The 62,444-nt window shown below is 41.6% G+C and overlaps 2 protein-coding genes across 3 annotated transcripts in view; both read left to right on the top strand.

Moving 5' to 3' along the window:
* Positions 1-9,668, top strand: part of LDHB (lactate dehydrogenase B) — a 10,588-nt gene extending 920 nt beyond the window's left edge. For both annotated transcript variants that reach the window (XM_059472800.1, XM_059472802.1), the window contains exons 2-8: positions 724-855; positions 3,668-3,785; positions 4,239-4,412; positions 6,133-6,306; positions 7,558-7,675; positions 8,519-8,642; positions 9,318-9,668. In XM_059472800.1, the coding sequence (XP_059328783.1) occupies positions 730-855; positions 3,668-3,785; positions 4,239-4,412; positions 6,133-6,306; positions 7,558-7,675; positions 8,519-8,642; positions 9,318-9,485 (1,002 nt within the window). In that variant the 5' untranslated portion in view covers positions 724-729 and the 3' untranslated portion in view covers positions 9,486-9,668. The remainder of the gene's footprint in view (positions 1-723; positions 856-3,667; positions 3,786-4,238; positions 4,413-6,132; positions 6,307-7,557; positions 7,676-8,518; positions 8,643-9,317) is intronic.
* A 10,172-nt stretch (positions 9,669-19,840) lies between these two features.
* GYS2 (glycogen synthase 2) lies at positions 19,841-60,596 on the top strand. Its single transcript, XM_059472312.1, has 16 exons — positions 19,841-20,322; positions 28,652-28,833; positions 31,363-31,554; positions 32,013-32,198; positions 40,111-40,255; positions 44,305-44,422; positions 44,827-44,947; positions 47,523-47,629; positions 49,653-49,712; positions 50,346-50,424; positions 50,951-51,064; positions 53,409-53,535; positions 54,805-54,900; positions 56,680-56,843; positions 57,973-58,053; positions 59,702-60,596. Exons 1-16 carry the CDS (start codon positions 20,202-20,204, stop codon positions 59,921-59,923), a joined length of 2,115 nt encoding a protein of 704 aa, XP_059328295.1. The 5' UTR covers positions 19,841-20,201; the 3' UTR covers positions 59,924-60,596.
* The last annotated feature ends 1,848 nt before the right edge of the window (positions 60,597-62,444 follow it).

The following is a 62,444-nucleotide window of genomic DNA, read 5'->3' on the forward strand; positions in this document are numbered from 1 at the left end:
TGACCCCGCCGGGGTTCTGCCATCCCTGCGTGGCCAGCGGGTGATGCCTGGGGTGGCCGGAGCTGGGTCGGGCTCCCGAGGGTTCAGGTTGGGGTCTGGAATGACCGGAGCCGAACTGCGGTTCCCGGAGGTTTGGGGTTGGGGAGGTTGGGGAGCCAGGCTGCGGTTCCCCCGAGTGTTGGGGTCTGGGGTGGCCCGAGCTGGGTTGTGGCTCCCGAGGGTTTGGGGTGGCCGGGGTCGGGCGGTGGTTCCGGGCTGGTCCCCGGCGGTTCAGGGCGCCCCGGTGCCGCCGCGGCCCCTGTGTGCCCTGGCGCGGCCCTGGGCCTCGGGCGGTCTCGGAGGGAAGCCGGGGAAATCCCAGCCCGCTCCCTGCGGCCCGGCTGGCTCATGGAGTCCCGTCCCGGAGCCCCGGTGTGCCGAGAGGTGAATGCCCAGGGCCCGGCAGCGCTGATGGAATTTCACCTCCGGCGGGTGGCTCTGGGAACGGCGGTGGCGGGGTGTGCTGCCAGCCGCTGGCCGGCACAGGGAGGGCAGGCACCTGGAGACCTAGAGCTGTGTAGGTGGTGAGGGCTGACTCGTGGCTGGGAAGGAGCCCTGCGAGCAAAGGCAGCGTGCCCGGAGCTGCTTTACGTAGGCTGTGGCAGGTGACACTTCTCCCTTCAGAACATGCCTTCGGTTCCCTCTGGCCTGCTCTGATCCGCATCTCTCCGTCTCTCCTCGCAGAACACCATGGCCACTGTCAAGGACCAGCTGATCAGCCCCATTGCGGAGGAAGCCAAGGTCCCCAACAACAAGGTCACGGTTGTGGGGGTTGGCATGGTTGGCATGGCCGCTGCTGTCAGCGTCCTTGGAAAGGTACGGCTCAAGGACAGCGTGCTCCCCAAGCGCCCGTGCTGTCGTGCTCTGCACTGCCTGTCTTAGTAAAAGGTGGGACATTTGGGAGGTTGGCACAGGAATGAATCATTAGCAGCTCGGGTAAGCAAGCAGTGACCTACAAGCCTGACCTCCACATTCAGCCTCTCCTTGTTCTCTCACTTTTCTGTCTGTGCTTAGCAGTAAATGTCTCATTAGGCAGAATGATTTTCCAGGCTGCTGGGAAAATGTAGGTAGGAATGATTTCACAGCCCCTACCAAACTTCTCATTCTCTTCTTAGTTTTTTATTCTTCCCCAACAAAGCTGGAGTTTGCTTGGTGAGGGTGCTCTGCTGGGCAAAGAATGGGGACAAAGCAAAAATCTGGGTGAAATATAGGATAGCAATCAAGACTGTTTGCTTTCATTCTTTTAAAGAATATGTGCTCTAGTAGCTGAAAATACTGCTATCCCCTTCAGCAGCTTCCCTATTTCTCTTAAGCCCTTTTCGCTTGTTTATATGACTTTATTTTTTTCCAAAGAGGTGTTAGCTAGTTTTTAAATAACTAAAAACAGAGGGCTGAACTTGGAGATTATTATGACTTTTCCTGCTGCTGGTTTGTGGGATATGTTTGTCAAATCTCATGGCGCAGTCTTTGAGCAAAGTAAAGCCTTATTAATCAGTGAGGATGTCTTGTACTTTGCACTTTGTTTTTAGAGAATATTGTGAATTCATCAAATTTGAAAAGACAGATAGAAACCGCAGACTTTTTTTGTTTTTAAAAGAAGGCACCAACAGATATGCCCTGTACCCTTGCAGGGGCAGATCTTAAATCAGTTAGCTTAAATCAGTCAGATGAAAAATCTTGCTTGTCAAATAAACCAGCTGTAATTTGTTTGTAGATGACCCTCCAATGTATTACCCTGAGGATGCATGTTTTAATGCATGTTTAATTATATTAAAAAAAGTAAGGCCTTTCACTTGCTGATATTCATGAACCCTGTGAGCAAAGAAAATTTAAAGAAGGAACAGGCCACATTGAAACTAAGTGCAAAACTGATGTGAAAGTGGCAAATAGTTTTTAAAACAAATAAGAAGAAATTTAATGGGAAAACACTGATGAATGATAAATGATAGTTCTGTGTGGGTTTTTATATATAACGATTTTTAAGCACATGGTTGCCTGTCATGGCCTGAAATCAGTTGTTTTTGATGTAACCTGTGGGGGAGCCCAGGTGATGTTACCACAAATTGAACCACAATTCAGCATTCATTTAATGCACTTCTCTAAGCAGGGTCAAACTGCTTTGTCAGATATCTAAGCACAAAGTTTTACTGTTAGTGAACAGTATGCACCAAACCCAGAATAAGAAATGATTTTAAATTCTTCAAGCATGGATGATGACATGGAGTTTATTTGAGTCAGGCTTCTGCTTTTACTCTCTCACAACTATAAGCTGCAGTATAAAATGTTTTCATAATAAAACCATCTGGTTCTTGTAACTGAATTATAATAATGTAATAGAATCATTTGGGCTGGAAAAGATCTCTTAAGATCATTGAGAGCAACTATTAACCCAGAACTGCCAAGTCCAGCATGTCTCCAAGTGCTGCATCTAAAAGTTTTATAAACACATCCAGGGATTGTGACCCAACAGCTTCTCTGGGCAGCCTGACCACCCTTCTGGTGATGAATTTTTTCCTCCTATCCAATCTAAACATCTCCTGGCACAGGATCTGTTCAGTCCCTTGTTCCCTTGGAGCAGAGCCCAACCCCATCTGGCTGTCCCCTCCTGTCAGGGAGCTGTGGAGAGCAGTAGGGCTCCCCTGAGCCTCTTCTCCAGGCTGAGCTCCCTCAGCCTCTCCTGATGCTCCAGCTCCATTCTCCAGCTCTGTTCCCTTCTCTGGACGCACGCCAGCCCCTCAATATGTTTGTAGTGAGGGAATACAGGATTTGAGCCCAGAGGGACAGTCACTGCTCTGGTTCTGCTGGCCACTCTGTTCCTGATAACGCCAGAATGCCTTTGGCCTTTTTGGCCAGCTGGGCTGGCTCATGTTCAGCCACTGCCGACCAATATGATGTGGGTTTGACTTGTGCAAAATGCTTGGCTCCAATACTGATTTCAGTTTGGTGGTGTGGTATTAACTATATGAATTTGCATGACTCTAAAACTTCCATGTTGCTTATTTAGTTCCTGCTCAGTTAGAGACAAATCATTGATATTACCATACTGATTAGAAATGGGAGCTAAATCTGTTCTGCAACATAAATATCACACAGTAGCTCCTGTAGAGAAAAATAGCTAAAGAATCCTTTTTCTCTCAATTTCAGTGTTGAGGAAGTCTGTTCCCATTGTATATTTTTGTGAAATGAATTGACTGATGGCATGTTGAAAGAGAATACTTATTTGATAATTAGACAGTGTGTTCTTTCAGATATTTAAATATTTAAAACAGGCCTGTTTGCTGGATAGATTTAGAGGGTTTGCCACAACTCTGAAAGATGAAACTTTTTTCCAAAGATAGTAACTAAATTAAGAAATGCTTTCCTAGCAAAGGGTTGGCTGTGCACTCAAGGTCTCCACAAATGATACCTTTTTTGGAAAGTCTGAGTGGGTTTTGTGAATCTGTGCTATAGTAGCCTCTGACTTCATGAGATGCATCAGAACACCAAGATATGGAGCTGGTTTATTTGGAGAAGAGATGCTTTCAGATGGGTGAAACGTGTTACTTTAAAATGTAATTTAGCTCTGCTCTGGGTTAACTTTAAAATGCATGTGAACTGCTTCATTGACTCCACATTTTGTTGTTTTTAGGGTCTTTGTGATGAGCTTGCTCTAGTTGATGTTATGGAAGACAGACTAAAAGGAGAAATGATGGACCTGCAGCATGGGAGTGTGTTCCTTCACACTCACAAGATCGTGGCAGACAAAGGTGCACTTCAGTTTCTTTGATTTAACACTGGTATTTTGTGACTTTGCTTCATAGTGGAGAATTAGTTGTGCAGTCCTAAAGAACTCTTAGGATTTGGCATTGAAAAAGGTGAAGTGTGTGAGTTGGGGTGAGTTCAGATGAACACCATAATGGGAGTGGCTCTTAAGCTGGGCTCTTTTACATCTCTTAACTATTTAGGGCTTGTTTAGTAAAATTGATTTTAGTGAAACTGTATGTAGAAGAAATAGTATTATTTTCATAGTGGAAATGAGAGTCAGAATGGCTAAATGGACTCTCAACACCCAGGTATTGTTGCTGGCTTTTAAACTGATGTCTTGGGTTTTGGGTTTGAATGCAGAAGCTCTCTCTAACTCCTCTATTAACACAGTGCTACTGGAATTACTGGAGTTATTTTAAACACACTCTGTATCTTCTCTCCTGTGCTCTGGTTAGACTACGCTGTCACTGCCAACTCCAGGATCGTGGTGCTGACTGCAGGAGTCCGTCAGCAGGAGGGAGAGAGTCGCCTCAACCTGTTGCAGAGGAATGTGAGTGTCTTCAAAAACATCGTCCCTCACGTCGTCAAGTACAGCCCCAACTGCATCATCCTGGTGGTTTCCAACCCAGGTAATGCAGTCTTTGGTTTGACAAGATACAACATTAGTTAGTTCTCAGAAAATCTCTTCAATTACAAATTGTTGAAACTTAATAGCTTTTTGTGGACATCTGAGAGTACAGACAAATAGTCTGTACTTTCTGATGCTCTCTTTATTCAGAACTTGCCATTATGTCCATTTTAAAAGAGTACTTTGTGATAAATACTTAAGGTCTTTGCATACTTTAGCTTAAGCAGTAGGAAGTTTAAATTTTTTCTCTCTAATGGAAGCTTTTGTGTCTGGATAGCATAGGGCTGTTTTTCAGCATGAAGAACTTGCCCTGTAGTTGTGGCTATATTTTCAGAAAAAAGCATTTGCATGCTGAAGCCTATCGTGAAACAAGGGCTGTCTGTACTCCACAGTTCAATTAAAACAGTAAAGATTATGCATATTTGTTCACTTGCAAGTATCTCATTGCACTGAGACAGTTTGGACATTTGGATGTCTAAAGGTGACTGTAAATATTCTGATGTGCTTTGTTGGGTGTCCCTGTAGGGTTGTCCTTGCTTAATCAAGATCTGAAACCTCTACTGAAGAACTGTGGTGATGAAGTTGACACTGCTTTTAAAGAAAACCTGGCAGAGTGGAACCATTGCGTGCTCTGTTGGGGGTTGAGTGATTACCTGGTGTACAGTCAGCCAGTGTTCTGAGCTAATAGAGTGACTTGCAGCTGTTCTTGTTCTAGCAAAGCTGAATTCAGCCTGTTGACTTCTTTCCAGCAGAGCAGCTGCAGGAGGAGAACTGCATGTTGCTTTTTCAGAAGTATTTTTACAATTTATATTTTTGTTTTCTCAGTGTGTGGAGTTTTGTCCACTAGTCTTACATAGTGAAGGTCATTGTGAGCCCATGAGAAGGAGCTTTGGATGTGTAACCTTTGATGCCCTTCCGTGCCCCAGCTGAGGCTGTAGAGCACATGCCACTGGTGAGGTGTGAGCTGTGCTTTGGTGCCTGAGCAGAGCTAATGATGCATTTCAGATCTGGGCACACAAATGTGTTCCCTCCTGAGAACTGCCTGGCTCCTCAGAGTTGGAGTCAATTCCTGCAGCCTGGTTATTGCTGTTGCTTTGAGCTGTGAATTAGAGCTCTCTGCTCACATCCTTCTGTCTGCCCTACCTAGCTCTGGGTTTTTTCCTAAAACTGTATTTTTAGAAACACATGCAGCTAAAGCACATTCCTCATCTGGCTTTTCATGCTGCAGAGGTGGTAGATGTAGAAAGTGCTTAGTGCACAAATCAAGAAATGAAACCGAAGGAATTACCAGCTACACAGAGTATGTAAATCTCAGACTTTTGGTTGTAAATTGTTTAACCTGTTGTTGTGATGGTGAACTGGAAGGGAGCATTATTCAGGAAATTGCTGGAATGTTTTAGCCACATGAGATCAGTCCCAGTTCTGAATGCCCTAGGGCCTTAACTGTGACCAAAAAAAAAGTGTGTCCAACTTTAGCTGGTAGGAATCTAATCTCTAAAGACCTTCCTTGAATTTTCTTAGGACCCATCAAGCTACTGTTGAAAATTTCAAGCACTGCATCCATTTTAATCCCCCAAACAGCCAGATCTAAACTTCCTTGATCAGTGAGCACAACTGTGTTTTGAGTCCTCCTGATTGCCCTGCTATGCTCAGTAAGGAAATTATCGGAGCATTCTTGGTGTGAGTAGAGTTTCATTTGCCCTGCATGCTTTTCCTTTCAGTGGATATAATGACCTATATCACATGGAAGCTGAGTGGGCTGCCAAAACACCGTGTGATTGGAAGTGGCTGCAATCTGGACACGGCCAGATTCCGTTATCTGATGTCCGAGAGATTTGGGATCCATCCAAGCAGCTGCCATGGCTGGATCTTGGGAGAGCACGGTGATTCCAGTGGTAAGGAGCAGTTCTGATCTCCCTGGGAATGAGCCAAACCATAGCAGAGGTTGAGGTTTCTTACAGGATTCTGAAGGAACAGCTGCAGTTGAGCTCAAGTAACTGGTACTTTGCTGTAATTTTATGAAGATTAGAGTTGAGAGAAGTGCAGGAAATCCACCTACACATATTTAATAAGTGTAATTGTGGCTGTACGATTAGAGCCTGAGCTGAGAAGGCCAGTTTTGTGAGGCTGTGTTGTGAAGGCTGCAGCTTGCTTCTCTTTATCCTCAGTTTTTGGCGTACCATTCCATAGCCTTTGGCACAGTTCTCCTCTGAAAGCAGTATCAGCGCTTGCTAGGTCAATAGCAGAGCTTGTTATTCTGGCAGTCCATGTCCAGGATAACAAAATTATCCCTTACCTTGTTTTGTGACTTTTCTCCTTGCGGTTTAAAGCAAAGATAGTTTTAAATATGAAAGAAAAGAAGTTTATCTGTCCTGGTTGAATTCATGTATTCCAAGTCTGAAATGCTGCAGCAGAACATTTATGTACATTGTCAATACTTTATATTTTCATGTTGTGTATTTCTAAAGGAGCCAGCTCTTCATTGTCCCATTGCATTTGATCAAAGTACAGCGTCTGATCAACAGCAGCAATTTTTGTAGCCAGCTCTATACTAATGAAAGCAGAGTTTGGCTGAGCACATGCAGAGCTTATCCTGTGTCATTGTCACAGCTGCTTTTGCTTTGAAGTAACTCCACATTCCTGCTTACTTCCCAAAAACAGAGACTCAACCTGCCTCTGATCTTCCAGGATGCAGGGGAGAGGTGCATATTCCTGTCTTGATAGTTTAAGTTTGCATATTGCTGCCCTCTTATTTGTGTAAATAAGAACAAATTTCTTGAAGGCTGATCCTAATACTGATTAGTGAAACTGCAAATGCTGCCATTTTGAGTAAAATCAGTTCTAAAAGGCCAGGTAGCTAAAATATGCCTTTTTACTAGAATTTGGTATTTCTGACTTCAGAAACTTCCAGTCTCTGACTGCTGTCACATGTTACAAGTGACTTGTTTAAGTGCCAGTGCTAACACAGTCTCATGTTTGACTCCCAGAGTTCTCAGATTTAACTGTAGCTAAATAAAAACGTAAAACCTGCCTCAACCATTCTGTGGTTCTGGTTGCTCCACCTTTGTTTTCAATTATTTTGGCTAGGAAAGATGGAGGGGGATTTGCCAGGTGCTGCTGGCACTGATGTCCTGCCTCTGTTGCAGTGGCTGTTTGGAGTGGAATGAACGTGGCAGGAGTTTCCCTCCAGCAGCTGAACCCTGCCATGGGAACTGACAAGGATCCTGAGAACTGGAAGGAGGTCCACAAGCAAGTGGTTGCAAGGTATGATGATCTGAGGGATCATGTGGATGGATACCATGCTGACAACAGTTTGTCTGCACTCTGTCTCTTCTGGTGCAGCTTTCATGCCCTCTTAGGTAGAGGGTTGCTTGAGTGAGTGGGACTGCTTTTTTAAACACAGAAATGAAGGATTTCAGCTGGTAAGGTTTGTCTCCGGCACGGGACAGGTTGTTGCATAAAAAATCCACTCAAGTGCTGAAGCACTTGAGCTGTGAGTGCTTGTTCTCCCATATGGAATTTCTTCAGTGGGTAACTTTGTTCAAAGGGCACAAGCCCAAGAAAAGGGAACATGTTTGTGTGAGCAGAGTGTTGGAATTGGGGAAAATGCTGCTCATGGATGCAGGAGAGTTTGTGTACAGCTGGCTACATGTTGCTAAGTCTTTTGTGAAATGAGTATACACTCACTGGGATAAAGTGTGTGCAGATGTTGGCTAAAAACCTCAGCATGTAGTGGTGCTTTGACTCTAAATATTTGCCTATTCCATTGTGCCCCTGGCTGAAACAGAGCTTGTCAGGTATAGGTGCCATTTCCTACTTAACACTAGGATCTCTTCCTAGATGGAGCTGATTTTGTTTTCAGCTAATCCTATGAGAACAACAAGATTCTTTATTATGCATAGTGGATAATGTGGGGATAATGTAGATTTTATGCTTTATCCTCTAATGTTGAAACACATAACTTGGACATTTTAATTCCGAAAAGTACAGTGTGTTTCAGGAGTTTGAAAATTTTTAAATGGCTTACATTGACTGGTTTTAAGACTTGTAATCTGCAGTGACTTGCTTGAAGACATGTTAATGAAGTTGTATTTCAATGTTTCCTAGTGCCTACGAGGTGATCAAACTAAAGGGATATACAAACTGGGCTATTGGCTTCAGTGTGGCTGACCTCTGTGAGACCATCCTGAAGAACCTGCACCGAGTTCATTCAGTTGCTACTCTGGTGAAGGTAAGAATTGGGGGCTGATTGGACACTCTGGCTCTTTTTTGTTCTGGACAGGCTAAATAGCCTCTATTAGCAAGGTGCTGAATGAAGGAAGCTTTGTAAAATACTACTTTGAATGTCAAATGGCACCTTACTATTGCTCTTTCTTCTAGGCTGACCTCTTGTCACAAGTATGGAGCTGAAAAGGAAGTTCTCTGTGCAGAACTACCTTTGTGTGAAGCTTTGCTATGTGTAGCATATGCAGATTCCTTGAAAGGAAGTTTTCAGTAAAAGTGGAAGAGTTCTTGGAGGCCCAGCTGTGACTCCAGGAGCCACTGTCCTTTTATAGCTGGTGTAACCGGCTGCATGTGGTCTGTACCAGCTCCACAGCCTCTGCTGCAGCAAGGGCTCTGAGCTCCCTCTGTTGGCCTGTCCTAATCCTGTGTCTGAATCTTTTCAGCTCCTTGCTGTATAGAACTAAAGTGAGAGAGAGGTTTGAAGGTGGGGTTTCTGCCATCAGCTGTTTGGTATTGCCAGGCATTTGGTCTGAAACAGCTCTATACTATTTATTTTCTTGAATTCATTGTGGCTGAAATTTTTCTGCAGGTTGTAAAACAATGGTTTTTGAGCTCTGAAACATAAACCAACCACTGATCTGTGGTGACAGGCCTGTGTCTGATCTCTTCTCTTTGGTGACAGGGCATGTATGGCATTCAGCATGAGGTCTTCTTGAGCCTTCCTTCTGTCCTAAGTGCCTCTGGCCTGACGTGTGTCATCAACCAAAAGCTGAAGGACGATGAGGTGACCCAGCTGAGGAAGAGTGCGGACACACTGTGGGACGTCCAGAAGGATATCAAGGATCTGTAACTCCTGAACGTTAGGTTCCAGCAGTGTTGTAGAAAAACAGCGTGTTGTTTGCCGATGGGGGTTCTACTCACTGTGTATCTCAATGGTCTATGTGAAATGTTCTTCCAGACTTTTGTCCATGGTAGCTAAGCTTATGCTTGCTGTAACGCACAACTTTGCAAACAAATAAAGCGATTTTCAGGCGTCTCTGGTTGTCTTAGCGACTCTTCCAGTATGTAAATTATCTGCCTTACTCTGGCATTTTCCTTTAGTGTTTGCCACGGACTGCATGCAAGTGTAGACTTGATGTGTCCTTCTAAAAGGTTGGAAACAAAGTAGTAAGAGTGAATTGGTGGGATTTCGCTAGCACCACCTTGCTGTGAGGCTTTTCTCAGTCCAGGTGCTGCGTAAGTGGAGTTCATTCCCAGACCTGTTTCTGATAGAGGACTTTATAGTTTTACTGATGAGTAGGGGAAATGGAACAAGCATTTGGCTCTGTCCCACCAGCCAAAAATATGCCAGCAATAAGGTTCTGTATGCCTCTGGCATAGAAAGAGTCCCATAGATCCTTCCCTCTTCTGCACTAAATTCTTTGCTCGTTAATGGTGCCTAGTTCTTATAATTCAAAAACCAATATTGCTTTATATATGATTATCCAAATTTCAAGGGCTTTTTTCTGGACCTAGACTGGAATGTTGTGGTTTTGGTCTTTTTTATTAGACAAGCCAAGTTGGGTCTTAAATCTCTAAATTTCAGCATGATTGTTAAAGGCTTTATATACTTGGAGGGGGGGAGCAGATTAAAAAAAATCGTAGTTTATTTCTTAATCACTGTTATGGAGTAAATATTAACCATAAAATAGAACTGCTCAGCCTAAATGTCCAGGGGACAGACAGCATCAATTCCATGTGTCTTGTGGGGCCTGTTAGTTTTGTTTCAGTACAAATGGTCTGAGACTATGCTGCAGCAATTTAAAGCTCTTTTCTATCTGCATTAAAATGCTTTGGATATTGGACTAAAACACTTTCATAAGAAGGTAGCTTAATTTTTGTAGTTCCTTTTAAAAGGAAGGTCATGCAAGTGTTGTTACATTGCAGGTTAACTTCTGTGATTCAGTAAGGATCATGTAGTTTCTGAAATATTTGTGGCATGCTGCTGGCAGCATTATTTACAAAGGGTATCCCAGAGACCTCGGGAGATGTTTTATTCTTAGTTACAGGCTGAATTCCAGCCTCCTTTGCCAACAGGGGGGAGGAAATTATATTCTCTGCTTTCCTAGCTTGGTGTGGAGATCTTACTGGAAGGCTTTCCACACCTGGATGGATTAAAGTTCTTGCTATGAACTGTTCATGATCAGCTGGATTTAGGAGGTAAATGGCATAAGATGCTGCTCTTTTCAGGACATGCTCATTAGGAAAATTCACCTGAGCACTTTTAGTACAGGAACCTTGCACAGTTCCTTCCTGGCTTTGTTCTTAGACTCTTCTCAGCAATGAAGTAATTCAAAGTTGTGTTGTGGGACCTTGCAGGATTCTTGAGTGTTGTTCATGAAGAGGCATCAGCTGTCTCAGGGAACAGGGAGTGCTCCCTTTCCCCTTCTGGTGGTATTACATACTGATTTTTGAAGGTCACCTGGCTACAGTTATCAGGATTTTTCACTGACTGCATCCTCACCCATTACAATGTAGGGTCAGACCTTGTTCTGTGGTTGGCAAACTGAGACCCAAAGGGACATTTTGAGCATCCATGCTCCTGGTGCTTGAGCTGAGGGATTCTGTCACCTGCTGTCAGCTGCTTCAATCCCCTCCAGGTGCACAGGGGAGGCTTTTTTTGTGAGTGATCACAGACTTAACAAGATCTTTAGTGCCTAGACATCAAGCAAAGAGAGAACTCATGAAAAAATCTGTTCTGTTTAAAGACAAAGTGGACACAGGTGAAGGAGGAAACTGAAGGAATGAAGAAAAAATTGGTTTGTGTGGTGAGAACTTTTCTTGCACATCGGCAATTTCACTGTACTACCCTTTTTTCTTTCTACTTTCCTTTTTTTCATCTTCTGCTTTTGGGGCAATGACATCATGAAGAAACATTCTAAAAAATGTAGGCAGCAGTGAACAGCCATTCTGGGTGTTATGCAGGATTAGTTCCAAATTGTTAAATAGGAATGAGTATCCTGGGCTAGTGGGTTTTAAGCTTTTACAAATAGGCTCTTCAGCTGTTACTTTCATCCACTGATGCTTGTAAGACCTATGCAAGTGCCACAATGATATTGTGATTATTTTCTCTTAGGAATCTTAGCACACACAATCTTTTATTTTCATTGCAGCTGGATGGCTGTAGAATAGCTTCCCTGTGTGTGTTAATACAATACCAGCCTATCACCTCCTGTTACTTGGAGTCTATCCATAATTTAGTATTGTATCAAACATATAAATTCCTAAATAACAATATTGCTATAGGACATCTGTGGGTTTTAATCCAAATATAATAGGTTTGTTTTCTTCTGTATGCTTTGTTTGTTCAGGCCATTGATTCACAAACTCTGCTTGTTTTATGTGGTTTTTAGCCACACTCCTGTGTCTCAAGAGGTACCTTGGTCACTCCTTGGCCCAGCAGAGAACATTGTGGTGCTGCTGGGCAGAGCAGTGCAGCTAGCAAGAAGAAATGCTTCAAAACACTTCAGAAAAGTGAGGACAGCCTCCTCTGTTCACTCACACAGGGCAAGATCAGTAATGTTATTTTAATTGCCATAAGGCTCTGGACCCTCTTCCATTTGCAGGTGCACAATTACTGGAGAGCAGAAAGTCACCTTGATTACCCTGCAAATGTACATATTGACAGACAACAAGGGACTTTTAGTGTTAAATTATGTTCTTTGTTATTAATCAAATGGTGGAATTGGGACAGGAAATTGAAGGCACATTCAAACAGTGAGTGTTAAAATGAACACATAGCTGCAGAGGGATGAAAATGTTTCATAAATGTATTTTGAAAACTTGTAGTGCTGATGTGACTTTCATATCAGCTAACTTAGAATGGTAGTTTATGGTAGTTAGGTGACTTCAGTTGCTCACTGAGTTCCTCTTACCTTGTGTTTACAAACTTCATGTTAGTTAGCCTTGTGCTGCAAAGAAACGCTATTTCCCCTGATTTACAGGTGTCAGTCAGACCAACTAAGCCACAAACTCTCAGTGGATTGTGGATGCTGAACTCCTTGCTGTCAGTGGGACAAGTAGCCCAGAAACATTTAGGAGTCAGATCCTTACATTGTGCTCCTGTGGCCTCCCAGGGCAATGTCTAATTTTGGGCATTTCTTCTATAAACACTTCTCCCCTAATGCATGTGTGTGAATCCAGCCTTATGCAAGGCAAAACTTCCAAAGCCTTTTTGACTACAGTAGCCAGGGCCTTCCTAAAATCCACACCAGTCCCTGTGGTGTTCTACATTTTTATAAACTGCTCCTGAGATACCATTGCTGTGTGAGCTGTTATTCTTTGGCAGCAAGGGAGCTGTGCAAATCATTAACTCAGAATGCTCTGTTGGAGAGGTCAGGCTCAGGAGGGCTGGATTTGCTCAATATCTGAAATGAATCATTTACCTGCAAACATAAGCAACAAGGACCAGGCAGCGGCTATGCAAAGTAAGACTTCTGAGTAAATACCCTTTTCTTTATGGTCTTCTCTTTAATAGCTCTCTCTTCAACTTTGTTAGGTATGTTTACACATTCAATACCTGAGGTAAAAAATCCAGAAAATCTGTCAAAATAGCATGAAGGTGGATTCCTACCAACACTGATTTTTGGAAGGAAATATTGATGATTCTTGTTCTGTGAGATACATTGAATGAATATACAAAGGGAAACAAACAAACAAACAAAACCCAACAGTTTTGCCTGAGATACAGCTTTATCTGTGATGCTAATTCTGTATCTTGGGCAATAAGACAGAAATGCAATGATTTCCAAAGCCTCTGTTCACTCAGAAGTCTCCACCAGTACCAGATAGTGGAATACTCTCCCAGTATCACTGGGAATCTGTCTAAGAACCACACCAAACTTGATTTTCCTACCCACAGCAGTGAAGTCCCTGATACTCTGACCGAAGATCAGTCTAGAAGAGTATTTGTTGAACTTCTGTTCATTTTTCTGAGTTTGTTTTTCCCATATCAAATTGCTGTGCAGAATGAAATAACTTTAATGTTACTTCTGTACTGGTTTGATTCTGTGTGTTGCAGGGTTGTTTGGTTGGGTTTTTTAAAGATAAAAGACAGAAGAATAAGGAGAAATATCTTATTTTTAAATATTTCAAGTGCATTCAAGTCAGTAGAGTGGCTCTCAAGGAGGCAGAAAAGATGTTAAGACCATCCTGACCTTAGCTCAGGAGCCTCTATTGCACAGAGTAGGATTTATGCTTGTTTTGTTGAATGGGGTTAAATTTCAGTATGTTAAATTTTAATTTTAAGGGTTATCATGGCATAATCTGTTTTTTATAAAGTCCTCACTATACTTCCACAGCTTAATGAATGGAAATGCCTCTTTCAGCACTGCACCTCTGTTTGCAGCAGTCTTTCAAAGCATAGAAGCCTTGGTTTGCAGCCAGAGAGGTAAAATGATGCAGTGGCCACTTGCTGCCAGCCCTGATAACAATTCCTCCAAGGTCACTCAAGATAATAGATGTAATAAGAATTCATACCTAGTCTGAGCATTTTAACATGAGAAAAAATGCCAACCCAACAAAAACAATAACCCCAAAAATCACAACAAAAAACAAACCTGGGAAGAGTTGACTTTGATGTAACAGAAAGGAAAAAGAACTATTGGAAGCAAAGGAGTCAGGACAAAACCAGAAACTTCCAGAGCATATGTTTACAAGAGCAAATAGTGACAGGACAAGGGGCAATGGCTTCACACTGACAGAGAGGAGATTTAGATTGGATATTGAGAAGAAATTGTTCCCTGTGAGGTTGCTGAGGCCCTGGCACAGGGTGCCCAGAGCAGCTGTGGCTGCCCCTGGATCTCTGGCAGTGTCCAAGGCCAGGCTGGATGGGGCTTGGAGCACCCTGGGATAGTGGAAGGTGTCCCTGCCATGGCAGGGGGGGTGGAACTGGGTGATTGTTAAGGTCCCTTCTAAACCAAATCATTCTGTGATTTTATGATATATTTAGTGAGGCTTCTGTCTCTCTGTGATTACAACTTTTAGTCAAGGAGATGATACCACAAGTTACACCAACATACTGACAAATTCCTATGATAAATATGATAGAAACACTGTGTTGACCTCAGGAAATGAATAATTAATAAAGCAAATACATGTGTGTATATCTTTGAAAGTGTTTGTGTCTTTGTACATGAGTCTGAATTATAGGTGGGGGCTTGGCACCAAACAGTAGAAAAGAGGCAAAAGAGTGTGTTAGTCTTACATTTTATTTTTCAAGTTGCAGCCATGTCAGACATCACACAGAAAATCTTAGTGTCTCTCAGAAATTGTTTGCATGTGCCTGTGCATTTTTTCCCCAGTAGAATTAGTGGGTGTTTTTAGTCTCTAATGCCTAGTGCCCACCTGGAGATACAGACAGGGACACTGCTCCCTCTCCAAGAATGTGAGCTGTATGTCCTTCCATTGTCAGGAGATCACTTCAGGTACCTGGGGTGAGGTGACTTCAAAAGGGAACATTCCCAAATCTCTGCTCACATGGGAAAATGGCACACATGAATTGTAGCATAGATTATGCATTGAGCAGTGCTATCCCTCAGAGGGATACCTGCTCATCACTGCATTTATTTTAAACTTTAAATGGGATGGTGGTATTCTCCTCTATATCCAAGTTGCAGGATCCAGCTTAGTGGCCAAGCTACTCTGGCATAATTTTCCACAGCCAGTTCCAAAAATGTTAACCTTAAACTTGCCCATGGCATGCTGATATTTGCAGGAGACCAAAATATTCTGCAGGGCTGGGAATGTCAGCCTCTCAGACCAGCTGATAGGAATGTCTTTGGTTTGGTGTGTCCTGAAGTCCATACACTCCCAAGTTCCTAATTAAGGACAACACATACCAAGTGTCACTGAGAAAAACCCATTGTGTCCCATCAAATGTTTTGTGGCCGTTTCTGCCTTCTGGCTGTTTCACAGGATTATTCTACATGCCTGTCCTCTAACAGGAAGAAAAATTCTCGACTTGTGGGAGATTTGGATCATTTTTTGGCCTTGCACAGCCAGGGCAGGAGTGAAGGGCATCACTTCTCAGCTAGAATGGGATGAAGTTGCTGCCAGGCAGGCAATGAGGGCTGTCCCTAGAGCACTTCTGGGCCCCTCCCTGATCTCCCCTGGACTCTGCAATGACAAAACGACAGGGACACTGGAGAACTCATGCGAATGCCATCAGTGCCACCTACTGCTCTGTGTCACAAGTACAGTGTGTGTGCAGCAGTGACAGCTACAAACCCTGTCCTTCCCTCCTCTCTAATTTGACTCAATGTCTACGCATTTTTAACATCCATGTCTAATTTTTTTCTCCACAGTTAATTTAGGCAAACCTGGAAACCACAGTTGTGTTCAGAGCTCTTAAACTTCCACACATGGAAAGTGTCTCTTCCCCTACAGGCACCTTCTCACTTGAAGCCAGGGAGACTGAGGTTGATAGTCCAAGAAAAAAAGGTTGTCTGGAGTGGTTCTGGTGTAAAGACTGTGGTATGAAGACAAAACCCACAACTTACTTCTTGGGGTGATATACTGAGTGAGTTTTTGCAGAAAACTTTGCTCTACCCAAATAGGAGCTGGATCAAAGTGTGCGGACTAGACAATAGCCTAGAGGTAACACTTTCAAAATGAGATTTAGGTAGAGCAGAATGCACACCATCATCCCTGAATTGCTCTCTCCTAGAACTCTAGGAAATTTGGGAAAAACAATACACACACTTTGTATAATTCTCTCCAAAGACCTTGCAAACTCAGCCTTCTTATTGCCCAGTATTCTTGCAAACAAAATTATTTCACTTCTGTGGGCTGAAAAAGAATTTGGTGGGGTAACAACTGGTGTCTGGCAGAATTGCAACACAATGAATAATATATTACCAAAGGGCATCTGTACAGTTTGTGATAAGAACAATATGAGAAGCTAGGCTGGACTCAAAACCAGTCTCACTGGCTTCCAGATTTCTGGGAAATATTTTAATCAATGTTATATTTTAAAAACTAGTCTTTCTGGTATGTTTCCATCTCCCCACTTCAGCATCCGGCCTCTGTTTGGTGAAAAAGGAGCAAACTGGAGGATCATAGTCACAACCTTTCCCTGCCTCTGGGACAAAAATGACTCATTGTTCTAGTGGCAGCAGAGTGTCCATTTCAGCACTTGTACCTCACTGCACCTCACAGGGAGGACAGCTAAAGGTTGCTCTTCTTAATGTCAGAATACATCTTTTCTTCTGAATAGCTTTTATTTTGTCTTACTATATGTGCACAGCAACACATGGCCTCCCTTATGGCCCTAAACCCAGATAACTCCAGCTGCACCCCAGATATCCCATAGTTAACCCCTGCAGGCCATAAATATAATGAATAGGGCCCTTTGCCCTCTGGCAATTAAGAGCATTTGCAGCATTTCTGGACTATCTGTTGGAGCTTGCCTTTTCTGGGCACTTCAAATACTTTTCCCTCACTAACAGAAAAGCAGGAATTTGGGATGGCATTGTGTGAAAAAAAAAAAAAAAACCTCCTTCTTTAAGACATGTAGATTGGATAAAATGAAATTTAGTCAGAATATGAAGGAATGCTGAAGTTCACTGTGCTACTGAGCACTTTTTATCAGTTAAAAACTGATTATCTCCAAACTGACAAAGGTGAGTTGCTCCCAGGTTCACTCAAGGATGGCATTGCCAGTGCTTGTGGAATTATCTCATGGTATCTGAGCATTCTTTCTAACTCCTTTGCCAAGGTTTAAGGAATTATATAATCTTTTGTTAAATTCAAACAGTAAAATAATTATCATCTTATTACAAACAGAAGCTGGAAAAACATGACACTCAAGAACCTGAAAACCACCGATTGATTATGTGAGGAGCTTGAAATATTTGATGCTAAACTTTAGTTCATTGTTGTAAAATTATTTGCATGCTTTTCAAGCTTTTGAATGCTTAGGGACATAGGTATGTCAGTGAACCAGTGCCACTGATTATCTGGCATCACTACTAGAGGGTTTTTTAGAGGGATGGAACACCTCTCCTATGAGGAAAGGCTGAGAGAACTGGGACTGTTCAGCCTGGAGGAGGCTCTGGGGTGATTTTATTATGGAAGAGACACTACAAGAGAGCTGCAAAGGGACTTTTTACAATGGCCTGGAGTGACAGGAAAAGGGGTGATGGCTTTAAGCTGAAAGGCCCTGGCACAGGTTTCCAGAGCAGCTGTGGCTGCCCCTGCATCCCTGGCAGAGTCCAAGGCCAGGCTGGATGGGGCTGGGATAGTGGAAGGTGTCCCTGCCATGGCAGGGAGTGGAATGAGATCTTTAAGGTCTCTTCCAACCCAGACCATTCTGTGATACTGTGGTCCCTGGAGAGGTAAGTGATGTGAACAGTTTTGAGTTCAGCACCTTGAGAGCTGTGTAAGGACCTGCAGAGCACAGTGGCCCCCAGGAGCAATGGGGATGGGGGCCCCACACCCACAAATCCATCAGCGTTCCCTCAGGGAAGCTGCAGCTCCTGGGATTTACTCACAGTGAGGGTGATCACGCTCGGTGCGGTCAGTGAGGGGTGCCAGGGGCTCACTGCACCCCTGTCACCTTTAAAATGAGAAGTTTGGCTGTGTATTCACTTCCACAGGGTGAGGAGAACCTGTGGGATGGGGATGAACCTGTCAGCTCGTTTGTTCTCTGTTCACCACTCCTCACCTGAGGTGGCCTTTGTGCACCCCGCAGCTTTAGGCCTCACCCTCAGTGTGAATGTCCCAGGAAAGGAATGAAACTGTAACTTGGGCGGATCTGGTGTTCATAAATTACTTAATTTCCGCCCAAGTTACAGTTTCATTCCTTAATGTATTACTGGCTTTTCTTTTAAATACCGTGGTTTTTTAGGTAGTGGATGATCTGGTTTCCTACCTACTGCAAGTAGTAAAAGCCACAGCTGCTCCAAACATAATGGTTCTCGGCCAGGCCTTTTTTTTAGAAACTGGTGAATAGGGCAACTCAAACCATTGAGACAAAATGACATTCAGCCAATAAACCCCTGAATATCCCTGGCCTCTTACTAGGCTCTTTTCTGAGACAGCTCCAGTTCTTAACTTTGCAAAAAAAGTTCCCTGCACCCTTAGGTATTTTCACTGAGCTGTATCCACCAGCTCAGGGACGGGTCTGACTGCCATGAATGCAGAGAGGGCACAGAGTGTGGAAGAGCAAGTCTTGTGGGGGGTAGGTACTCTTTAAGGCAGGCTCAGCTGTGCCATGCATTATGTATTATGTCTAAGAGACTTCTATGCCGATGGGCTGCCTGTCTCCTAAACCAATTGTCAGACTTTCTTTGCCCCAGGTGAGCTCAGAGCCTTTCCTCCTATGCCTGCTGCTGCAGTGGTATTCTCCACAGTGCCAGAGATGTCCTGGAGCTCACCTGGAGATTTGCTCCCTGCTGAATTGTGGGTTTTGGGCAGGTTGTGCTCTAAGCTCAGAAACAGAGCCAGCTGGCACAGCTGTCCCAGAAGCACTGGCTTCTCAACCAGATGTGTAATATAAGCATCTAACAAGCAGGCAGCTGCTCTGGGGAGCTGTGAGGACCTCAGGCTGTGAGTTAGGGACCAGCATCTCTGTCAATGTGTGTTCAGTGCTTGCAGCATCCCAGCTCTGTGCTGGAGAAGACAGGGGCATGCTGTGCCCTGACGTGGTACTTACTAAGCTCCCTGGGGGGAGGACATGGGCCCTGAGGCCAGGAAAGACCTGTGGCATAGAAAAAAATCCAAACAGGTGGAAAATCAGGACTGCAAGGAGGGGCAGAGTGCATGTCAAAACAGGGGTAGAGCCTTTGTAGCTCTGTAAAAGCTGGCAGGGCTGCAGAGATGCTAAAGCAGCCAACAGCTGATGCAGAGTCCTGGGAGCTGAGCTGGAGATAATTGTGGAGATAGGAGATGAGGTAAACTCGGGCTTACAGACTGCTGAACTGAAAAAGAAGAGCTAACAGCATTTAACCTGGCAAGGAACCTGAGAGACATAGTGTAAAATGAGTGTACTCTAACTCCTGCAGACGGCCAGCAGGTAGGAAAACTGCAGGGTGTAAGGGGAGGGTGTGTCTGGAGGGGAGGACTCAGGGGCTGGACTCACATCAGGTGGTGAACTCAAAGTGTCCTCCCTGTTGGAGTTAGCTCAGGGCGGTGCTGACTTTACAACCCTCCAATGTCATCTGCTCCTGAGGTGCTGGTGGAGACTGAATGCTGTGGTTCAGGAGCTAAAAATCCTTTTTTACCTCCTTCTGAGAGAAGACAAAGAAAGAGCTGTGGCCCCAAAACAGTCGAGACCTTTCTCAGGTCAGTGTTAAATTCTTACCTCTCCCAGCAGCTGCTTCTCAAGCCCTGAGGATTTCACTGAGCCAATTTAATGCTGGTGGTCAGACAGTTTAAACCCATTAGCTCCCAGCTATCTGAATAATTTTCTCCTGGGATCCGAGTGCACAGGCAGACTGCTCTAACCAGAACTGCAGAGCACTGCCACGGGACCTGGACTTTGCTGACTGCTGTGGCCTGCGTGGTGAGCACTCAGGGGCTGAACAAAATGCCACTGGCGAGATCCCTGTCCATGACATCTCTGAACGGGCTTCTTCAGTGTGAGGATGAAGACCTGCCCGTGGAGGATTTGTTGCTCTTTGAAATTTCTTGGGAGGTTACCAACAAAGGTTTGTACCACACTTGGGGGTTAGTATTGCTGTTTTCTCAGGAGTGGAGGGAGGGATAAAGGGCTGGAGAAGAAAAGCATTCACAGGGAGACTGGATAGGGCTGCAGAGCTGCTGGATTGGGAGAAGTGCAGGTGTGTAGTTGCTCATGCTGAGCATGGGCTGCATCTGCCTGGGCTTGTGTGGGATGGGCAGAGCCAGGATGTCTCTGTGTCTTTTTGTGTTCCACCACCAGGGAGGGGGGGGTTTGAACATCTAAGTGATAAGTCTGAGTGTGCAGCTATCTAAATTGCTTTGCACATACTTAGGTTTTGCCTTCCATGCAAATTCACTTAGGAATGTCATGCATGGAAATGAGCTGCACAACAAAGATCAGATGCACAGCAGTTTAGCAGCCCCCCCTCAGCCTTCCAGAGCAGTGTGGAGAAGAGGCCAGGCCTGGAAGCGGAATAAATAAATAGAGCTGTGTACAGCCACTGAACAAAACCCAGGAGTCAATGACCAGCGGCCTTTGTGTGCCCGCTAAAACTCTTCTGGACTGCTCTTTGCAAACACAGGTGGTGCCAGACAGGGCTTCATTTGTTCATTGGTTGCTGCTGGTCAGGCAAAGGGCACACTGCTTATTAGGCAAAAATCCTCCTGCCTCTATTTCTAATTCATTCATCAAATCATCCCCTTTCAGGCAGGTATAGTTCTGCAAGCTTCCAGTTTCACTGCAAAAGTGAGTTAATATGAGTAAATGATTGACCTCCTGTGTGTTATTGTCCTGGCAGATAAACAGAGTTTAATCAGGAGAGGGGATCTGTAAACTGTTAAGAATTTAACTTTAAAGAGGAAATGTGTGTGAGAGGAACAGGCAGTACTGGGGTTTATCCCCATGGGGAAACTCAAATTACTGTTCTGTGATAATTTCTGCTGGTTTACATTGCTTTTTTAGGGTGGTGATCCTTATCAATACCTAGAGGTGAGACAGAGTAGATTCGGCCGTGTGAATCCCTGTGGGCTTGTTTTCCTGTAGCTTCAGCCAAGCTTTTAGAGTTAAATTACAAAGGCCACAACTTGGAGCATGCAGCATTCACTTTTGCAGTGTGCATAATAAGTAAGGCTCTGGCAAGCAGATGGCAGCAGAAATCTAGGAAATTCAGGAGTTCTCACTGACTTCTCTGAACTCCACAGCATACATATTTTGTGAGTCATCTGGACCCAGTGATTGTAGATATCACACAAGATTTTTAAGAGAAGATAACCCAATTAGATTTTCCCAGAGCATGTACAAAATGTAGTGAATCATTTAATCATCCATAGAACTCTGGCTGACTTCACTGGAGCCAAATCCACTGACACAGCTAAAATTTACCATTCACACATTTTATGAGAGAATTGATATTAATAAAGTCAGTTTTATTCAGTGTGTTTAAAAATAAGGTGCCTTTGCTCACACCACTTTCCAAGCCCATATATTCACACAGGGCTAAAGGAACATGGAATGAAAAGCAATTTCTTCATTAGAATCTGACATTCTGCAAAGCTTCCACTAACCAAGCTTGACTAGAAACATCTGTGCAAAATAGATGTACAGATATATATTACATAAAATATATTATAATTTATTATAATTTTGTAATCCTTTTCAGCCTATTTTTCTGGTAAATTCTTGATACTGAGGGTTTGGAGTTTTTTTCTATATCTCCCAGGCAATTGAATGTCTAAGTCACGTGGTGAGATGAGAAGTGTTCCCTGGTGACCTAACTTTTATAAACAGTTCTGGGAAAATGTTACAGCACTGTGAGAGAGAGCAGACGGCAAAATACAGGGAAAGTCATCACAGAAGATATATAAGCTTAGGAAATAATAGCTTGTAATGTATATTTCCTAGCTCCTTTAGCAGGAGGAATTGTTTGTTTGATGAAATAAACTGACCACACAGAGATTTAGCTCTACTGCATGTTTTAGGGTTTGTGCTGCTGCACATGTTCCTAACATAGAGGGCAAGATAAACATTATCTGGATTAATTGCATGAGAAGCTAATTTTGAGCATTTAATGTGAAGGTTTCTGCCTTCCTTTCTGGCAATGCAAAGGTATGTCAGAGGAGCTCAGCCTGAAGTTGGTTTGCATTTCTGAGGTGGTGTAAAGCTGCTGCTGCCCACAGGAGTGAGTCCCAGTCTTTATTTTGGTGCATCACCAGGTGCTTGGGGACATTTCCTCCTTGGCCAGTGCTGCTGCTTAATAATCCCTCCATTTCTCTCGTGGCACTGACAATCAGGCTGAATTGTCCTCTTTCTGTGAGGAAGGTGATGGCAGAGCTCACAGGTGGATATCCATCCCCCACACTGTAACCAATGACCTTTACAGGAGCAGAGCTGAACCTCTTCAGAGCCAGGGATGGCAAGGGAGTCCTGCAAATCAGAGAATATCTGATTCTGTCGAGGGGGAGCAAGCATTCCATGGCATTTCCCTGATGGTTGTTACTGAGGCATGAGGTGCAGCTGTAGGGAAGAAGAGGGTTGCATGAACTCAGGGCTCAGAGATCTACAAGAATCCATTATTTCCACAGTCTCATCTCTTCTTTGTCAGCAGCTGGGACAGGGGAGTTTTCTCCCCTTTTGTTTTAAGAAGGGATAATTTTAAAAGTGCTCTAACAAGGAAGAGTTTCTACTTCTCCATATTTCCTTTTTGTATTTTCTGTCCTGGCTTCAGCCTGTGCTAAGTAACATCCTCTGACACAAAACCTTGGCCTACTCAGTAAGGTAGCTGAAGGAGAAAATGGGAAATTAAAAAGGCTCATCTGCCAATGTCACTCTCCCTCACCCTTTCTCCAAGTCATGAGAGGGAACTTGCCACTTAAACCAAAAACAATATTGAAATCCTCTCGCATTGAAAGTCCTCTGCCAAAGAAATAAGAAATGAGTAGGTTTTTTTGTGGGATTTCCCTCATTTTAGTTGGCTTTTCACTGATAGGCAAAACCTTATATGAAGTGCATCTACAGTGTTTCTGTGGCAGAAGGGGAAAAATGCAGGCAGTGAAGGGTCCCAGTCCATTGCAGTGCCACAAATCTGGTGGTAATTGTGGGGGAGATCAGCATTTTTATTCTTTCTTTCTCTCCTGGCCATCATGCTCTAGTAAAATGAGGTCTGGTCATACAACTGTGGAAAAAAGGAGTGGTTTCTTTCCTCCATAGCATGAAGACTATTAAAAGCTTTAAGTACAGGAGCACAAAAGAAGTGGCTACCAAACTATGAAGATTTTGGGCCTGGGTTGTCCGTGGTGGGATTTCTGACACACTGGTTAGAAGGGATGAGAATGTTCAAGATCCGCCTTTTTCTCTAGAAAGATGTCTTGAAAATAATTCCAGTGATATTTAGATTAGTATCCCTTGCTGTACCACTCACAGTTTTTAGATAGAAAGTAGAAGAATGCTTAAAAATGCTGGGCAAACAGCCAGCTTGTGTCATCATTCAGCTGTGAACAGCTTAACTCAAGAGTCACTGGTAGATGAATCTCAAATATTTTTATTCCATCCCCATTGGAATGGAGACTGTGCTAAAAACAAAACTTGTTTCAGCTGTCCCTGGAGCAAAGATCTCAGTTCAGCTTCTCTGGTGAAAAACTGGACTTTTGGAAATTAAATCCTGAATCCACTGAAGTCAGCAGGACCAGCATTTTCCCTCCTCTGTGTCTTCCCATGATGAAACTTCCTTGGGAGAAGGTGATTACTGTAATTTGTGACACAGCTGAAGTAACACCCTTTGGGGAGTGGGGATGTGCTGGCATAAACTTGGCATAAGCACAGCCTCAGAGCTCTGTGCATTTATAGAGTGGGCTGGAATATCAATGTCAAATCAATTCCAAGTGAAATCCTGTGCACTGAGGATGATGCACACAGAAATAGCTTCTCAATTGTGGACATCTGTCATAAGTTTCAATGGTTCAGTATTATTTCAGAATATGTTTGGAATGTCAGAATTTCAGAGATTGTGGAAATCTGTCTTCTGAGGAGTCCTGGCCACAAACATAGCCCAAAAACCACAGGGAAAATATCTGTTGGCTGAAGATGCTGGTTGTTTTCCACCTGACACATTTCACAGCCTGATTTTATTCAACAGACAATCAGTCAATCAATCAGATTCCAGTGAAATGTTAGAAACAAGTTCAATCCAAATTTTTATCACAGCTGTGCAGATCAAAGACACATTCTGAGGAGAATGGTGAAACAATTGATGTGAGAGTGATTGTGGTGGTTTGAGTCCCGAGCCTGGGCTCACGCTGCTCCCATGGATCCTGTGGCTCTCGTGGTTCTCAGAGAGGCTTAAATGCCTCCAGAGTGGCCTGGTCAGGACACAGCAGAGAAGCTGCAGAGCCCTGGAATCATCCTGATGCTCTCTCTGTGTAGCAAAGGTGTGTGAGAAAGGATCGGTGACAATCTCCACTTACCTCTGTCTCATTTCCACAGATCACTTCCTATTTCTCTCCTTCATGTTTGGTTTCTGCTGCTCCTTCATTCTGTCTTTCTGCAGTGTGGGGTGGGTAGGAGGACAAGTTCTAACTGCTGCTTGGATTTTAAATATACAAAAGAAATAATGCAGCAGGACTTGAAACAAGGAAAAGAGAAAATGCTGGAGTGATGCAGAGAACTCCTTTAGACAAATTCTAGTAGTGTTAACATAGGTAAAAAGGTTTAGACTTTTAAAATAATTCTGTAGAATTTTTTGAGATAGTATTTTGGTTTCATCTTCTGTTTTTTAAAGATGCTAGTAAAAAGATGTCAAACTTCCCTTAAATTAACAAAATCCTTCTTTCCCAAATATCTGAGCTCCCCTTTTTGTGCCAGTTTATTTTTTCCCTTTAAAAAAAAAAAAAAAAAAAAAAAGAGGAAGAATGGAAAGGAGATAGATGGGGGAAAGATTTTTTTTTTAATTTCCTTTTAAAGTTGATTTTATTTATTGGTGGAAAGGTTAAAAGCATGTTTTAAAAAGAAATAATAAAAATATATTTATTTCAAAATGGTTTAAAATTACTAAAACTTAATATATTTGAATAAAGCTTTTTGTTGAACATCAGAATATTAAACTGTTCCTGTATCAACATTTTACTGCTAATTCCCTTTGTCTGTGATATTCCAAACCAGTTCTCTTGTTCTGCTGCTCTATCAGTTTCTAATTTTGTCATTTCTTGTTTGTTTTAACCCTGTTTCAAAGTACAAAATTTCAGAGGCAGCATGGAGAAACTTGCAACATTTTGGTACATCCCTGTTGTTTGGAAAGGTTTTCTGTTTATAGTATGACCTAAAACATTGTATTAGACAAGAAAAAGAAGGCTTACCAAATTGTTGAAGCAATTTGAGAATTCTGTGAGCTGAACTTGTAAACCCTTACTCTACTACTCAGTAGGGTATGTAATGTTTTGCTTACTGGCACAGGTAGTTCCAGGGAATTCAAAGCAACTGAGCATATAGAAACTACCTCCTAAAAGATATATAATGTGTTCCTGGAGTTTGCTATGGAGAAGTGTAATTTCAAAACTCAATGCATTATTCTAGACATTGCTCTGTTCTTCTCAAGATGTCTTTTTTAAGTTATACCCAACACTTCCTACATACATAGTTTCACTTGCAGTTTCCCTCCGCTGTCAGTTAAACCTTATGCACAGACATGCTTTGTGAGTCATATTTCCACAGTAACAGGGAAGACAAAAGCAGGTCTGGGGGCCAGGTAGCACTGCTTTTATCACAGTTAACTTCTGAGGAGTTTTAACAACCTGTAAAACGTACTCCTTGGATTTTATCATAAGTACTTTTTAGTGCATTTCAGGCAAATCAGTGCCCTGAAATATTTTTTACCTTGCTGTGCAACAGATTATGACAGCAGAGCACGGCACACTCATTCTTTCCCCCATAAGAGGCCTTTTAGGACACACAGGGATCCTAAGGATAACCTTGTGAAAAGAAACACTCAGATGCTGGCTGTGTGAAACAAAGATCCAGGCTCTGCCCTGCCCTTGAGCTGCAGATTCCCCATTTCCCTTCAAATCCATGGCTGTGGGAACTCAGCTACATTGCCAATCCCAGTGTTGAGCCCTTTGCAGTGTGGAAGAGGCTGATCCACACTCCTAGGATGGGGGAAGGAGCTTTGCTTCACTCTAGGCATATACAGCTTTTTCGTGGTATTTAGTGTCTTTCATCTTGCAAGTCATGTTTTCTCTTTTTCCGGGATCACCAGGCTGCTCTGCACTAAAATCCTTCCTCATTCTAAGCTCTGTATCCCTGCCAATTCAAACCAGCCAGTTTCATGACTAAGATTTCTATCAAGTCTCATATTTATCTTATTTTGGATTGAGGCCTCTTATGCTCCTATGATGAATTTACCACCCTATAAAAACAGAGGTATCATTGTAACTATTGCTTTTTAGGGTCAATGTTCTGCTTTGTCTCATATAATTAAAATTTTATGTTTATCTGAATCCAAGCTATTCAAATAGACCATCTCAGCTTGAGAAGAGGAACTTTGAGAGAAAATACGGTGTTATTTATCTAAGATTGCTCTAAATCCCTGTCCAAAGCAGCCATGGAAGAATATGATGACTATAAATTAGTTTCTTAAGCTTTCTGGTCCTGCTGAAGGGGAGAATAATAGTGTTGTGCATAGGTTTCCTTCTGCAATTCCATGGCTACATGATGTGAAACTCTTGAACTGACAGCTTGATTTAGGAACAGACATCTGTAAGATTCTTGTCTTCTTAGGTCTTGAATTATTAAGGGTAATAATTTATTGTACTAATTCTACTTAGCAAGCTGGTAGAATGAAATTGCATTTTTTTCTTTCCTCTTTGTAAATACCTAGAATCCTGAGACATGAAAATATTGAGACCAGAGGCCCTTTCAGCCTTCAAAACAAATGGGATATTTGTAGAGAAAAGGCATTTAAGTGAACAATTTATTTTCTAGGAGCATAATTGAAACTGTAGCTCTGCCATTTGGCTCCCCGGGACTGCAAGACAGCAGGCTTTGCAGAGGGCTTTCTGTGTTTGTCAGGGGATGCAGTTTAATTAATCTGGGAACTAATCTCCCAAAGTGCTGAGCAACTTCAGCAGCCGTATTGTACATAACAGTGGCAGATTTTTAAGGAGAATTAGGTAACTTCTCAAGGTTTTTACTTATATTGGATATGGTGCACTGGCACCTCTGGATATCCCAGTAGCTTTAAAAGGGTGAGCCTAGCGTGCCAGCTCTCAATCCCTGGCAGCTTTCAGTGCTGGCTCCACAGGTAATTTTGATGTCACTGCTGGAAGCTGGAGCACCATCTCCATCCCCAGAGTGCTGCCAATATTTCCAAAGCTTCAGCATTCAGTGGAGGGGAAAAAATTTATGTAGGAGTGCCAATCCCTTCTGTAGTGTTCCTTTTGCTCTTTGTAGCTGTTGTGCTCCCTCTCTCCCACCTTGCTGGAGCTACGCTCATTGTCTCTGGTGTGCAGCAGCTTCTTGTCCTCAGGTTTTCCTTTCCCTCACCATCCTGCCCCCTTGCTGGGTTCAAGCCTGCCCTATTGCTCTTCTGACTTGGTGTTGGTGCACTTCCACTGCCTGGCACCCTGGGCACTGTAGCAAAGAGAGGTTTGCCCTGCCAGTGTGTGAATTCCAGGGCAGGCTATGGCCAACTCTGAGCAAGAGCAGCTAAGGGACTCTTGCACACCGTGTGCAAGACTGGATAGATCTGTATTGACTTGGCAAGGGATGCTGCTGGATTCTCTTACACATTTGAATGGTGCATTTGCCTCTAAAGCAGACATTATTTTGGTGAAAGATGCTACAGACATTTATGTAGTCAGTGTAGGCTACATTCCCTCCAACTTTAACTAAACTCTTCGAGGCTGATAATGGAACAAAACTCCTTATGCTTTGAGGATATTGGGTGAAGTCCATTTTTATAGGCACCAGTCAATGAAATCCATCAGTTTCTCAAATTCTCTTAGTGATTTGTATCAAATAAGCTCGGTTCTTACCACGTGATGAAAAATAGGTTTGAAAATTATAACTGAGGCAATAAAACAAAAGCAGAAGGATGTGCTTGGGATGCAGCAGAATCAAGATCAGACATGGGAGAGTGAAAGTATGAGGCCCAGGATTTTAATCCCCCAACTGAAGAGGGGAGCTCTGATACCACTTAAGAGACTGAACTTCTATTTATTTGATTGTAGGCTGGTTTCACTTAAAGTCTACATATGTGAAGGGATTTAACTAGCAGTGTATCTGATCCACAGATGGATTGGAGTTTAGTACAGAGATTTGTAGCCTGTGCCCTTTTCTAATTTTTGTATTTTTGTGATCTTCTTTTGCAGTGGGAGGCATTTACACTGTGATCCAGACAAAAGCCAAAACTACAGCAGATGAATGGGGTGAAAACTATTTCCTGATTGGCCCCTATTTTGAGCAGAATGTGAAGACTCAGGTGGAATTCACTGAACCTCCAAACCCTGCAGTTAAGAAGGCAATGGACACCATGAAAAGCCAAGGGTGTCAGGTAAATCAGATGTGTTGCTGCTTCCCAGGGCAACAAATCTGACTCTGAGGAGATTAAAGTTTGGGTTAATGCTCTTGTCGTTCCACTTGACACAGCAGTCCTGGTCAATGTCACAATGGGAAAGGCTCAGAATCCACCGTTAGAACAGCAGAGTCAATTCATTAAAGGTTATTTTTGAGGAGGAACCAGTTCATCCAATTATGGGTTTTAACAGTCATTTATCTGCAAGGCTGCTTAACTGGATTAATGACTTATTTATCTGGTCTCTAAGTACTGTGAGATTTTAGTACATATAAGATGACCTTACTTTGTGCCCTTATTTCACATTCTTGCATGGGAGTGAGAAGAGCATTCCTTTAGCCCTCAGATTTTCTAATGTAGCATAAAAATATTGAGATGAAAACCAGAAAAGACTTGAGAAAAGCACTGAGGTGACAAAGGATCCACTTCCTCACTTCAGTGCAACCAGCTGTCAGTTCCCTGAGAAGAGAGGTATACCACAACACAAGAAGTGGATTTTCTCTTTTTCCAAAATGATTTTTCACCAGTGTTTTCTGTGTGATCTCATAGCCTTTCTGAGGCTCGGTTTCTCCAACAATGAAGTTGGAATAAACTTCTTCCTATAAAGGTTATCTGCTAAAGAAATAGATTATCTGCTGTGTTGATGGGCAGTTATTAAGCTGCAAGCAGCTTTGGTTACCTGAAAATGGGCGGAAGGTAACTCATGCTAAATTTGACCTCCTTTCTTGAAGTCCTTATCGGAGATGTAGAACTTGCCTGTGTTCTGGCTCAGTGTTGAGTCCCTCAGAGATGCCAGTTTGCAGGAGGAAAAATTGTCTGCTCCTGCTGTGTGCTGAACAGACGTGGAAAGCATCAGAGGCAGCAGCAGGGAAGGATTCCTACTGTTGCTGAGGGGATTGACACACTTCAGTATAGAAATTCCTGAAGTTCTTGGGTTGTCACTAGCTGTGGCACTGGCAATGTGTTGTCTGCCTCTGTAAGAGCAGTTGTGCTGTTCTTAGGATCTAGTGCCCTGTTATGCAGGTGTCTTTTGTTGGATGAGTATGTGCCACAGCTTGGGAGTGTCGGGGACACTGACATGGTGCTTGAATTGTACGGGCTCAAACTGAAAGGTCCAATCTGCCATTTCTTATCTTTATCAGATTTTCATAGGTCATTGCTCAGGTTTTCTGTGTTGCCTCTGTAACACTCCTGTGTCTGGAAAACAGCTAAAGGCTTCTGGGGCAAATTGATTGCAATGCTTTATGTTGTTCCAGCAATGCATCCAATTTAATCAGCCACCTCTGCCAGCCCAACACGTGCATGGTGCTGCTGAAGTATTCATATAAAGCAGCAAATCTGTCCCAGGGATGTCAAATATAGCTTTGATCTCCAATAATGACGCTCTTGTTTCCAGGAGCTGCACTTATCCTATTAACATTTATGTCTGGGTTTTGCTTATGCATCACAATGGATGGTTTTAAACCAGGGGACCTAGGAATGCCTCCAGACTTCTCAGGTCAGGTGTGTTTCCTTGCCACAACCTGACCCTGTATTTAGATGAAGTCTGGGTTCTCTGCTTTTTAACCTCATTTTTCTGAATAGCAAATCTGAGCAGTCTGAAATAAATACATGAGGAGCAAAAAGGAGCAAACCTGCCTTTGTTATGCCTTGTACTTTTTGTGAAAACAGGCCAAAAGCTTTTATCTTATTTGTTTTCAAGACCTGACCTCTCTTCAGCTCATTGCAGCATCAGGGCTGGGTTCAACCCCTGAGGTCCCAGCTGTTTTGATGCCAGATTTAATGTGAAATTATTTGACTTTGCAGACTGTAGTGTGGGCCCAGCTGGGTTGGGCAAGCCAGTGCAGGCAGTGAAGTTGTGAATACTCTTAGAGATGTTTAATTATACTAATGGAGACAAAGCAGGAAAGCTGCATTTTTAGCCTCATGTGATTTTAGGTGTTGAGATTTATTGATCTTCCACTTCTGATTGATCCTTCCACTCTTCCAAATGGAACTGGAATCCTTCCCCTCTGTGCTTCTTGGGAAGAAGGAAGAAATGTCATGGTAGATACAGGCACAAAGCATCAGTCCTACAAAACCTCTTCCCAGTAATCTAGCATGGATAGCAAAAGGCTGGAGACAAATATAAGTGAAAGAAAATGAAAATTTTAAAATAAGAACAGAACCGGCTCAGATACTTCAATAGGAAGACCTCATTACTCAAGCAAGTGTAGTCTTCCTAACCTTTTTTTTTCTTTCACAGAAAAGAAGTTACTATTGCAATGAAAATCTAAAAGGAAAGACTTAAAAATAAAATGTTCCTAAAGGTTATAGTTTCCTTTGCTTCAGTATTACTCTATGTATTTTGCAAAGAAAACTGCAAGTCCTGGGTTGTAGGACTGTGAATACACATTGTTTGTGTGAAATACTTCAGATGTGATGGATGAAGATTGTTATGCTAACTGGCCTTTACATTCACTTTAACCTTTTCTTTCTATCCTTCTTATCCTTTCCTCTTTTTCATAGGTCTTTTTTGGAAGATGGCTGATAGAGGGCAGCCCTTATGTCTTACTGTTTGATATAGGATCAGCAGCTTGGAACCTGGACAAGTGGAAAGGTGAATTTTGGGAAGTCAGCAACATAGGGATCCCTTTTCATGACCGAGAAGCCAATGATGCTGTGATTTTTGGATCATTAACAGCCTGGTTTTTGAAAGAGGTACAGTTTTTAAATCTAGAGATTTGCAGACCAAAACTACTTGGGATGTGGTTCCTATTCTCCAGTTTGAAAACCAAGATTTTTAGGAAGTTGATCTCAACGTAAATCAAATTTGTATTTAAAACTTAAATGTTGACTGGTCATTCAACTATATTTTTCCAGAAGAAGGGCAGTGGGGCTGCCCAGTGTGGAGTCTGAGTGACTGTGCTTGCCAGAGCCCTCTGACACTCTAGAAAGAGGTCTGTTCTGAGGAGCTAGAGAGGCACACATTTTTCTTGGGTTAAGGATTAGAGCTGATGGAAATCAAGGCACATGTCCTCTTAAAATTGTACTGTTTTGTCACAAGAAGGAAAACAAGTGTTCAAAAGGCTTCACCAAAAAAAGAAAAAGCAAAGTTCTCTGGGGCTGGGATGATGGACATGATAATGTATGTTTCATGTATTTCTTTTTCTTTTCAGCTTTCCTGTCAGTTTGATGACAAGCCCAATATAATTGCCCACTTCCACGAGTGGCAGGCAGGAGTGGGTTTAATCCTGTCTCGATCACAGAAACTTCCCGTCGCCACAATTTTTACTACCCATGCAACTCTGCTTGGCAGATACTTGTGTGCAGCCAATATTGACTTTTACAACAATCTGGACCAAGTAAGAGACATTTTTCTCATTCTTCTCTGTTTATTTAGCTAATTGTCTACCATCTCCCTTTCTGTTTATGGTGTTACACTATTTATTGTATTTTCTGGCTTGTGTGCTTGCTTATGACTGACCCATAGCTGGTTGTTGATTCCAGAGCATAAGAATCAACATTTTTAAGATCATGAAGTGTCTAGGCATGAGTGCTTTTGTCTCATCTAACAGGTCTGAAGGCTCAGTGGAAACTAGTAAAACCTATTCAGCTCTAGCCAACATCTGACCCTTCAGGTGTAGCCTCACAAAAGTCTTTCTTAATGTAATACAGTAGAAAAAATAACCAGTAGCCCTCCTCTTGCGAAAAATACCCCAGAATTGAAGGGGATCGTGGTTGCTTTGACTTTTTTTTCCCCCCAGCCTGCTTCTTAATTTTTACAAACCATAATGAGTCCTAATTTCAAGCATTTCAGGTTAGCCCTAATTTGTAACTGGCAAATGTAGAAGTACTTTCTGAGTTCAAAAGACTCACATGTGTTTCTTGGAATGTGTGTAAACTGTCTGTCGGATTTGATTTTCACTGTTCTCTTTTCCACTCAAAGCATAACACAAAACAATGTTTCAAGGACCCAAATGTTTTTTGCACTGCCCTCATCAGGGTACCTTGCCTGATCTGGGATTTCTCATATGGTCACAGACAAACCTGAATGCAAGAGGTTTTTCCATTCCAGCACTCAGTGAAGGTAGAGGTACATAAAAGAGCCACATTGTTCATTCACTTCCTTGGCTAAAAACAGTGAAGAAAATGACATAGTTGGTAATTTTCAGTTGGATGTTGTAAGCTTGACACGTTGGGGAGCTGTGTCTTCCAAAGACAAGGCCTAAGCAGTTGTATATTGCTGGCCTGACTCAGAAACAGGGAATCATGGAATGGTTTGGGGTTTTTTTTGGCAAACATCATCTCATTCTGACCCTGCCATGGGCAGGGACACCATCCACTATCCCACATCGCTCCAAGCCCCATCCAACCTGGCCTTGGATCCAGGGGCAGCCACAGCTGCTCTGGGCACCCTGTGCCAGGGCCTCACCATCCTCACAGGGAAGGATTTCTTCCTGATATCCAATCTAAACGTGCTCTCTGTCATTCTGAAGCCATTCCCCCTTGTCCTGTCACTCCAAGCCCTTGTAAATCATCTCTCCTAGACTCCTAAGTTAGTTATGGTGTTAGGTGCATTAATAAGGCAGCATGAACATCACAGTCCTCAGTCCTGCTGTGTAGGAGTCCAGACACTCCTGCTCACTCATAGTCTCTCTGTGTGTATAATACAGAATGGTTTGTTTTGATTCTGGTTTATTGAGAGAGCTGCAAGCAGTCTGGAAAGTAGTCCTTTTTTTCTCAAAGCAACTGGGTTTTCTTCTCTTCATGAATACTTTTGGGGGGCCTCACCCTTGTCTGTGTACTCAAAAGGTACTCTAATGATCTTACATCTGACTAAACCTGCAGACTTTAATATATTTATAAACTAGTCACAGTATTAATCTAATTTTTTTCTGTCCACACATGACATGAACATCTTTATGTGTGAAAGCACTGTCCATCCTTCAAAGCCTCACAAATCCCATTGGTGGCCACCAGCTATGTCACGAATACAGAAATGTCTATTCAGATTTTATTCTAAGAATATGTGGAAAGAAACATAAGTATCAATTTCATATATCATTCTAAATGGCTGTAAATAATATTTAAGGGAAGGAAATTGTGGATTTCTAGGCTGTAATGCTTTATACCCTCTGTGGGTTGACAATTAAAGGTACTAATAGAGGAAATTATGTCAAGCTGTTATAACATTGTTTAATATTTCCAGGATGCTAAAACTCTTCCTGGAAAATTTAACTATCTTAGGGAGGGCTTCTTTGGCTGAGAAAAGGTCACCTTGGCCCAAAAGTCAGTTGAGACACAAGAGCTTGATCTCGAATACCATAATTAAATAACAGCTAGATCTTCAGACATATTCTTGTTGTTGCCTTCTAGCAGCAAACTATTTAGGTCAAGCAAGCAATTTGCTTAGTGAAGAAGATTCTTTAGGGCTTCCTAATGTTTAATCTTTGGAAGAAGCAATATTTTTTTGGAGCATTTCACCCCCTCCCACCCCAAAAATAGCTGGGTTTCCTGTTTCAGTGCTATTGCATAAATGTTTTCCTTCGAAGTATGATTAAGTTCTCACGTTTGACCGGTGTTTCACAGCTAGAACACCGTTCCCACCAGGCAGCAGCTGCCAGGATGTGTTGTGTCACAGAAAAATGGCTGCAGCACAGAATGAAAGCGTGTGGCCTTGTTGTGCCTGACGCAATCAGGCGTGTACAGCTCATACAGAGAAAAGAGGAAACCTCACGTCTTTGTTTCGAGCCCGCAACACGGTCCACAAAATGCTGAGTTAGGATGCCTGGTAGGCAGGTCTGCACTGCCCGCACAGTGCAGGACTCTCCCACTGCACTGTCAAACCAACCCCATAGATCACCAGGGCTAGAAGATGCAAGATCAGTGGAGTCCTGAGCTGTGGGCTACCAGAACTCCCTGTTCCATGAGCTGAGGGCACATCTCAGCCTGTAATCTGTAAGAGGACATTTTCTGGGGGGGTTGCAAACCCAGTCAGCCTAGTAGAGGGAAGCTGTGGATGGCTGGAAGATGGGAGGGTGCTATATGGATGTAAAACTGTAATGTTGTGTGAGTCCTGACCTCCTCCTGAGCCATCTGCTCTTTCCCTCAGAGATGGGATCCTGGTTCTTAGGCAGTATTACAGCTTAGCAATGGACATGGCACTCAGGGCTGTGCTTTAATTTCCAAGGTGGTGATTGGTCAAAGGTTGGACTCCCTGATCTTAGAGGTCTTTTCCAACCTTAATGATTCAGTGGTTAAGGTTTGAGCTTATACAATTCTTATATTCTTACAGTTTTAACTCAGTTCATCTGGGCTGGCTGGAATTTACCTGCCTCTGTTCCAGTGAGAACCTGGGTGTTTAACTCTTAGCAGGTGCTCAGGAGCGCAGTGGCCACCAGAAGTAACACTGTTGTGTTACTATTTAGTGCATAATTTAGTACCTAGATTCATATTTAATTCACTATCATCCTGGAGAAAGGAAGGGAGGGAAAACCAAAAGAACAAAATGGGGTGACATGTACAGTAACTGACAGTGTCTTTATTTTTATTTGCTTTTAATTATTTGAAGAATCCTGGGTACATGACTGGGTCAGGGACTGCTCACTAAACCTATGGGTTATTGAACTCTTCCAAACTCCACACTGCCTAATTTCAATATCAAGCAGGGTTTTTTATGAGTTTTAATTCCCAAGAGAAGTTTAAGAAATTTTGTATATCTAAGTAGTCCAGCCAATAGGGCATTTTCCCATAGTCTCCATGTCCAGAGCAGCTTTTACATTGGTGTGTGAGATTATGTTTGTTGCCAAGATAACTAACCAAAATTGCTAAAAGGTAGGAATTTCTGTGAAAAAAAATCTTGGGGTCTGTGGAGCCTTTCTCTCTTCAGGAGGAATTGGCTTCTCAGCTGAAGATTAACATTCTTAATCTGTTATTGTTTTCCCTATTGTTTGAGGGGACTGATTTAGTTATTTGCTTGTTTTGTGTGGGGATTTTTTTTGTATCCTTTCATGCCTTGAGAGTTTTAAATAAACCAGCACCTTTCATAAATTGACTGAGACACCAGTGATCCAAACAAGTTCCTAGGTGAATAGACAGCTTATTTTGGAAAATTATTTAACCTGGAGAGGTCATCATCTGAAATTATTTTTGGGAACAGTGGCCTGGCATCATGAAGAAGTTTGTGTGGTTCAGCCTCTGATGCTTCTTACTAAAAAAACACTTTGAGTTTGATGGGAAAAGGAGAAGGAAAAAAAAGTCTTCATTGCCTTTTTCCTTAGGTTGCCCTGCTGATGTGTAACACTTCTGTCTAGAACTTGGAACATTTTCATTCAGCTCATGCAGGTGCAGCTGAATCCTGTTTGCAAAGTGGTAGAAAATCCTGTCCCAAGAAGTCTAAAAGGAAAAGTACTAAAAATCCCGATGAAAATGAATAGTCAAGAGCTTTTTTGCTGACAATGTCTCACTCCACTTAGACTGTCCAGTTTGTCACTGAACTCACTGTTACACAAAGATAACCCACTTTGTCAACAGAACAGCTGATGGAAATCTGATTTAAGCCAGGAAGTGTAAATTTCATTCTCTTTTGGCCTGGCAGAGCCATACCAGAATGAAATCTCTCTTTACATAAGGCAACAGTCAATTGGAGGTAAATTTGATGTTAGCTGGATTTTAAGGGAGTGGTTCTTACCTAATTTAGACAGCAGCAGCCAGTGAGATTATGCTGGAAGCAAAAATGTTTCCATTCTACCTTTTAGTCACTTAGGAATTTGAACTTCAAACCAGTCTCTGACTGTTCCTTGGTCCTGCAGAATCGCTTTGAACTTGAGTGTACCACTCTTTTAAAAGACCAAGAAAGATTATTTTGTTCTCTAAAATCCTCAGGCATCAAACCTGTACCTTTTATTTGAATTACAAAATATTTACAGTGATGTTATCCACTCTTGAGGTAAGGTTTAAATGGTGAGGGTATTAAATGGTGAGTCTGTATTATTTCTGAAAAGATGTTGTCATGTTTTATTTAGGAAAATTACATATATTAATTCCAGTTTGAATTTGTATTGGTTTAACTTCTGTTGGTTTTCACCATCCTTTTTTTTTTCATTAGGACACCATAGGCTAATATCATTATCTAGAGATTCTTGGTAGACTGTGACAAATAATTTGTCTTTCTTTCAGACAAGGATTTAGATGGCTAATATAGTCCTTTCTGTTTTTCCACTCTCAAATGATTCTTGTGTTTTGGAAATACTTTGCAATTCATCTTTATAATTTTGAAGTAGGAATGGCTGATTTGGATTTACTACTTCAGTGACTGTTTCCAGAAGAAACATAACTGCTTAATATTCTCCTCTTTTTCCCTCAAAGTTCAGAATGTCATGCTGGGAGGCTCAGTGATTACCTGCTGTGCCCCCTAACATGTTGAATTTTAAGAGATCAATGGGATGTTATGCTCATTACATGGATCCATAGAAAATGAACCAAAGAATCCACAGAAATGAACCAAAATTTTCCCTCAGAATTGCACTGCAGCAAATGCAAATTTTACTCCAAAGCATTGTACCTGTGGAACATCTTTTGCTTTGAAATCAGAGTGGCCTTCTAAAGGAGTTATTTCCCCTTCTAATCCTTGCCCTCTTGTAAATTCTAATAATCTGCTTGCTTTCCACTGGTCAGGGAAGGAGAGGATGTGGATATTGAAGCTGTTGGCCTTTAAATATCACTGAAATGGTTGGACTAAAGGACCTTAAGAGCTTGTTCTACCCTAAAGGGTTCTGTAAACAGTTCATCTGACTTAGGTTTTTTTTTTTTTTTTCTTGATGCAGCTGTGATCTGTGGCATAGCCAGTGTTCCCATTTGCTGGAAACAGCAAACAAACAAAAGCAGGTGTGACTCACTTGGGAACCTCGCTTTGCTCTGGCTGAGCACGAGGGGTTTGGAGCAGAGTTCACAGGTGCCTGAGCTGGGCTGGACACAGAGCAGGGCTCAGGGTTGAGCAGGAGCTTTGGTTGGGGGTGAGGAGCTGCCCAGGTGTCCTGCTGGTTTCAGCATGTTGTCCCATGCCCCACAGTGCCTCTGACTCTGGAGATTGTCAGGGCAGGCTCAGCTTTGCACAGGACTAGCTGGGTTAAATGAGTCACCTGCACTGTCTCATCAACTAATTTTCATTTAACCTGCCCTTCAACTTGGCTAAGGCTCTTTTCTGAAGTCGCTTGTCTAGCCTGCTCAGAAGTGCACAGTTCTTACTCCACCCTGAGGTGAAAAGTCAAGGTCTTGCTTTACTGATTGGTGCTGGAAGCTGCTGGAGAGTGAGAGCAAATGAAATGTGAGAACCCCATGACCTCTGTTTGTTCTTCCTAATAGATGTGGAATTGTGTACCTTTGCAAAAACATGCCAAAAGCCCCACAAGCATACACAAAATAAAATACTTACTGTTTATGAAAGGTGGGAAAATGAATTGCAATGAAGGAATTAGCACTGATATATGTTAAATATGTAAAGTCTTTTCATGAAACCAAAGAAATAAAAGTTAACTAGAAATAAGTCAGAGTGCTTAACAATCTTTTTATAAACCTTTGCACCAGCAGTGTTACAGGGAGTCTTTATCAACAGTTGGTGAGCATGTCCCAAATTTAATTTTTAATCACATTTTGTAATTAAAACCCATTCTTGCTGAGAAAGCAAAAAGAGAACAAAAGGCCTTTGAAGTTTGACCAGCAATTTGTTTGCTAGCAATTTCAAAAGTATTTTTAATAGAAAGCCAGATGTGTTTGAAAATACTTTCATAATTATGACTGTGTAGTTGTGCCCATCCCATTCATGTGTTTGTCTAGCATGCTAAAGAACTGTCCCATTTTGTATCTTTTTTTGCACAGAATGTGTAGACAATCAAATATGCAGTTAAGAGCTCCTTGTGAATCAGTTTAGTGTAAGCCAAGGATGATGCTGAGACCTGTGGCACTAAAAGGAGCCAAATGAATTCCCCTTTATTTTTCTCTTTGTGTTCTTTCTACCACTCAATTTCTGTGGCAAATGAGATGAATGTCCTGGAGAAAATATCCTTTGTATTTCATGCTCCAAAATTCTCATGGGGAATGCAGAAAAGACGATATATGAGGACACAACTGCTTCTAAAAGCAGCTGGCCATGGCAGGGGTCACACAGTCCTAACTATAGAAAGTGCTGTCTGCCCTGCCTGTGATAGGGGTTAAATCTATTATGGTCAAAGTTACACAGTCAAATGCAATCAGAATCAGGCTGTGCAGCCTGCATTAGGCAGCGATCATGGCAGAGCTCACTGAGAGTCATTGTCACCCTCCATGAAACTCACACAGGCCACTGGGTGCCCATGCTGTTGACCTTAGGGACTCAAGACTTCTGTTTCCAGAAGTGAAACATCATGGAAGACTAAGAGGATTGTGATTTAATTGAAAGCATTGACACCTTTCATAGACTATGTTGTAGTGATTTTGCTGTGGACACCGTTAGTGAACATTTGAACCTTTAAGCGTGGACTCAAGGGAATTGTGCATTTTCTTTGCATCAGGATAACATAAGTTAAAAAAAGGGTAGCTGCAAGATTTAAAGGTGATTTAGAAATACTTGGGTGTTTGGAATGTCTTATCTAGCAGTTTAACTTGCATCTGTCTCTAAAAATTAAGGGAGTTCAAACTGAAATATAAGAAGCAGCAAGTGACACTGGCAGAATTGGAGGAAGAATATCTCTGAGCGTCAGAAAATATCTCATGTTCTGTTTTCTTTTTTCCACTGAGAATTGTCACTTTGTCTTTATATCCTGCCCTCCACTTCTCTCCTGCCTACCTGTGATTCCCACCATTCTGCCAAGTCCCCAGGTTCTGTCCTCATCCCCATTCCTGTTTTCTTCTCTTCCCTTCAGCTACCAGCAACCTCCCTGCTCTCCCAAGTTTTCCAACAAGCCCGTGAAAGCTGCAACATGATACATTGCCAGCCCAGGCCAAATTCCACAGATCCTTACCTTTCATGGAATCATTAATCTAGATTTCCTTCCATGGCAGAGCTGCCATTCTTTGAGGAACAAGCAGGATCTGAGAGCGCTCCTGCTCTTTCAGATTCCTTGAAGTTGATAAAACAGTTCAAACACCAGAATGACAAAACAGCAGCATAATCACATGGATCTTGTGGTTCTCATTCCCTGGGGAAAAGGAGCCTAGCAGGAGAAACCTTCCCTGAGGGAGACAGTTTGATGCTCATGTCACACAGGTGTCTTTTTTGTTGGTTTTGTTATTTAACAGTTTGACATTGACAAGGAGGCTGGAGAGAGGCAGATTTACCATCGGTACTGTATGGAACGGGCATCTGTGCATTGTGCCCATGTGTTCACCACAGTCTCCCAGATCACAGCTACAGAAGCAGAACATATGCTTAAAAAAAGCCCTGGTAAGACTTGAATCATTTTTTTTTACTGTTATTTCCTCAGAATGCCCACATATCCTTAGACTAAATGAACATAATAGAGGCAGTATGCAAACATGAAGAGACAGAGCACATGCACAGGTGTGTCTGGCTATGCTACAGGGATTAACCAATTTTCCATGGATGTTAGGCTTTTTTTTGCCAGGACTCCTCAACTTCAGGAATTTTGTCTGTGGCAGGGTTTCCATGCTTTTAGAACTGAACCATGATAAGCTTCATATAGATAAAATATTTTCTATTAGGCCAACAAGTAGAGTTTGAAAAATAGTTCTGTGCCCAATAATTTGTCTGGTTTTCCTCTTGATATTAGGCTCATAAAATATGAAGCTTAGAAACCTTGTCTTGTTCCATGCTTGGGTTTTGAGTAAGGTCATGATCCCAGTTTGATGTGTCATCAAATTTCTCTTTAAATCACCTCAGTGCTTTATAGGGATAAATCCCAATACTCCACCTGCAGGTAAGCAGCGTGAGGGAAAACTGCACAACAATTTTGGAGACTATTTAGCAGGTGTGTTGGTATCTTGGTTATTTTAAATTAAACAGTGCTCAAATTATTGTTTTTGTTTGAACTTGGTTTTTTGTTTTATTTTTGGGGTTTAGTTGTTTATTTGGGGGATTTTTTTGCTTACTCTTTGTAGAGTTATTGGTTGATTTGCAGTGCTGATTATAGTTTGGGATTGTTATCCTGATTAACTTCAATGCTTCAAGCTACATTGTGGTTCCTGAACCTGAACGAAAGAGCTGTTCATGGAGTCCTTTGCCTCATTCCTGACTAGCTGTCAATAGGATGATGGATTTAGATTATCTTTTTCATTTTATTTTAAGCACAAAAGCCATGTCTTAAAAGTCTCTGAAGTTCAGTCATTTAAACTGGGATACCTCTGAAAGGTCTTGATTTTTCAGAGTGCAGAGCACTCTGAAAATCAAACTTTTAAAGCTTTTTTAATATAGACATGACACTTCTCCCCACCACAGCTACCATTGAAAATCATAGTCTGTGTTTTGGGATTTTAGGAGACTGAAATGAGTCTGAATCCAGTTTAATTTGGGGAAGAAAATCTCCAGACTGCTCACAGATAAAACATCAGTTGAAGCTGAAGAGAATTCCATGCACAGAGATTCACAGGCCTGAGCTTTTTGTGATTATTCTTGCAACTTTGAAGAAACCAAGTAAATATACTTAATGTTTGGGTTAAAAAACTACTGAGAGATGTCATGCTTCATGTTGATATAGCTAGAAATAAATTCAGTAGAAATTGTCACCCCAAATCCTAAGAAACAACTCTAAGTGGGAAGTCTGATGAGAATAAGTACTTTAATAGTTTCTCTGAATCCAAGACCACAAATAAACTGTGCAGGAACCTATTCTCACACTATTTATTCTCTCTGAAGTTGTGAAATCTGCATAGACATTGATTTTTTGAAACACCCATCAATCCTTCAGTAGGTCATTGAGCTTGCTAAGGAACATGAATACTGAAAGCATGTGTGCATTTCTCCATCCACTTTAAAAATAAACCTTTAAAAGGAGGATACTGAATTAGCACAATTAAATTTTATTTGCATTTATTGAGATAAAAATAGTTTTTCAACTATTTTTCAAATAGTTAGCTAAAAATAACTCAGAAATATGCTAAATTGAGGTGTCTCTGCTACTCCTCTTTAACATCAAACTTGGATTATAATTTAAATTATAAATCTCATCACTTGGAGAGGTCCCTTTAAAATTTAATAAAGCAAATTGCATAGAGAACTTTTGCAGTGGGACAAAGGCCAATTTGCCAGTCTAAACTTGGCAGAATGACTGCTTGCATTATGCTGATCCCACTTGCTGCAGTTGTTATGTGATCAACAATTTATCAAACCATATTTGTCTAAAGCTTTAGTATCTTTGACGTATCCAGCAGGATTTTGTCAGTGATCATAAGTTATTTTCTTGTGGTTTGAAAACTGATGTTATAGGATTTCTAATGTTTTCACTCAGATATGGAACATATTTCTCATTAGCAGTAGAGAGGAGTTTGAATCAAAATTCCAAGAGATTCAGGTATCAATTGAGTTCTAGATCTAGGCTACCTATCTGTATGTATTTGATCAAAATCATAGATAGAAACTCTGAAAAAAGTACAAGTCAACTCTACTGTTAGTGATCCATCAAGAGAAAACTGTGCTAATATTACTTAAACCATGTCAGTTTCTTTCCTATAAATACAGAAGTCAAAACATTCTGGTTTGGCCTTCTTGGGACAATTTCTCAAGCAAAAGTATTGTTATTTCATTAAACAATAAGAACAGCAACAAAAGCAAACAAACAAACAAAAAAAACCAGCATCAGGACCAAACTCTCTTTCATCACTTCATCCCTCACACATGTTCAAAATATTCCTGTGTGTTGAGCAGAAATAGTGTACTTGGTTCTTTGGGCCACCATATCTGTCATGAATCTCAAAGCCTTAAGCAAGAGATGGATGGAGCCCCAGTCCTCAGGAAAGGATAAATGAAGCTGCAGTTAAACCAAAGGACATGGGAGTAGGTTATGCACAGGCTGCTGCTGGTGGGTGAGACTCTCCAAAACTCCCTGATAAATGAATGTGAGTGTGGAAAGAAGCTGGCCAGAAATAGCTGGGGAAGGGATTCTTCCTGTATTGGGAAGTCTTGGAGATGGCTGGAGTCTCAAAGCTCTGTCCTGCACGAGCCAGTTCTCCCACACAGAACAAGGAACAGGTCAGAGAAAGGAGAAGGTGTGTTGTTGGTAAAGACAGTGGAGGATGGTTCTGCTGTGTTACCTCCCCCCAGAGGTCTTTGTTCAGAGAATTTTTAAGTGCTGGGCAGGAGAAGGTAAAAGCACAAGTTTTCTCCTCATGTCCACCAAGACTGTTTGGCCATTGAAAACCAAATCTTCAGTACCTAGCAAGTAAAGATTTCCTGGTCTTTAGTTTCAGAATTGGTATTCCAGAAACAGATCTATCAAGACTTTTGCTATTTCATGGTTACTACTAAAGGTTATATTTTTATCTCTTGTAGTTTAACCTACAGTGCTTCAGGACATTTTCAGGTGAAAGTTTAACCACAGATCACTTACATGGCAGGGAAACACATATATTGCTAAAGCAGACTGTAATTCTCAAGGAAATAATCAAAAATGGCTGTGCCATTTGCATAATGTCAGGCAAGTATCATAAAGTAGTATAAGTCTGTTTCAGTCAGTTGTGGTGCTATGAAATACATCTGCTGAGGAACTGGCCTTCCCTTTCATTTTCATTCATAACCCAGCTCAAAGGACAGAAAATGGCATTCTTTCCATTTACTTGGACTGGATTTGGGGCAAGCCTTTGAATAGCTGCTGTGATCTACCAGGAAGGCTAAGCGTGACTGAATTTCAGTGCCCGTCCTCTGTGTATATCCCAAAACTCTACCTTTAAAATGCTGGAAATGAACAAATTTTAATTGTAAGATCCTTTAGAATCTTGGAGGAGAGCAGCAGTAAAAATGTAAAGTGTACTATTCCATGGATATTTTTAGGTAAAACACAACTGATTACTGGAAAGAGGCTGTTTTATAAATGTTTCTTATATGCTCCCTTTTTTGATAAATCCTCAGAAGTTTTGATAGAATGGGTATCTCTTGTGCCCTGCAGTAAACAAGGCCATAGCACAATTTCTGCTTCCAAGGGCTCTCAATCTGTAGTGATTGAGCAGGCAACAGTGATATCAAGGATAAAGAGGTAAAGGGCAAGTTACACAACAAATGTATGGCTCAATGGAGACGTCACTGGGGTCTTGACAGGACAAAAGGGCAGGGTCTGCCCCGTGCTGAGGACAGGTGAAGCTGCTTTGATGCTGCAGATGTGCAGAGTCATATGCAAGAGCTTTGTGGAGGCAGTGCTGTTCCCTCCCCTGAATGACATAAAAACATAACCTGTTCACATAAACCTGAGAGACACATTGGTTCTTTCCTTAAAGATTTCTCTGACTCTGAAGATGTCTACCTCTGCCTTTTCTCTGCTTTTCCAGATGTTGTCACCCCAAATGGCTTGAACATTAAGAAATTTTCAGCAATGCATGAGTTTCAGAATTTGCATTCCATGTACAAGGCTAGGATCCAAGAGTTCATTCGAGGTCATTTCTATGGGTATGCTTTTACTTTTCAAAAATTAGCAATGCTTGTCCAACACTATTTAAAGCAAGAACCAAAGCAGGAGGACTAACAAGTACTTCATAGAGGAGTGGAAATTTGAAACCAGCTTATTCAAATGTCTGTCTGGGATTTCTCAGTCAGAAGCTAAGGGAATTTTAGACACCAGATCTGACTCTACTTAACAGATTGTGATTTCAGACAGCAGATCTTGATCTGTTTGTTATTTACCCAAGATGCAATTAGTCAGATTAAGATAGTCAATTTAAAGCACAGCAGAAAAGCTTCACTTTGATTTTTCTCTGGGGATAATAAGTTCCTCCAGAATAGAAAGCTGTTGTGTGTTTTATTTGATTGTATCTTGAGAAATACTTTGTTCTTGTCTGTTTTCTTGCTTTCAGCCACCTTGACTTCGATCTTGACAAGACCTTGTTTTTCTTCATTGCTGGGAGATACGAGTTTTCCAACAAAGGAGCTGATATGTTTCTAGAAGCCTTATCAAGATTAAACTTTTTGCTGAGGGTAAGAAAGCTTACACAGCTGTTGAAAGCATAGAGCTTATGCTCAAACTCACCATCCTGTGGAAGTCACCTACAAGAATTCCCTTTCAATACTCTGGTTTATAGGGAAGTAATTATGGGATTAATTACAGTTTTCATAGGGCTCTCCTCCTGAACCATCAGAATATATGATGATTTCACACAGTTTTAATTGATAGATTGGTTGTATAATTGAAAATAATTAATTACATAGTTCAAGAAGTTAATCCATGGTTGCCTCCCCAGTTTTTAGAGAGAAGTAACAAAAATAGTATTCTAGAGTTTACCCTGATAGCTTCTGTATTATAATGGAAATAAAAGTAAGCCTTTAAAGCGATATTTTAAAAACATCCTTTTAAGCAAATTGCTTAATTTGTTAGGACCTGTTTATGATCTTTTAAATCTCTGCTACCCCACTGGATGGGAATGTTGCATTAAAATTCATAGAGTGACAGTGGTGTGGTGCAAAGCAATGGGAATCCGTTCAGGTCTCTGTGGTTCTGTTTCCTCAACAAAATTGGTGCAATGTTTCTAAATGTCTTTATGGAGTACTTCAATGAAGGTAAGAGCAAGGCCTTGTTAAAAATCACAGAGCAGAGCCCTTACTACATACAATTGAAAATGTCTCCATTGTGTCCCAAAGACTAATATATTGAAAATAAAACCCAGAAAAAATGCTAATAATGCTAATTGGTTTTCAATCATTTGGCAAGGATCAATTAGCTGTTGTCCTAGACTCTGTCCTTTGTACTCTTTAACAGTTGAATAATATGGAAAATCTGGATAAAAGTTATGATACTGCTCTGTCAGCAGGGATGAAAGAATCACTAATGTCCAAAGCCCTAAGTACAATTGTTCTACCACCACCTTCTATTATTATGGCATTTAGTGACTCTGGATTTTCTAGAAATTCTTAATTCTGTGCAACATCAGCTGCCTGCTAGTGGCATTTTCATGCTGTTACCTGTGAGTGCTGGTAATGTGGAAGGTCTTGTGCGATAAGAGGGAAAGAATTGCCTGAGCAGTTATTGCAGGAATCTCTTATTGCAGCTAATGATTTATATCATAGAATCATAAAATCTTTAGGGCTTCAAAAGACTTCCAAGATCATTGAGTCCAACCTTTGGCCAATCACCCATTTGTCAATTCGACCATGGCACTAAGAGCCATGTCCAGTTGTTTACTGAAAACTTCCATGGAGGGTGAATTCCACCACCTCGCTGGGCAGCCCCTTCCACTGCCTGATCACCCTTTCTGTGAAAATGTTCTTCCTGATGGCATCCATGGTAAACAAGGCTGATGGAAATTAAAGGAAACAGGCTAGTTTTCCCAGGCTCTATAGAGCAGTGTACTGTTGCTTCTCCCAGAAGCTGAGCCTGGATTTATTGCATTGTTCTTCCAGTGTGGATGCCGGCATCTGATTAGCTGTTGTAGCAACACCTGCTCTGTAATAAATTCAAGAGGTAATTACATTGGGAATAGTAGACTACCTGTACTAATTACAAGTCTGGAAATGGTGGTACTTCCTAAATTTCCCAGTATTGTGCCTGAACCTAAAAAGGACATACCATTGCATGAAATTGTTTTATTTTACAAAGACATTTTACAAAGACATTTTCCTCTGCTGTTTGAAAACTTTACTAAAATTTTGCAAATAAAATATGGATGTTGGGAGAGATTGTTAATGCACACTAGGATTATAGCACGATGGACTTGGAACCCACTTGGAAGAGAGGGAAGGGAAGAACATTAATTAACATAAACATGATAGATGACTCCCATAGGTTTTTAACACTGTACATTTCCCTCTGTGTCAGTCTGAGAGAAGGCACACTATTGAATGGGTTTGTATCTAAAATTTGAAATGCAGGCAATTCAAAGTAATTTAATTTTTACAGCTCTGAACAGAGTTCACCCTTAGCTTTTCATTAAACAGCTGATGAGAGGAGTAAAACCTCATTCATGCACCAATGAATGGACCTGGTATTTTGAACCTTGTTCATGCACAGGAGAAACTAGCGAGTCAAACCACCTAGAAATAAAGGGTCAGAATTCACAGCAAGTGCTTTCTGCCTTTGAAATAGCCGGATGGGCAAGAAGTTACTTGTGGCTTTTTGCATGTCTGGCAGGTTCTTTGCCAGAGTTTCAGGTAGAAAATGGTTGTTCTTTCTCTGCTGTAGGAATTTCCCTCATATCATGGCTAGGCATGCCTCAGATAGTAAGGCAAACACTCACTCCTTTGAGCCAGCATAGTTTGTGTCAGGTGAGAAAGTGTGTAGGACTTGTATTTTTCTACAGTTTATGTGCTCAGCCAAAGCCATGTTCTCTAAACCATGAGAGCTCAGGAAGATCTGATTGCCCAAATTAAAACTGGGTGACATCTCCATCTTGATCTCTGATTTGACAAAACTTTGTTTGTAGCAAGAGCTAGAAGATCTGAGCCTTCCTGGAAAACCAAAGTGCATTTGGCATTTCCTGTGACTAAATCTTTAAGTTGGCTGTGATATTCTGTATCAGATTTTTTTATTTTAAATTGCTCTCCATTTCTTGTCACGTAGGTTCATAAGGCTGATGTTACAGTTATCGTGTTCTTCATCATGCCAGCAAAAACCAACAATTTCAATGTGGAAACCTTGAAAGGACAAGCAGTCCGGAAGCAGCTCTGGTAATTGCCACTCCCACCCTGGTGCAGTCTGATGGGGACTCATGCAAAAGTCTCAGCTGGAGAATGCTCCCTCTTTTTGCTACAACTGAGGATTGTGGGTAACTAGAATGTATTTCAGGCATGAAAGAGATGGGAAAGATAAATAAGGTCAAATATTTCTTCTTTTAGGTCTGGTTTTTTTTTTTTTTAATCCACAGTTATTTTTAGTTAATTTGTGTTGTCATTCTATTAGCAAATAGTACTTGTTTTGTAGCAACAGAGTCAAATGCTCTAGAAAATCCAGTGTTCTGAATGTCTTCTGGATGTTTCTGGTACACCCTTTGGATGTGCCACAGAGCTCCCACAAAATAAAGACTGCCTGCTCATTTTTCAGAGTGAGCTTCTCTCACTGTGAGAAGTGAATAAATAAAGACTGCCTGCTCATTTTTAACAGTGAGCTTCTCTGTGGGAAAAATAAATTAATTACACATATTCTTTTATTTAGAAATGTGGAAGTTGCACTGTGTGATCCAGCAGATCAGCCGTTGATATTTGTCTATACTTGTCTATATGGACTACAACAAGCAGTGGCCATAACCAAGCAGTGAAACTTACAGCTATAAAAGGAAAATTGTCACAGTCCTACTTATTTTGCAACTTTTCAAACAAAAAAAGTAAAGCAGGAGCAGGATTAACCTTCACCTGACTTTAACTGCTGTGTGATTCTGTATAGGAAAAAACTGCTTTCAGCTGTTCTTCTCTGTGAAAAGCAGAAGACCCTCTGCATCACTCTATGCAGCATCATCATGGTCATAATCATAATCAGGATAAACCCACCTGCTAGCAGTATTTCATAATAATATCAAATGATTCTCAGGATGCCGCAGAAATTAAAGGCAAGAAGAGGTTGGCACTTATACAGGAATACAGCACTTAGACATTAATATGTGAAGGCTGACTTGGGGTATAAAATCCTTCTTTTCCTCTGCTTCTGGAAAAGCAGTCTATCCCATCTGGGTTAAATTTAAGATATTGTGCATGGCAATCTATGAAAGTATACCCATGTGGGAACGATCCTGCTGGGGTTTAGATCAGTGTGGCTTAACATTTGGCTGCTTTCCAACTCAGCCAAAATTGACTTGTCCACTCTTGTGTCTATGTGAGCTGGGAAAGGGCACCTAAAAACAGGTATGTGGATTCCCAGCTTGGTAAAGTTTAAGATTTCACTTAACAAGTTTTGGTTTTGCCTAAAGTATAATTAGAAATCAGAAAGGCAGGAAAAGTTCTGTGAAGTGGAACTTCACTATCAGTAGATTCACTCAAATTTAGAGTACAGTTGCTGTTTTGATGACAGAACTTTTTGCCACGGGCAGAATAATAAAAATTACTCTTTGCATGCAGAACAGGAATTCAGTGGAGTTCTTCCTTAGCTAAAATATAACATTTGTCTGACACAGGCCTCATTATTGGCTTAAAACTTGGCCTGAGTTTTCAGGAAGTTTTTTTTGTTTTGCAAACTATGATAACTACCTTTAAGTCTTGTTTCCAATAGCACTTGTTTCCAATAGTCTGTGAGTTGAGAAAAAGGGCAGAAAGTGAAGGGGGAAGCTTGCTTTGAAAACTCCTATTTGTTTAATTCTTATATCTTGCATGTCTCTTCCAGGTCAAGAGAAGCTGGAGCTCTCTCTGTCCATTATTAATGATCGTGTTGCTGTACCTAGGGTCATATATATGCTCTTTTTTTTCACAGCTGACATGTGGTCCACTGATCAGAGAAGAGGGCTAGAAGGAATCCCTAGTAAAGCCTGCCCCTGGCTTTCCCAGTGCACTCATCTGTAGGTGCAGGATAAATCCTCAGCTCTGCTGGAATCCATCAGCACAACTGCTGGCTGGAGAAAGGAGATTTGAGAACCAGACCTCTGTCTGCTTCTGCATCCTGGGTTCCATCAGTCTATCAGTTTAATTTCCAGCAGCAGGAATCTCTTTTATGCTGTCTTTGTCCTGGATTCTCCTGTTTTATATGTATATTTATTTATCTTTCCAGGGACACTGCACAGTCTGTGAAAGAAAAGTTTGGAAGGAAACTCTACAATGCCTTGCTGAAGTGAGTGAATAAGTTGCTTTGCTCTGCCTTGCAGAGCCTCATGTTCAGGTAGCTTTACTTGTGCTGTTTCTTCATGTAAAGGATTTTGACATCCATAGGAAGGCATGGTAGGAAGATATGGGACCATAAACAGGATACTTGTTTAACAGGCAAATCACAGAGAAAAAAAATAAAGGTTCCAACAGCTTGTGGTGGAAAGACTCTTAAGAGACACAGGGACGTCTAAGTAACACAAAGGCTTATTCACTGTCAAAAACTAGCTACTTCAGCTTAAAAAAGCACCAGAGACAAAGTATAATGTGTTAGTGATTCAATCATATAGTTTCAGAAGACAGTTGGAAGTGAATGACCCAAAGCACAGGTGAGATGACTGGAACTGCAGTAAAAACAAGCTGTGTCCGAAAAACAGAAGAAAGCAATTCTTTTCCTTTCTTTTTTCAAAAGTTAATTAGGAGATCAGCAAGTATATGGGAGAATAGAATATAGGGAATATAGAAAGGCCATGAAAACAAAGGAAAGGTTCATGTTGACATTAGCACACTTCAGATCAGACCTTCTTGGCCATTTCTTCATTTTCTTTACAAAAAGGACAGTGAATCATTTGGTAAAATTGGTCGTGTGTTTCCTTTGCAGAGGAGAAATCCCAGACCTGAACAAGATTCTTGACCGAGATGACATAAGTATTATGAAAAGGGCCATCTTTTCAACTCAGGTCAGAAAATATGTTCTTTGTATAAACATCTGATCAAAATAATGAATGTGATGATGTAAAAGGATTGAGTATGGCATATAGCAATATATATGTGCATTGGGAGAGGTTTTCAGCAAATACACTTCTTATCAGTAACATTTAAAATCAGCTCTGATTGTTTTTAATGGGAGTATGATCCAAATGGACCTTTAGGGGAGTCCATGGATATTGCTTCAGTCACATGCATTCCTAATTATTTTATTTTGAGCTAAGTGTAAACTTGGAGTTGTTCCTGAGCTTGGATTTTTCCACTTTTATTAAATATGTGAAATCAAATGCTAAGGAGATACAGCATTGACTAACAATCTTCAAAATTAAATGGTGGGCCCTTCTTAAAGTTAGTACAAATTAATTTATTTTGAGGTAAATTAAGCTTATTTACATCAATGAAAAAATCTGCCGCTGTCTTCCAATAGCCTTAGGAAATGGCAACAGAACCGTTTGCCAAGAGTTTATCTGATTTATGGATTGCCTTTTCTGTGCTCAGAGACACTCTCTGCCTCCAGTGACCACCCACAACATGATTGATGACAGCAATGACCCAATCCTCAACACCATCCGGCGCATTGGGCTGTTCAACAACCGCACAGACCGTGTGAAGGTGCGTTCTGGCCGCCTCATTTGAGACCCAAAATGGGATTTCTCTGAACATTCTCGGTCTGCATCACTGGGGAGTGCAGTTACATTCTTGATAGGTGGTATTATACTGCTAGAGTACTTCTCTCTTCCTCTCTTTCCAGGAATTACAACTTGTCACTGCACAGGGATCCTCAGGTGCTGTTTAGCCAAGATAATTTCCAGTTAGAAATCTGAGGTTAGGGAGCTGTTTCCATTGCTGCCTCCTGCACTGAATGAGTAGCTGCTAACTGCTGAAATCAAGAAAGTGCCATGGGTCATTTGCACCCAGATAGAAAACTTTGACATAGATTCACTTGCTTAAAACTGGAGGTCCAAGGTTTAAGCACAGACATTCCTGGAGTATTGATTCATCTCTTAAGAGCAACACCCTGATACTCAGCATTTTCTGTAAAAGATTAACCAGGGCTTTGAGCAGAAAGCATTCCTGTTCATGCCATGCTCATGTTTACATCACCTGTTGAAACTAAATTAGTGCAAATAAATCTTTTCCTTATTTCCATGTTTACTTTGTCAAACCACAGAAATTATCAGCTTCTGCTTTCACAGGTCTGCCGAAGTTGTTTTTTTCCTGGCAATCTCTGATATTCTAACTATGACTATCTCAACATCTATCTAGTCGAAGTTGAACCTAAAATTGCAAATTCTTCCTCTTCCAAACCTTTTATTTAAAGCCAGATCCAAAGTATCTCTAACAATGACATATCAATTATTCTCAGTTTCTTTTTAAACCCATGGCTATACCTGAGTAAATATTTTCTTATACTTCCTAGTTTCTTCTTCCTGGCTTAACATACGAGCATTAACTCCAATAAATTCTGGGATCATCATGTGGTAATAATACACAAGATGTAACAAAAGTAGGGGAGAAGGATGCACTGTGTACAGATGTAGTAAAAAATGCCTCAGAATTAACTGCTTGAAGGCATTACAGAGCAGATAGGATATAACACAGCAGACACGATGATCTACTTCTCAGCAGATGTCCAGTTTGTAGAAATCTGTCTTTACCCTGAAAAATGACCTCCTGCATGAACAGGCTTAATACTTAATGAGCTAAATACCATTTTAAAAATTCTGTAAACTTCAAATTGAAAGTAATTTTGAGAGAGGTACAACATATTCAGGCAGACACAGCTGGCATGGGAAAAATCCCCTCAGCAATTCCAGTGAAATCACTGGGATCAAGTAAGCTTGCAAAATGAGCTTACAGCCCATTTACTGGTTGAGTACATTCATTTGTTTACTCAAATGAGTAGCATGACAATTTTATTAAGAAGGGATAAAAGCCCATCCTGAGCATGGAATAATGGCTGTGGTATGTTCATGCAGGGAGATAAACCCAGAGCAGTTTAAACCATTCCCTCACGTTTTAACCTCCCGAAGCTGACTGGGCATCACATACAAGGCACTTCTCAACTAAGCAGCAGATGTGGGGCAGTAACCTCAAACCCTGCAGAGTCATGCAGATAAATTAACTTTGGTCCTTAGAGGTGTCTTTCAGCAAGATTAATTAGGCACAGGTTTGTGGTGACAGGGCTATAATGTGCCTGCTTTCAAAATTCCATCCATTCTTGGGAGATCTGTTGAGTACAGTGAACATTCCTTTATCTCAGGGAATGCTGTGAAGTTCAGAAGTGCTGTGTCTGTCTGAGGCCTCCTCCTAAAGAGACATCCCGGTAAAATCATAGAATGATTTGTGTTGGAAGGGCCTTAGAGATAATTTCACTCCTTCCCCCTGCTATGGGCAGGGACACCTTCCACTAGCCCAGGTTGCTCACAGCTCCATCCAGCCTGGCCTAGGACACTTCCAGGGATCCAGTGGTAGCCACAGCTTTTCTGGGCAACCTGTGCCAGGGCCTCACCACCCTCACAGGGGAGAATTTCTTCCTGATATCCAATCTTAACCTGCTCTCTGAGAGTGCGGAGCCATTCCCCCTTGTCCTGTCACTCCAGGCCTTTGTAAATCCTCCATACCTTTGTACAAGAGACAAAATCTTGCTAAATGCCACAGCCTTAGGCCTAATTCTCAAGGCATGTGGGCCCCCTTGGTGAAGAAGGGTAAAGCTAAATACCTGTCCAGTGAAAAGGGGATTCATCATCAGTCCTATTTTCAGGACAAGAGTGCACACAGGCAGGATGTGTTGTAGTGTGAGCAGTGGGGTAGATAGCAGATGGGTGGCCAAAGGAGATGTTGTCCAGATACTTAGAAAAAGACCAGAATGAATAAAGGTGCCTAAGTTTATTGATAATTGAAATATATCCATGATGGTTTTCTTTTACCTCTAACGTAAGTTTTGAATATCCAGGTGATCCTACATCCAGAGTTTCTTTCTTCAACAAGCCCCTTGCTGCCCTTGGACTATGAGGAGTTTGTTAGAGGCTGCCACCTTGGTGTATTCCCATCATACTATGAACCCTGGGGCTACACTCCAGGTAGGAATTTTGTACCCTTAACTAGCGTAGAAAGATGAGCACCCATTCTGTTGCTGCAGCCAGTTCCTTCTGAAGTTCTGCAAAAACTCTTTAAACTCTGTTTCCTCTGCCATGCAAAGGTCTTACTGCTGGCAAAACTGTCCCTGCAGTTTGCTCTTTCCTGTTCTAATGTGTAATCTTTTGATTTTTTTATGGCTTTAGAACAAGAAATAATTTTTAAAACTTAATTCTTGGTTGAAGGATTTTTAAAAAAGGTGTGCAGGAATGTAAATATTTAAAAAAGCAGGGAAAGAAATCTGATGCTGCCAGCTGACATAGTTTAGTGGATTTAATTGAAAATAGCAAGTTTGAGAGAATTATATAATGCCATAGCTATTATTTAACAGAAATACATGCAGTGGTAGTGAATCTCATTGAATTAACTGGAAATTTCTAAAAATGCAGAGAGCATATAGATTCTGACTTAAAATATTCTCTCTGTCAATACTCATTTGTATTTCCCAGAAACAAAGACTGATTTTTAAAGGTATATCTAAAACTATTTTACAGACACCAGTTTTATTGTCATATGAGTGAAGGCCATGTAGATGTCTCTGCACTTTTGTAAGACTAGAGTCTGCATGCTGGTTTAGGTTAGGCTTAGGCTCCTTGGCAAAAACTTTTTAAGGAGGGTAAGCAATTATCCTTACTCATGGATGTGACAGAAAAAAACTACAAAAAATCTATACATATTCTGATTTTATAAAACTAGCTCCACATCTGCTGTGAATGTAGTCCTGAGTTAATCATGGGGTTTGTTGTTTTGGGATGGGATTTTTATTTTGGAGGGTTTTTTTTTTCCTGCTATAGAGACCTGTTGGCAAGCTATCGAAATCCAAAGTTTGATATGCTCCTGCCCCTAAGAGATTCAGCTTTGTAAAGAGTTGTGAACAACTAATGCACATAGGTGTACATTAGGCTCCAATTTAAAATCCAGATATTGGGGTTCTCTGTTTAAAAACTGCAGTCCCAGAAAGTTTTCAGTTTAGCTGCTCTGAAACACAAACTTATGTTTGCAAACACAGGGTGAATTTTGTGTTTAAAATTTCTTTTTATATTTTTTCCAATAATCCACAACAAAACATTATTATTGTTTTCACTTGACATTTTCAGAGCAGCTTTATTGTTATGGGACTTTCTGTCTGCCTGTTTTGTTTTTGTTTTCTCATAAAGGTGAAACCACTGCAGGTATATTGTCCTGAAACCCTTTTTGCCTGTTTCTTTCTGCAGCTGAGTGTACTGTGATGGGCATTCCCAGTGTAACCACAAATCTCTCTGGATTTGGCTGTTTCATGCAGGAACATGTTGCTGACCCAGAAGCTTATGGTAAAAACTTTAACAGCATATCAAAATATCACCTCTGAGTTAGGAAAGCAAAAAGCACAGCAAGCATGCTGTTACCCCTCAAATTTGTGTTTCTCTAGGACAAGGAAATGCATTAGGGGAATATATTCAGAGCTCTGAATATCTTGTTAAGTTGAACAAGTGATTTCAGCTTTCATATTTATCCAAACCCTTTATGGGTTATTTTTTTTCAGTCTCCCTTTAACCTTTTGTTTTCCATATTCTTCCAAATTCATCACTGCTCATATCAGTCTGGAGTCTCCCAGCATTTCCCTGTAGTGCCTCTGGTTATAATGCTCTAAGCCTTCCAAAGAAGCTGGGAAAGTCTGCTTCTCTTAATAGTGTGGGATTCAAGACCAGTGACATGACCCTCCCCAAACAAACATTAAATTACCATGTACACTTAAAAAAAATAAAGCCATGGAAATACAAGGAATCTACTTCAAATAAATAGTGATCTGCTCAGGTTCATAACTGGAGTGCCAATGCCTGGTACGTCAGGATGATTCTGCCTCTTGAGTCATCCTCTGCCTCAGTAGCTCCTCCTTTTAGGGTTGTTTTCCCCTGTTTTCCAACTGGTGGTTGTCACTAAAGCTGTGGCCTCCCCAAGGTACAGAGCAAAGGCACAGCCCTCCCTGTCCTTTCCTCCTTGCTTAGCCAGGGCTGACTGGAAGCCCCATCTCTGGAAGTGTCCAAGATCAGGCAAAATATAGCTCTGAGCAACCTGGGATAGTGGCAGATGTCCCTGCCCATGGCAGGGTTTGGAACTTGATGATCTTTAAGGTCCCTTCCAAGCTGACCCATTCTGTAATTCTGTGGTTCTATGAATATTGAGCACATTCCCAAACCAGGGCCTCTTTGCAAGTACTTGGGCTTGTTTCCACAATCAGGCAGTGACAGCCCCACACTGGTGACACCTTTGCCTGACCTAGAGGCAAGGGTTAGAGCCAGGTACAAAATCTAGATAACCTGCCCAGGTGAACATGTCTTTGAGACCTTTCAGAGAGACCACAGAACACAGGTCACCTGCTCTTCTCTGCCAAAACATAGGTGTGAGTTGTATAAATTACTGTGCTGGTCCCAAGCACTTCATTAAGGTAGTTTTGCATCTCTCGTGTCCATTAAGAGAGCTGCAAGGTCTGGCACCCTCTTCTTGCCAACACTCTGGTTTAAGGAGGGTGGCAAAAATAAAGTATTAATCTCAACAATGTAGAGGCAAAGTTTACCTCTGCCCTCTCTCTGCCAGAATTGTCTGTTGAATGATGTATGTGAGTTAGCTGTCTCCATGGAAACACTTGTATTTCTACAGAAAACACAGCCTCTCTCCTACAGCCTGATTCTGGCCATCCACACTTGTGAATTCTATAGCAAGCTAGGAAAGCACTAGATGGATTATGTTTTCCTTAAGAAGTCAGTATTTTTTAAATTATGGGAAATAAAAATTATATATCTTTATCCAGAAGCTCGAACCTTTTTGGACATACATACACATCATCAACAAAGCCTCTGAGTTTTGAAGAATTTGCTGAATTTCAGCCTGAAAAGTAGAAAAAATTAAATTAAAAAAAAAAACCAGCATATTTCTCTGCATCTCTCCATTTCATCAGAATGGTAACAAATGTTCCAGTTGTAGCTGCCTTTTAACATTTAAAAGAATATACTGCATGTAACATTTGATAGCTGACAGAAGTAGATGGGAGGTGTAGGAGGTCAGATCCCATCTTCAGTCCCACTCACCTCGGCCTCGCTGGTGTCCCTCAGGGATCTACATCGTGGACAGGAGGTTCCGCTCGCCGGACGAGTCGTGCAACCAGCTGACCCAGTTCCTGTACGGGTTCTGCCAGCAGAACCGGCGCCAGAGGATCATCCAGAGGAACCGCACCGAGCGCCTCTCCGACCTCCTGGACTGGAAGTACCTGGGCAGGGTGTGTGAGAAAGAGGCAGTAAAAACTCCAGGCTCGTAGGCCTGGCCAGAGCGCTCAGCAGTGCGAGCACACAGCCCCGTGCTGAAATTCCCCTCTCTAAGGGGATAAAGGCAAAGCCTGCACATTTCCTTCCATGCTCCAGTGGCAAGGAGAGACTGAACAGGTTAGAGCAGAATCCAGTCACACCACCGAGCTCTTGCTGGTGCTAAACACAATGTAAAAATCTGACGGTGTTGGCAACACCTACACTAAGGTGGATTTGTGTTCCTAAGTCATCTGGACACTTTGAAAAATCTTTCCCATCCTCCATGAAATGTTGCTGGGCTCTATGGCTCCTCAACAGTCCTCAAGTGCCTCTGTACTTTAAATGCAAAGTAGTGTTTTTAATTTGACACAGGGCACTACAGTACCACCTATTCAGAAGACAGTAGTGAAGTATTGTTCTCAATTCTGCAGGACTAAAGAAGTGGATGCACATATATGAGTTTTGTAGCTGTTTTGAACCTTTTCCTGCTCTGATACCTGTGTGTGAGCCTTAGTATTTATATGTTTCCCAACACTGCATAAGACATAACGAGCTATTTTTTCCGTGCATGTGCTGCAAACTCAGGAATACAGTGGATCTAAAAATATTTTTGTCAAATTCTTAAATACCAGGCATCAGTGAACTCATAAATGTCACTTCTCTGTTGCTGTTACACATGCTTCAGTGCAGTCCAAAGTGACTTTGAATGAGCCTAAAACTTATGTGTAATACATATGCACACTTAAAAATGTAAATTTTCCTTGTTAAAAGAAACCCACAATTCTTTCCTGAGGGATAAAGAATGCCTGTCACTCAATAGGAGCTACACTGACCAAGACAAGTCCTAGTTTCCATTTTAATACATCTTACAGACACCTTATTCAGCTTCTGCTCCAGACCTCTTTGCTGTGAATCTGTCATGAATGGCTCATCATTTCACAGTACAAGCAGTGATATCAGCTGGATTCTGCTTATCTGAAAACCTGTTTAGCCTTTGTTCAGCACCATCTTTTAGAAAATAACTCATTTTATGTTCCTTTCCCCCCTTGCTTAAGTCTACCCAAGATTTCTATGGCTTGTAATGGCTTCTCTGTTGTGTTGCAGTATTACATGCATGCCAGACACTTGGCCCTCAGCAGAACATTCCCAGATAAATTTGAGATGGAACCAAGTGCTCCACCAAAGGTAAAGTCTGCTTTTAGAGATGAGTTCATTTTGCCTGCTTTACAAGGAGAGAGAGGAAGAGTGTGAGGGAGAAGAGATTTAACAAGTTTGGGTTAAATAAAGAGAATCAGGAACTCCTACTTAAAAGCTTAACAAGTTATAGACCTAGTCTCCAGTCAGGAGTATGCTGTTTTGGGCTGGGACATAGTCAATTTCTCTCCCAGTAGCTGGGCTGTGTTTTGGATTTGTGCTGAAAGCAGCGCTGGTAGCACAGGGATGGTTTAGTTCTTGCTGAGCAGGGTTTGAACAGAGCCAGGAACTTTTCTGCTCCTCACCCACCCTGTCAGTGATGGGCTGGGGGTAGAGAGGGAGTTGGGAGGGGACACAGCTGGGACAGCTGACCCTTAATGGCCAAAGGGACACTCCAGACCTTATGGCATCATGCCCACTATATAAAGCTGGGGGAAGAAGGAGGAAAGGGGGATGTTCAGAGTGCTGCCATTTGTCTTTTCAAGTCACTGCTACCTGTGATGGGGCCCTGCTTTTCTGGGGATGGCTGAACGCCTCCTTGCCCATGGGAAGTGGGGAATGAGTTCCTGGATTTACTTTGCTTGTGTGCACAGCTTTTGCTTTCCCTACTAAACTGTCTTAATGTAACCCATGAGCTTGCCCACTTTCCCCTTTTGATTCCCTCCTTGGCCTCTCCAGGAGGGAGTGTGCTGAGGCCATGTGGGGCTGAGTAGCTGACTGGGGTTAAACCACAACCTACTGGTGTCAGATCCAAACACAGGGGTTACCAGGTGGGACACAGGAACACGTCTTCAGATGATTTAGACTGAGCTGGATAGGACCATGACACTTTGCACCAGCTGAGGAACTGGCCTTTGAAATTCCTCTTGGAAGAGTGGCTGCTACTCCCTTTTGCTTCTGCTAAATGCCATGGAGATGTTCTGCACCAACCAAATAGAGAGGAGTTGGGAAAGGATGTTCTCGGGAAAGCAAGGCAAGGTATTGCCTTCTTCTGAACATGCTATGTTGGCTGGAGCTGCAAGGGGTCACTTTAAAGGCACACCTTCAAACAGTTCTTGCCTAGTCCAGATTAGCACCAATTTGAGAAGAGAGGCTGCTCAGAACAATGTTACTTGGAACCAAACCTCAAAGAGCAACTCTTAATTTTTTTACTAAGGAGAGAGGAGGTTCAGACCAAACCCCTTTGCTGGTTTTGCAGATGCTGACATTATAAGTAGAAAACCATTTTGAATGTTTAGATTGAAACCTGAATTTCAGTAAGCATATTCTGACTACAGAGTACAGAAGGATTTTGTCCTATGCTGATTGTTTTGAGGCTCAGTAAAGATAGCCATGTTTTGCAAAAAGCAATGCTGGAAGGGCAGGACATTGTTTATGGCACAGGGTAAACATCTCTGTCATACAAGTGTGTATTTACTGGCAGAGGAGGACTGAGGAGGATCTGGGTTGAGGGAAACTTAATTTTAGATTGCAGGGCAGGTCTAGCTTACATATGACTTCCACTGGCTTCCTCTGAAGTGATGATAGCCTTAACTTTAAATAAGGTATAACCTTATTTATAACTTATAACCTTAAATTGCTGTATAAAACCAATGGAGGAGCTCAGCTGACACATTCACCTTGCTTCTGTCCCTGGCAGACGGAAGGTTTCAGGTTCCCCAGGCCTTCATCGGTGCCGCCATCGCCCTCTGTCTCCCAGCATTCCAGCCCTCACCACAGCGAAGCCGAGGACGAAGATGAGGATGAGAGATATGATGAGGATGAGGAAGCTGAAAGGGATAGGCAGAACATCAAGTCCCCCTTTTCCCTTGGAGCCTTGCCACAAGGAAAGAAGAAGCAGCATGGAGAATACAGGAACTGAACTGGTTGCTCTCCCTATCCACTCAACAGTTTCTCCTGTAGGCTTGGCAAGCTTTGTGTTAAGGACAGTGTGATGTAATTAGGGGAACCTTAAATGTTACTTGAGCTACACTTTTTGAAAGCCTAATATTATTTCACCTTGAAAGTAGTTTAAATGACAATTTTTCTGTGCCCCTTTGAGGTAGAAGAGATTTTTCAGGCTTAATAAAACTAGAGGATGAGACAATACCCTCAGGAGCTTATACAAACTGCAAATCATACCTTTGTCTGTGGAATCAACTGTATTAATCATAGTCTAGACAAATAGCTACATTTTGGGTATCCCAAAGGAATTTCTGCTTCATTTATGTTTCCCCTTTTCCCCTCCTAAACTAACATGAACTTTAAACCAGAGCTCAAAAAATTGGAGGGGAAAAAGAGTGTTACACTGGAGAAATATTGGAAGAGTTTAAAAAGATACACTGAAAAGAAAATGGTCTTTCTTTTTCCTGATGCTGTTTATTGTAAGCTTACATAACATTTTTTTACAGCAAACAGAAGTGTCTTAATCCAGTGGTAAAACATACTTCCTGTGGAACAATATAATGTCTTATGCAGTGGGCATTTGAATTTTAGAGACAAATGAAGTCATCTTTCTGACGTCATTTAGACCCACAATAAACAGCAGACCATTTATTTTCTGATTCCTCTGGTATGTCTCTTTTATTTTCATCTTGTTGTAGATTCTAGGTTTGTTAACAATCTGGTTTGGGAGGAAATTAATGTAACTTGGCTAAGGGGAATGACAAAATTTCCTTAAGTGTCACCTTCCCCTGCAGACAAGAACCACACAGTGTGACAACATTCAAGGATCAGTAATTTCCATTAGTTCATGCTCTATTTCACTTCTTCCAGAAGAGACCTAATCCTAACAAATAATGCCAAAAAACTTCAAGATACAATTTTGAAAAGCACTTGAGACTTCAAAGTTCTTGGGAGATAACTGATCCTCACAACAAGAGCTAAACATTTCATTTGCCTTGCAGAAAACTTTTAGAAGTATTTCAGCTCCTAGAGATGCAGAGAGTGCCTGAAAGGGCTCTTCAGAAGCACATCTTGTTGTGAGGAGGTTAGAGATCAATCTCCTGTTTTTCAAGTTTGTGCATCAAAAATTTCTCATGCTGCTCAAGAAAAGACATTTCCAGAACTTTATGCAGCCTGTTCTTCAGCAGGTGGGACAATGTAAGCTTTGGAGGTTTTTACCTTTCCTGTCAATCCCAGGGGGAGCCTGGATGCCCAGCTTTGGTTAGGCTCCTACTTTTCAAACACTTAACCAATGCTTGATGATATGGTTCTGACTATAGGCCACTTAGAATAAAAGTGACAATGTGCTTATTTGTATTTTTGACCACCTAAAATCCATTTTAAATCTGGACTTATAATCTTGAGCTGATTTGGATACTTGAAAGAATATTCTCAGAAGTCAGGTTCCAGTTTTTATGGTGAAAACTTATTTGAAATTTAAGGGAGTCACTATTTCTTTAGCCATTTAAAAGGTAATTCAACACTAAGTAATTTTTTATATAAAAGTGGTGAAACAAAGATACTGCAAATCTTTTCTTTCACACAGTTTACTATGTGGAGAATGCATTTTGTGTTTCTTCCACAATGTGCTCCTCATCAGAGTTCCCTTAGAGAGTCAAAAAATGTAATGGCTGAGAGTCCCAAAGAAAGAACTTATGAAGGGCATATTGACTGAAAGTTGATGTTTTCATAAATAAATTGAGAAATCTGTACTTATTGCTTGTATTTCTAAGCTCTGCTGTAGAGCAGGAAGGCTGTGTGTGTTTCAGCACACTCACATGCTTTGAGCACCCTCCTGGTGTTAGAAAGTGCTCAGATTTGAGGTAGCACCAATCTGAATTCTCAGATTCAGGTCCTGCAGTGGCCAAAGCGACCTCTGCTCCACACCTTGGACTCGTGTTAGCTCTGCCTTGATTCCAGGATTAGTAACTAGGCAATTTATCTATAGCTAAACACTTCTGTATGTTGAATTTGTAGCATTGGAGGAACAGCTTCTCATTCAGCCACAGCAACAGATTGCCTAAATTAAGTGCCACACATTCCCAACACCTGACAAACTTGGTAGCAGCTATCTGTTACATAAGGGATTGTCTTCCAGATGGAAATCACTGGGGTTTCACAAACAGCTCACCAGCAAGGCAGAAAGTCTACTCTGTTTGATTATATTTGTGAAGAATTGTTATCAGGAGCACACATAAAATCAGTCAGCTGGGAATAGGGTGGGTGCAGCTTCTGTATCACTGGGACAGGCAGAAGAATGTAAATTTCAGGACACTGATAAACCAAAGGATGTATAACTCCTCTACTTCTCACTTTTCTAGTGGAAGGTCCCAGCATTTGGAACTGGATGATCTTTTAGGTCCCTTCCAAACTAGGCCTTTCTAGGATTATGTTCTCTGATTCCATGCTACTTTTTGTCTGAGCACAGATCCTGTAAAACCTGCTGGAAAATCACTTAG

The sequence above is a fragment of the Ammospiza nelsoni genome, chromosome 5 (assembly GCF_027579445.1).
Source record: "Ammospiza nelsoni isolate bAmmNel1 chromosome 5, bAmmNel1.pri, whole genome shotgun sequence".
Lineage (NCBI taxonomy): Eukaryota > Metazoa > Chordata > Aves > Passeriformes > Passerellidae > Ammospiza > Ammospiza nelsoni.

Coding starts and splice junctions, on each gene's coding strand:
- GYS2 (XM_059472312.1), top strand. CDS start 20,202: ATGCCACTGGCGAGATCCCTGTCCATGACATCTCTGAACGGGCTTCTT. Junction 53,536..54,804: donor ACCCTGGGGCTACACTCCAG/GTAGGAATTTTG, acceptor TTCTTTCTGCAG/CTGAGTGTACTGTGATGGGC. Junction 54,901..56,679: donor TGCTGACCCAGAAGCTTATG/GTAAAAACTTTA, acceptor GGTGTCCCTCAG/GGATCTACATCGTGGACAGG.